Consider the following 67,643-nt stretch of genomic DNA (forward strand, 5'->3'; position numbering starts at 1 on the left):
GAAAAAGAAAACGACGAGCCCCTCTCGCTTTCAGTTTAGACCCTGTCCACCCAACTGCTTTCTTCGGAACTCGTTACATGAGAAGCCCCACAAAAGGCTTACTGGAAGTGACAGTTTTGGTCTTTGGTGCACCCACCTGTCATTTTTATATTCCCTATACAAACAACGTTACTGGTTCATCGGACAAGCTGGCGGGCTGGTCCATCCAAGCCGAGTCACGGCCTGCGCACGCGCTACACGTGCAATTACCCAATTCCAATTACCAAATGCGAAAAAATCATAACTCACTGAAAAAAGAAAGGAAAAAACGGAAGAAGAAACGTTGGACTCTTTCTCTCTCTGGTTCGGAAAAAGCTTCACAGAGAACAAAGCGAGGGTTTTGCGAAGGAGACTGAGCGAGAGACTGAGATATAGAGAGAGAGAGAGAGAGAGAAAGGGATAGAAGGCCTAGGAGCGAGAGAGAGAGTAAACGAAAGCCCAAAACATAAACACAGAAAAGAGAGAGATAGAGAGACTGGTGGAGCTTCTCAATTGGAACTGTGTCAAAGCTAGGGTTTTCGAATTCATTCATGAAGGTAAACTAGACGGCACGGACGATTTTAATTATTGCTTTTTTGCATTATAATTTCGTGTAATTAATTGGTTTCCATTTTGGTATTAGACGCAATTAAGCACATATCTCACGGCATTAATTTCATAATCCTGATTAGATTTTCCATTTCCTTATATTTCACACCACTTCTCACTCGACCAAACCGTGAAAGCCTGGAATGTCTTTCTCTTGCTTTTACTTCTCTACTTCGAATTCTAGGGTTTGGTATTTTCTGTACATGGTAATCGTAGCTAATTGCGTTGTTTGGTTTCGTTAACATACTTCTGACGAAATCAAAGGAACGACATATATAGCTGTTTTAGTCTAGAGCTCACTGTTTAATTCAGTGAGTTTTCTGTCGGTTATTCTTTTCCCTAATCACGTAATATACATTTTGTTTCTATTTGTGTTTTGAATTTATTGTCTCTTTGGTTGTTTCAGGATTAAATTACTATTTATTTGGCGATCCTGATCAGGAAGTTTCAGTCTGTACCAGGTATAGATTCTACTCGTTTTTTTTTTTGGAACTGAGAGTTTCAAATTTGATATATTGATTTTGTTCTCTGCATGGTCTGTGAGTGATAGGTTTTATCATGACAATGATTGATTGATTAATTATCAGCATATTTTTCACATGTGTTTATATTTTAAATTTGTTGGTAAATTTATGCTTTCAATACGACCATGCTTTTGTGGTATCTATTGAACAGCCATAGCTTGTATACAAAATTGTACTTTGAATATTTTTATGGAAGTAGTTAACTTTTTTATGATATCTGTGGATTAGCTGATTGTTATCCTAAGAACACTAGGTGTTGTACATGTGTGCATAGCCTATTGTGTGGTATTTCTGTCAGTCTTGCTTACCTATCGATGCAATTACAAATCACTTTTCTTAAAGTTATATATGTCGTTGTGCTAGGAATATCATTTATGTTGAACATTTGTACCGAGTACATTTGTACGTTTCATCCTCTTAAAAGAACTTCTCATTTATTAACACGTTATTCGGATGCATGTGCACTTGCGTGGACTGATGGTAGATATTTTATTTGATAAGAGGCGACAAAACATTTTCAATTTGGTCGTATGTGATATTAGAATATGTAATTTGTGATGGCTCGTAGCATGGATTTTATTAGTGTAGCTATGGGTTTTTTCTATACTTCATTTTTAATGAGTTGGATAATGAAAGAATATTTAAGGGTTTGTATATGCTGGAGAGTGAAAAAGTGAATCTTGTATCTGAATTTTGGTATATCCAAGTTCTACATGAGATAGAAATGTATCAGGCTGGAAATTCAATGTGGACACATTGGTCAAATAGTTGTACTGGATTTTAAGAGTATAATTCTTTGAGAGGAGAAATTGTTACTTTTTAAAACTGTGCAATCAGAAAAGTCCCAGCATCTACCACCTTCTTGTATAAAAAATGACTTGTCTTTTGTAGAATCATTATAAGTTGAAATATGCTTTGGTGCGAATCTTCCATCTGAATTTTGGTATAACCAGATTCAACACGAGATTTGTGAAATTGTGGGATAAAAAATGTCAAGAAACCCTTTTCTTTCTTTTCCTTTTCTTTTTCCATTTTTTTATATAGTTGTTATAGTCTTGTTATCCATGTCACATGCGTGCGTTGTAAATTTGTAATGGTGGCAGTGTAGCGGGTTTGAGCTTACTTAACTATAGTTCATTCACGTTTGATTACTTAATTGAAAAGGATACTTTAGTTTTGAATCATTGGAGTTCATAAAATTCTTGAATATTAAATGCAGTTAACTAATTGGATTTGTGGGGCATTCTGTCTTTCCAATTGAGAAAATTTAGATATTCAACTATTGTTATGTTATATTCTTTTTGAGCCTCATCTAGATGATATGTTCCCTCTTTTAAGTGGAAATTTTCACATAAGTTGACACAATGATTTTGTATCAGCTTATTTAAATGATAATTTGTTTTAGAGGAATGTAAGGGCAGTCGCTCTAGGTGACCGTGAATGAGCACTGACTGTTTACAAGTCTCCATGTGGCATGAGAAATCCAAGAAATTCAAAATGCACCAAATCTTTTTAATTTCCTGTTTTAAACTTCTGCAAAACCAAAGTATTAAATGTCTGTTTATCTCTGTCGTCTCTCTCTTCCCATTGCACATCATCTCCTTCCTTTTCTCTCTCTTCTCCTTTTCTCTCCCCAACATCATTCTTCTACGAATATTTTCAGAAATTAGAGAATTAAAACTAAAGCCAATATGAAATTTCATATTTACATAGTTACATACAGCAGAAATCGATTGGAAAACAAAACCTTGTTGCCCTTCAATTTTCAATGCCCATTTTTTAAATAATTAGCGATATTGAGTCGCACACCAGTGAGAAAAGCCCCAACTGAGAAAAAGCAGAAAAAACCTGATGGAAAACTAGGAACAAATTACAAAATTAACAAGAATGCCCAAAAAGCCCAAAAGAGTTTGCGATGGATTGGTGGAATGCTTTTATATGCTTAAGTAAAAACCAATACTAACTGTTTGAGTTCCATCTCTGATGGACAGAACCATCAAACAGAGAGAAGGGGAGTGGAGAGAGAAAGGGAAAGAAAAGATGTGCAGTGGGAAAAGAGAATGATATTTAATACTTTGGGTTCTGCAGAGGGTTAAAGAAGGAAACTAAAAGTATTAGTGCATCTTAAATTTTCTTGGATTTCTCAAGCCACGTGGAGGCTTGTTAACAGTGAGTGCTCATTAGCAGTCGCCTAGAGCGACTGCCCTTAGCATTCCTGTTTATTTTATACCTTTTGCACATTTACTCTTCCACCTCTCTATCAGGTAGTTTATTGCACTTATCAAATCTTGTATGGCTTGGGATGATTTATTGGTCACAACTTCTTAGACTTGCATAATTAGATGTAGATGAATATCCTTCAAATATTCTTGTTCTCTTCACTTAAGACAGATACAAGAATTATAGTTATGGTCTATTTACTTGTGAATAAGAAAAGAAATGGTTTGAATGACCTTAATAGTAACAAGAAACAACACAAGTACTTCCTACTAAACTACTTCTTTGAAATTATTTTAGCAGAATATTCTGTGAACAAGCTGGGTTCAGGAAACATAAAATTAATGTTTTCAGATTCTGTGTTCCAAGTCAGATAATAATAATGCTACTAATATTATTATTGAAAACTGCTGAGAGCAACATGTTTTTTCATTCTTACTGGAACAGGCCATTTCTCAGTGACTTCTTACTTATGTTTCTTGGTCAGTTACTGCATATTTACTCACTATTTGACATCCCTTTTGCAGTGCTATTTCAAATATATTATCCTGAAAGCCTGCTGCAGTTCTCAATGGAAATTAAAGCATTTTTGTTCTACATGGACTTCTTCGATTGTCAGCATGTTATGTAAACCACCATGACACTCGAAGATTTCTTTACCTTAACCGAGATGAAAGATGGGCTCACAGTCCCGTCTCGAGTTGAGGAGCTGGTCACTGTAATGCAGAGCGAGAAAGATTCTATTGTGAATAATGTTGGTGATGCTACCCGGCAATGGGCTGCTGTTGCAAGCACAATCGCTGCCACAGAGAATAAAGATTGTCTTGATCTTTTTATTCAACTAGATGGACTGTGGTTTGTTGATAGATGGCTAAAAGATGCCCAAAATTTAGGTAATGATACAAATGAGAGCTTTGTAGAAGAGTCAATAACCGCTCTGTTACGAGCACTTGAAAAGCTGCATATAGACAATAAGAGGTCAACATCTTCAGGGATCTGGAGTACTGTTAAGAGTCTTCTTGGCCACAAAAGCTTAAAGGTTCAAGATCGAGCAAGACTTTTGTTTGATAGCTGGAAGCAGGATGGTGATACAGCTCACCATGATGCTGAGAATGCTGGGGTTCTCTGTGATGATAGGAGTTGTAAGCTTGAGCGAGAAGATGCTAAGCTGTCTGCTTTAAGAATTACTACTCCAGAAGTTGGTGCTAACAGAGAAAATCACACATTGGGACTTGCCCAAGATGAAATGTTGCCATTAAGGACTTCAGATGGTGTTCAACCAGAAAGTGCTGATGATGTACAGATTCAAAGTTGTAACAAAGGGTCCCCAACCCACAAACTTTTAGACAATGCAGATCTTAAAGATAGATCTCCAGATCATTTAGACCCTATTCAAGAAAGTTCTATAAAAGATGAATCCTCTATATCATCTGGAGGAGGGACTGCTTCGTTTGGAATTTCTAGTTTTCCAGTTGCAAAGCTTAGCAATGTTGAAGAACATTCTGGCCTTCCAAATCAGGATCACAAAGTCAGCACTTCTCCAAAGAAGTTGGGTGTGACAGACACCTCTTCTGTGTCTGGTGTGTTGGAACCTGGGGCTGTTTCGTCAGGTGCTGATGCTGCACCTTCCCAGGTCTTTGTGACTGATTCTGCTCTAGAAAAAATTGCTACTGCCGATGAGGATGATTTCTGCCAAAAATTTACTCCTCTTGGTGGTGAAAGGACACCTGCATCTGATCCAAAGGGTGTGATAGATGATACAAGAGCTGTAAATAATTACAAAACTACAGTTCAAGATGGGGAATGTTGTTCGAACACTCTGGAGGACTCGTCTGGTAATGATAGTATGTCAGGAAAACTTGAAGATGTTGAGACTTCTTCCAGGATGGATGGTGTTGGAGCTATTGATGAGGATAAGGAGCATGCTAGCGATGACGGTGAGGAATTAACAATTTCTAATGAATTTCCTAAACCAGCAGTTGATGCCAAAAGTCCTGATACAATTGAAAAGAGAAGTTCCGATATTGAACTTGAGTATGGGATGGTTGATGCTCTAGAAGTTGCTCGACAGGTCGCCCAAGAAGTAGAAAGAGAAGTGGTGGATTACAGAGAACCATACTGCAGTTCATCTTCTGAGAAAATCTCAGAAGGTGGGCTCAGACAGGCTGGTAGCCCAGACTCTATAAATGGAGAACAGGACCTAACCACTGAGGTTTTGCCAAAGGAGGCGCCGACTGAACAAAGTCATTCTGCCGAGGCAAATCCTGAGAGGGAGGGCCACATAATTAATCCAGCAAATCTGGACACTTTATCAGAACATTCCATTCATGACATGGAGTACTCCCAGGTGACTGAAGCAGCTCAAGAACCAGAAGTTAACCCAGAAAAGGGCCTTTGTAGCTTTGATCTAAATCAAGAAGTATGCACTGACGAAATGGATCGCACAGTGAATCCTGTGTCTACGCCAATTCCAGTTGTTTCTGTTTCAAGACCACCAGCAGCTGCTGGTTTACCTGTAGCCCCTTTGCAGTTTGAGGGGGCTATTGGATGGAAAGGATCTGCTGCTACTAGTGCTTTTCGCCGAGCATCTCCTCGCAGATTTTCAGATGGTGACAAGAATCTTTCTACAGGGGCCACCAGTGATAGCTCAAAGCAGAGGCAGGATTTCCTTGATATTGATCTGAATGTGGCTGAGGGTGGAGATGATTTGGGGAAACTAATTCCAGCATCATCTGGCCTACCTTCTGGGGAATCTTCAGTGGAAGTGAGTCAAAATAGATCAGGGAGGCCCAATTTGGATTTAAACCGTAGTGATGATGATGGTGATGCTCTACCGTCGGATTTAAGGGTGGAAGGACAGTCCTTGTACAACCGACATGGCCGTCGCAGCCCATCTCCTGCCTCATCATCATCATCAATGCAACCTTTTATGAGGAATTTTGATTTGAATGATAGACCGTATCTTCATAATGATTCTATGGATCAAGGGCCTTGTAAATCTTTTCAAAATGCAAATGCATATGGAGGGCCTAACCCGGATGCTTCAGTTATTTCTATCATGGGCACCAGAGTGGAGATAAACAGAAAAGATGTTCCTCAAACTCTGTCCCTGGCAAATGGCAAGGCTATTGAGACTGCAGCAGATGCTAGTGTGGCCAGAACGGGAACTCTTTTGGATTTGAGCTCAACGGTTTCTTACACCAGCTCTCCTGTTTTTGGGTACAATGGTTTGGCAATGGGGCCTGCCTTGTCGTTCTCCTCAGCCATGTATGGACCTGGTGGCACAATCCCCTACATGGTTGATTCAAGAGGAGCTCCTGTTGTGCCTCAAATTATGGCCTCTCCATCGGCTGTTCCACCTCCGTTCTCCCAGTCCCCACCGTTCATGAATATGACTGGTGCACAGCCAGGTCTAAATGGTGCTGGCCCCTCGCGGCCCAGTTTTGATCTGAATTCAGGCTTCATGGTTGAGGGAGGCAATCGGGACTCGGGTCTGAGGCACCTTGTCATTCATGGTCAGGGCAGGCCTATAGAGGAGCATTTGAGGAACTCACAACCGCCTTCAGACATCAGCAACCACCGTGGTGGAAAAAGGAAGGAACCAGATGGCGGCTGGGAACCTTACCCGTTTAGCTACAGACATCAGCAACCACCATGGAGATAGAAGTTTTTAACTGCGTGCTGTCCTCTCTTTGGATCAGTTTCATAAATCCAACTAAGTAGATTGATACACGATCCAAAAGTGGGTGAGCTCATTTGCTTTAGTAGAACTGAATAAAGTTGGAGGGAATTATCGAGGTAACATGATTTATGCGATTAATTGCTGAAGGAAGAAATTAGGTTCTTGTTTTAATTTTGGGTTTTTTTCCCCTATTTTTTGTTTTTTTTGTTTTTATCTCTTTTCTGTGTTTCATAGAAGGCCATTGCAACATAGGAGACTTGGTACGTGTAGCTGTAATTTCTCTTCCATGTATATCACAGAAATTATAGGAACAATTGCTACATTATTTTAGTGGTGCGTATGTGGAAGGTCAGTGGGTTTACCTGAAAGAAACAAATAAAAAGGCCAAAACCCAAAAAATAGTACCAGCGACTTTCATTGATATGCCTTTTATTTTCCTGGCAACAAATATTATGAAAGTAGGTGTTAAAAAGGGCACCTGAGAATAAATCAGGCCTGATTGGGCCTTGTCAGTTGGTCCAAGCCCATGACGTGCCCGTATTTGGGGGTCGGCCTATTAATCTTCTTGATCTCCAGGTACAAGATTAATTTTTCTAACTAATGTTTAATTATTTATGAGCTGGTTGTATTATATTAGGATTTAGGTTAAGAGTGTTTAAACTAGGATATTGGGTTTCTTTAAACAAAAGAAAGTATAAGAAAAAATCAACAACAGTTGAAGGATTTTCTAAGTATAAATGTGGAAAAAAGAATTTTCATAAAAAAGTTAGGTGAAGAATAAAATATAAAATAATTGAGTTCAAATAAACTCTCTTAACAAAAATAAAAAATAAATAATCACTTAAATACAAAAATATAAAAAAATAGCTCGTATTATCCATAACAATAAAAATCAAGTATCCAAATAATGCTATGATGTTTGAGTTAGATGACATTTGATTGAACTGTAAAGTTCATGAGAGAATAGAAGGAAGCCCCAAATCCTTGATTTGGCCAGGAAACACATTGGTATTTTACAACTTAGATTAAGCTTTTCTTTTTCCAAAAGTTTGCAAGGCCATCGCCCCTCTTAGTCCCTTCTATGTTCCGCCGCTGTGTGGCTGTCAGTCCCTGGTACCGCTTGAAGAAACCAATCAACCCGTGCATGGCCACATGACATGAGAAATTTCAACTACCAGCTAGATGGAGCTATCTGCGCTTGTACCTAGAGAAAGAAATCAAAATAGAGAGAAGCTTTATCACAGAATTAAGATATACATTGAAGTGATGCAAGCAATAAAGAAGCAAACCTCAACAAAAGATTAGCACAATACATATGATAGCAGAGGTACCATTTGGTCTACCACTCTGATAGTTCCCTTCTTTTATGGAAAATACAAACTAACAGTTGAATTACATGTACAACTACAATTGTATATCATAAGCATTTCATCACAACCCATAAATGGCCGACTAAGGTTCATCTCAAATATACTAGCAGTATAGTTTGTTGCATAAAGGACCTTTATTCTTTCTTTTCAGTTCTCGAAACCTCTGCCTACAAGACTATAATGCCTACTGCTCGACCTTAAGACCAAACAAGACAGTAAACAAGACATTTATCACCAAATCATCTGCAAATGGCTTTCCAAGTGCAACGCAATTTAGCTACCATGAATAGAAATAAAGAAATAATGGTTATCCGAGAGGAAAGGATAGAGGAAAAAAGAAGTTAAGGGTTACCAGGAGACAGTTAACCTTATCCTAAAAACAAATTCTAGCTAGAAAGCTTATGGAAATATACCACAATCCTCGACAGAATGACAGCCAAAGGAAAGGGATCCTCTCAAACCCTCAGGTTTGAGGTCAGAAGTTAAAAGAAAATGGGTATTTACGAGGTACCTTACCACTGAAAGGTCTTTGATAAAACTAGTCTCCAAGTTAACTGCAAAATAACTTTGGAGTGACTTAACCAAAAATCTATTTCTCAAGGACCTCTTTTTTGCTGGGATGTGTATCCAAAATTTAATTTAATCTAAACCATAAGTTTTATATGTAGCACAAAGAATACTTCAGAAGACACAAACCAGAACCAAAAGGAGGACGTGAATCGCAAGCTAAGGTGCTTCATACCTTGACTTGCTCTTAAAAGAATTCTTGGACTTTTTCTTTCCTGATCCACCGCTTTGTCTGTTCTGCTTCTTTTGACTAATGTCACTCTGGAAAAGGTCCCGCATCTCATCTGTCCTTGATGGAGTTCTTTGGGGGGTACGATTAGATATCTTGCTAGCCTTCTTCACAATCTTGCCAGCATCTGTTGCCTTCTTTGCAGCCTTCGCAGCTTTTGCCCGTCTGTAACCCACATCAACAAGTGGCACTCCTGTCTTATCCTTATTTTTTCCACTACCCTGCAGTTCTTACATACTGATTACTGTCTGCTACTACACAATATATGATCATCAAAGTTCTTTTTTTTTAAGTTGGGCATTATAATTATATGAACACTTAAAGAAAGAAAGCAAACCAGATACACGGAGGTGCATCTTTGACCATCTGTGCATTATAAAAACTTAACAAGCACACCATGGAAGATCCCGTACAGGAGAAATTTGGAAAAGTATACAGAGGAAGTTGAATGTTATTAAGGAATAGAAGGCCTATATGTACATTGGATCATGCAACAGGAGAAATAAAAAACTGAATATTTTGGCAATTTTAACTAGCCAAAAGATCCCTCAACCAAAAAGCAAAGGTATTTGATGTCACTACAAACTACATCATGTGTGTGCGTGTGTGTGTGAGAGAAAGAGAGAGAGAGAAACATACTTCTAACTTTTCATCCTCTAACATTTCTCTAGCAGCTTCCAATTTTCGGCGCTTCTTGCGAGGCAAATTTTTCTGCTCCAGAGTAATCATGTTATATGCTTAACCCAAAAACTATCAATAAAAAATAGAAAATAAAATGTAAGATTTAGATGCAGGATTATACTCACCTCACGCTCCCGCTTCCTCTTTTCTTTCATTTTTAAGTCTTCGGCTTGTTGGGCACTGATTACCTCTTTTCCAGAATGCTTTCCTCTTTCAATGGATTCCTGTCAATGAAGAATTCTTATGTCATGCCTTACTTTGTTCAGTCCCCCATTTAAGAACAAATTTTGCAATAGAAAAGAAACATGCAATTTTAGAGAAAATTAAGACTAATTTGAAGATTTAAGATATCACTCAGCAGTGTTTCTTACTCCTATCAGCACAAAGAAAAAAAAATTACACATTGGAGAAGATTAGCGGATGCCATATCCACAGTTTATTCTTTATTGAAAAAGATAAAGAAAGTAAGATTATTCTCTTCAAACTAGAATTGAATGACCAGCTTTATTTATTTTTATTTTGCATTTAAAAGAGAAACAATAAAGTGAAGATAAACTCTGCAAAATTAAAGAGTAGGTATAAGGCAAGTTAAACTTCTTTCTATAAGCATACCAGATGGAAAAGAATCATTATACTGTGGACAATTTTAGCTGACCAACTTCTGTTATAAAAACAAATCACATCAATCAAGGCATTTCTAATGGTGTTTGCACAAGTGTTTTTCTTTTATCAAATTTTGTAGTCCGTTAAATAATCCATGCAAATCCCAGGTATCTATGTACCAAATCAACGACCTAAAATTTGTATTTGAACAAACAAATCATGTTGACATAAAACAAATATGTTGCAAAATTACCTTAGCTGCCTTCACTACCATCTTTTTCTCTTTTTCTGTCACAAACCATGTCCTCTTGGGACGTGAATAAATTTCATCTTTGTGTGCAATCATATTCTCTGCCTGTATTAAAGGCCACCAACATAAATCAGACTAATAATTATTAATAACATCAACTTTGCAAGGAATGTGTCGGAAATAAATTCAAAGTTCAAAATAAAAAATGGATAATGTAAATACTGCAGCCATCTGATTCGTAGATTGTGCTCTCAAAATGCCAACAATTAGGTATAGAGAAAAGAGTGCTGTTAATACCTTTGTTGCTTCCATTTCAGCTTTTCTTAGTGCTTGCTCTTCCCTGCATATATTCACAATCTTTAATAGTTTTATAAAAGGCAAGTAAATAAGTAAACCTTAGTGAACCAAAACACTAAAAACCTCTCTTCTTGAAGAATTGTGGCCACTTGATCTTCCATTTGCTCAATTATCTGAGACCACTTAGTAATTGATTGTTCTGCAACGATTCGACTCTTCAGCTTTGACCCAGCTCTTTTTGCCTATTAAATTGAATTCCCCCAAGCAAAAGGTAGGTTAATAACAATTTCATCAAAATCATCGACATCAATTTTCTACATGGAAAAATGAAGCCCAATTAAATACGAGAGCATATATGGTAGACCTCATGAACAATGAAGAGTAATAAGAAGAATTAGAATACTTGAGGATGAACCAAAAAGAAGAAACTGGCCCAAGAACACAATAAGGAAGAAGATGATACTCACAATGGCTTTTAAAAGAGATCGGTCATTATCAGTCACAAAAGTAACAGCATATCCTTCTCTGCCAGCTCTTGCTGTACGACCCACTCGATGAATATAGCTGCCCCAAGAAACAAACAAGTGGGGAGTCACAAGGATTCACCATAAATGCATAGACAATAAAATACATCATGCAAGCCAGCAGCAGTCTATGACTGAATGCCAATGGTAGGACTGATCAATGCATGAACATACTGTAACAATGAGAGATTCAGTGATTACCTTGTAAGATCACGTGGACATACATAGTTTATAACTGTTTGAACACCAATTATGTCAAGCCCCTACAGAAAATTAAAGATTTATTATTTGCTTAATGCAGCAAACTTTTTCTGTTTATACAAAGTAAAGATAAAGGGGTAGAAGAGACCACACAGTCCAACAACCTCACCTCTCACCCCATCCCCACCAAAAATAATAACAAACATATGAAGGATAATAAAAGAATGAAGAGAGGGGTGGTGGAGTATAATAATGGATTATCAAGGGCACCAGTTTCCTTGGAAATCCTGGCTGGAAATCCACATGAAGTTTGACCAAATTCAAGTGAAAGTCAACAATCATCACAGTGTAGTTCCCTATGTGCAACAGAGGCAATGTGATCAAATGTGTAGTTCCCTAAGTGAAACTCATGTGAAAGTCAACAATATTTTTTTAAATTTTCTTTTTATAATCAATCGAATTTGTAGTTCCCTATGTGTAACAGAGGCAATGTGATCTTGACCATTGGGTACTGGTTCAATGGCCAAAATCAGCCGAAGTCTAGGGGGAGCAACATTCTAATACAACGCCATGAGTCACTAAGATACTCACACACATCTGAAAGCACTAATGCATACGAAAAAAGAAAATAAGAATTATTTCTTACACGAGCAGCCACATCAGTTGCAATTAAATAATCAACTCCCTGCTTCCTGAAAAGTTCCAAAGCCTACACAAACAATTAAAAAGGTAGGATTTTCACAGATTAAAATAAATAAGGGAAATAAGCTCAATGAGCAAGGAAACATATATCCAACAGGTTTCAACATCATCTTGTATCATTATATATAGGAGAATACTTCACTAACTAATCATACAATGAATCCAGACAAACAAATTGTCCATCTAGGCACACAAGCTACTCACATCTAGGCGCTGGACTTGTGTAAGATTGCCATGAAGCTCAGCAGCTTTAAAGCCAGCTAATCCAAATAAAATCTTCAACCTATGCGCAGCGTTTTTTGTGCCACTGACAGTGAAAATAATATATGATTATACAGAACTAACAAAACATACCAGCGAAATCTAAGGAAGGGGGCCTAAAAACAATATTTATTTATGAAGACACTAACGGTTAAACCGAAACTACAAACCTGAATATGATCACTCTAGAAGTGAATGTCTTAGAACACATTGCAAGTAGAACTGCTTCCTGATTTACTTCACGCATTCGTCGTATCCTAACCACCCTACATGGCGGTCAAAATGACAACAGTCCACAGGTCATTATTCATAAACAAACATGTTTCAACATACACGTACCCGTGATTGAATTATAATTAATAATAAAACTCAATCAAATCAAAATGGAATAATGAGTATAAATGAATTACTCCTCAGTTAGTGTCGTTGGCCGTTTCGCAGATGGGTCAGCAGAGAGGCGTAGTGGTTTGGTAAGAGAAAGCTTGACAAGTTCATCAACTTCTTCAGTCATTGTAGCTGAAAATAGCATGGTTTGTCTCCTTTTGGGGCATAAACGAACCTGCATATAAACCATAAATGATTAGAAATTGTGTAATAATTCAAAAAATATATAAAAGTAAGACAGCATATTTCTGCCTTTCTGGAAATCAGCAATATCTCAATTGTTCTCATGCATGCACCAAAAGGAGCCAGGGCATACCAGCTCACGAATTTCAGCACTAAATCCAACCTCCAAAAGGCGATCTGCCTCATCAAGAATTAAAACAGCAAGATCTTCCAAATCCACAGACATAGAATTGCGTAAATGATCTATAATGCGTCCTGGAGTAGCCACAACGATATCTGGCTTTGTTCTCAAGCCTGCCGCTTGGTCCTGATAAAAAATGGCATCGCCTCAATATTGTTGATGAAAACAGATGAACAAAAAAGTAGACAAAACTTTTGACTGGAAAGAATTATGTAATGAGCCACATGACAGATGCATTGGATGTGGATACATAATTTTATGCACTTTCAGTTAATATGTTTCTTTTTTTCCTTCTGAGGTGTCACATGATTTTTACGTTTACTACTCATATTTGAGTACAGATATGTGACCTAATTGAGTTATGCAAGTTTTCCATTGTCTATCATAAATTAAGTAAATTCAGAACACATAAAATAAAAAAGTAGAAATGGTCCGAATACAACATAGATACAATCTACGAACACATAAAATTAGAATCTATCTGACAATAAAGCCATTTACAAATGAAAGTAAATCAAACCTTTGATGAAAGCCCTCCAACAACCAGGCAACATCTGATATCAGTAAATTGGGCAAGTTTCTCAATCATACTATGAACCCTGAAAAGCATGTTTAAAAGTCAGATCCAAAACCAACTAGGCAAGGCAAACAGGATAACAAAAATCTAAATGAAAACAATATGTTTTACAAAGGGAACTGTTGCTCAAAAAGCATGCAATCATGTTCAATCAACTGGTATTAGACGATGAAATAGACCATTAAAGCTAGAATTAGATTGACCATCATAGACTCGAGAATCTACCAATCTGTCAACCAATTCCATCCCTTTCATCTATCCTTCTTACAATGTCAATTATGAGAAAAGGTGGCACAACCGCACAACTGGCACTTTGAAAGTATGAGAGCACACAACACAACTCACAAGCATGTGATAATTTTCATTCTTTACTTCTGAAATCTTGGGAAAGTCATCACCAGTGTGAAACTTGAACACTAACGAATAAGCAGAACAATGGAATGAACTTATATAGAATATTCAGTAATTTCAAAGCACTAGCTAATTCGAAGGTGCACAAACAGTTCGATGTATAATATATCAAGTAGCATTTAAACAACACAACTGGGAATGAAAATAACACTTACTGAACTGCCAGTTCTCTGGCTGGGGTCAGAACAAGGACTCGTATAGCAGGCACCCGCTTTGGGCGAAACAACAGTCTCTCCAGAGTAGGTAGTGCAAAGGCAGCCGTCTGTGTAAAAACAACAACAACAACAAGCATTAACAAATTGACCCAAAATAGAAATATCAGTCATGTAGAGAACAAGTACAATTTTGATCCAACTACCACTGCGAAACAAACCCTAACCCCAGCTGTAAAGCTTACTTGGAACAAAAACACTTAACAAACTAATTTACCTTTCCGGAACCAGTAATGGCACTTGCACATATATCACGCGCGGTCAGGGCTAACGGTATGCACGCGGCCTACACAAAACCCTTTAAATTCAGTAAAACTGAAATGACATAAATGAAAGTAACAAGAAATGAATTTTAGTGGTACGGGATTCGAAACCTGAATTGGAGTGGGCTTGGAATAGCCCAATTTCTCGCAAGCGCGAAGCAGAGGGCGCGACAAATTCAGCTCCATGAACGAATTCGCATGAAACGACGTGCCGTCTGAAGGCGCGAAAAATGATTTCTTGTCAGCGGCATTGGTAGCATCATCGTCTTCGTCATCTTCTGGCTTGTAATTTTCCTAAATAACCAACAATTATTTAATTTAAGTGAATTAATTGAAAGAAATGCATCGAAGATGAATAGAGGTCAGTTAGTTACTTGTTTGTCGGATTCGGATCCGGAGCTAGAAGCGTCGTCGTCATTAGGGTCGGAGATTGGGACGGATCGCTGCTGCAGAGCTTTGGAAATCTTGAAATCGACGGAGGTGGTGCTTTGACGGGCATGTTCTTCAGCGACTGTTTCGGAGTAGGCAGCGAAGTCCCATGGGGATTGAGAATGGCGGGAACGAGAGATGTTCAGACCTTCTTCTGGTTCATCTTCTTCGTCTGGTTGTTGTTCTTCTACTTCGGCGTCGGAAAATTCTTCGTCGCTTGGGGGCTCAAATACGAAACTCGGAGCCATGGAAATATGGAATGGGGAGTAAGAGCGGGTCCGGGCTGAGTAGAGTTACAGGGTTTATAGATTTTGGGTGCGCTACGATAGGGTTTAAGAGAGGACCTGGATCCTCTACGAGACTATACCCAAATCACTGTACAAGGCTTTTAATCCTAGCTGTCTAAGAAAAACCAACGATCTACAATTCACCACATCATCTATACATATATATTTATTTTTTAACACCAAAATCATTATAAAAAAAAATATATTTCTAAACCCAAGACCCTATGTGTTTGATATCTTACATTCTTACTCAAAAATTTTCTTCTTGATTTTATAATAATTACTATAAATGAAAGAAACAATTTTCAACTAACTAATAATTTTAGCAGGGTTCTTCCCAATAACAAAACAAAAAAAAAACATGGGTTTAATTAAAATTTCAAAGATGTGCCATGATCTAATCCGTTAAGACGACTTGAGATACCTTAATGTACGATTTGAAATTATCTAAATAAATATTTGAGAATACATATAAGGTTTAAAATGTCTCCAGTTACAAAATAAAATTCTCAAGGTAAGTACACATTTTAGTCTGATAGATATCCAATTTCTTGACTTCTCTTAGTGTAGTTCATGAGTCTAATAAAATATGTTGTTGATCCAAATATATAACCCAGGAGAGGGGTTAGTGGTAATCTATGACCCAAAAGCTGTTGTGGATGACAATTCTCAATCACCTACAACAATTTTGGTGTTTGGTAAAAAAATTAAAAATTTGTTTTTCTTCACAATTCTCAATTCCCCACAACAAACATAGAAAGCAAATTTCTAAGTGCTTTTGAAAACTGTAGTGAATCACAGCATCAATGAATATTTTATTTTACCCATAATACCCTTATTGATTTCTATAATTTTTATTTGTTTATTTGAATTAAAAAAATGCCTATTGTTAGTTATATTTTATATTGTAATAATTAATTATGATATTTTATTTGTACGATTATAATATACCTAAAAAAATAATAGGCATACTTATTTAATAACGTCGTTCTTAAAAAAATTAATGCTAATAAAAATTTGAAGCCACAAATTTAAAAAACAAGTAAAAAAACATTTTATTTTTACCAAACAAATAAGTGAAAGACACTTTCAGTATCATGTCCATTTTAATAATTATACACAGTCACAACACTTTTACATTAACATTTATCAAACACTTTGATACTGTTTTTTGCACTCACAGCACTTTTGAAAACATAGTTTACCAAACACTCAATTGCTTTACTTTACAGCTGACTTTACTTGACAGCTGTTTTACTTCACAGCTGTTTTTCCTCACAGCAATACCAAACTAGCCCTAGTTGCCGATGGCTTCTCAAATAAAAATTGAGTTTAAATATTCAAAATAGTTTGTTTAAAAAAAGTGTAGCAATTTAATGAAATACAAGTAAAGAGCACTCTTCTTCCTAACTATGAGTAGATGACAAGCATAAACTATGGTTTAATAGCATATTTACTCTATCATTTACCTAGCGTTCTACATAACTCGAAACCATCAAATATGTCAATTCATCGTGACATTTATATAACAAGGCTATGGGCTTGACGAATTCGGTTAATGTGGAAGATGGTATAAACTTTTAGAGTGTTAAATGAGACAAAGTTATAATTTTATAGGGTAAATGAGATAAAGTGATACTTTTATCGAGATGCATTTTTTATCCAGAATGGTCTCCTCATTGCATAACCTGTTTTTAAATTTTAATTAAATTGTTTTACAAAAGTGAGAATCACGAATGCCATGCATCGGCATCTCCATTGGCAGAAAGAATCAAAGAAGAAGACTTTCGGTGCATATGTGGGCGGCTGCGCGGTGCGCCTCTGCTTTTGACTAGTTAGTTCAAATAAAATATAAGCAGAAACTTTTCTTGCTGCTTCCCAAGTGGACCATTTACCAAATCAATTTGACGCATTCAAATTTCCCAAGGAAATAGATGGGAGAACTTCCAGCTCACCACTGGCCCACTGTGACCTCTTTTTCCCCCTTTCATTTACATAGACCTAAATATAAGTTTAGCGATCTTTATTCAACTCATTATCAATAGGCACAAAATATAATATGTATTGATAATTTTGTAAAAGTACTGAACTGAAGTGAAAGCATCAATTATAAACACAGGTGTCTGATTTGTTTGAATATCACATAAAAAATACTGTGCAAGGATGAACCATTGTTGTAAATATTATCATCTTTCCAAAAATTAAGAAAATGAAACCAATGATCAGGCAGTTTATCCTTCTATCAATCATAGAGCAGAACATAAATCATATATTCCATAATGCGACTCATAAGGATCCTTGACAAACAAACAAACAAAAGAATTGCTAAGCACACCAATTAGCTGCTAACTGGTATAAATAATTTCTTAATTAACCATGCTAACTGCTATAAATAATTTCCTAATTAACCATGCTAACTGCTACAAATTCTAAGCGTGCATTTTAGCTAACTTTATGATTCAAAACAGGTCAATGGCAGCTCAAATTGGAAAATTCAACTCAAGTCACAGCCTCTATCACAAATTTATGTCAGTCTAGCTGCATTGCATCCACCCATTCTCAGATGAGAGAGCAATTATTGCAGCATCTTATTTCTTGACATTTTGGTTCAAAACAATCTGGACCACAATATTCAAACTCTAAAGATTGGCCAATTATTTTCAGCTTGTATGACATTACTCTTATGGTGTCTATGATTACCAAATGTACATGGAATAACAACCTAGAATAAAAAAAATTACTATAAAAAGTTTATACATATCAACTAAAGAGATAGAACTTTTACAATCCATGAATATGCAGCCCAGTATGCTTGAAAATGCACGGTAAAAGATGATGCCATTTGATTCTGAGCAGAAGTGTTGTAGAAGATTATTGTTATCACTCTATCACTCTATCACTCTAATTCAAATTTCGGAGAGAAGTGGGGACAACCCTTAACCACTATATCAGATAAAAGGAAATATGCAAAGGTAATTAACTGCATAGCAGAGAAAACATAATGACCAAAATCATAATAAAGCAGGTTATATTGATTGCTATTTTGGCAATTTACAAGTAATTCTTCAGGATCACACGGCAAACTTCTTTTACTTAACGATCTTCTCCTATGAGGGCTAAAGTATGACTTAACAGCCTTGCATCCATCCATAAAAAAAGGGTATCACTATCACACTTTTGGAAAGAGGGGTACAAGAAGCCACAAGAGACCAAACTCTCATGATTGGGTGAGACATATCAAACTAACGCACAATTTGCCTTTCAAATTCATTAGAATCATTACATCCATCACTCTAGAGCATACATGCACGTAGCAAACACCGAACATGCAAAGGTTACCATATGAAAGGGCATACAATGAACAAGGTCGATGGGCTAACAAGAAAGGGGATGCATCACCATAATTTGTATCTAACAATAAATCCACTGAATCATAGAAAGCACAATGGTTTAAGAAAATTACGGCATCTCTCCCCAACTAAATCATAGTTTCAAGTATCTCTGACTCAAAAAAAAAAAAAAAAAAAAAAAAAAAATTAACAAATGGATTTAAACAAGAGGATCTTTTGAATAGAGTAAGTCAGAACTGTAAATTTTCAAGTACAAAAGAAAGAGAAGCAAGTGTAGAATCTAGATAATATAAAACAACTATGGTGTTAATTATTAAAATAGACGAAGCAGTCACTTCCCTTCAACTGAGTCCATGTGTATTGTACCATATGATAAGAAAAAGGAAGTAAGCATGAGCATTGAGCAAACACTACCAGGAAATTTAGTTAAATTATTATTTACATTCATTTAGAAGAAAATGGAAAACATGAAAACAGATCTCAATTTCTTCTTCGAATAACTACTAACTACTAAACAAACAAAATCACGGTAAATAAATTACACATAAAAAAAAAAAAAAACGGAGGAATCGCATAGATTGTTATACCAAATCAATCGGAGGCCGAATTATCTCCAGCAGAACCCGAAGCACCGGCGAGACTGAGCGGTCCCTTCTTCCTCTCCTCTTCGTATTCTGGATCATCCGTGGGCAGCTCGAAGCGGCAAACCGGGCAAGAATTCCTAGAACTCAGCCAGGGGACAATGCAATCACCGTGGTAGCCATGGCCACACGGAAGCTTCTTCGACATTTCACCAACATTGACCATATCCTTGCATATAGCGCACACCAAGACCTCCTCCTCCGAAGCAATCTTGACTGACGGTAACTCCGATACGACCGTTTTGGACGCCGGTGGAGCCCCTCTCCTTCCACTGTTATCGCTCTCCGCCAAAGTCTGCAGCAAAGCCTCATAGCCAGCTGCATCCACGTAATCCTCCGGATTGCCGATATATCGGTCCGATTCGGGCACTTCAAGCCGGAATTCGATCGAGTTGTCCTCCAGTCCCATCAGGATCTCAGCCCAATCCAGAATCCGGTTCCTCCCGCTCCTCGCTCGGGTCGCAATGTCCCGGATGCGGAGTCGGAGCACATCGCGACGACGTCGTCGCATGTCTTCGTCATCTCTCTCTTGCTGATCTTCATGATTCTCTTCGTCCCCGTTCTCCGATCTAACTTCTTCTTCCTCTTCGGCTTCTTCGTTTTCTTCATCGCCTCCTTGGTTGTGAAACTCAACACTGTTCGCATCATCGTCGTCCTCATCGTTGTCCCAGCCATCGAGCTCAATCCTGAGAAAATCCTCCTCGGACGAAGGGTTTTGGGCCTGCGGTGGGGACGCGTCCTCGTCACGCGCCGCTTGGGCGATTAGCCGCAGCACCTGGAGGAACGGAGAGCCGAAAGTCGGGTCTTCAACCTGATCGGATGATCCGGAAGGAGGATCCGACTGTGGCAACGATACAGCTGCTATCGATTCGACGAAACCGTTCTTGCAGTCGTGACAGATGATGTCCGGGAGATTGGCGAGAGTTTCGACGGACACGCGCTTGTTGCAGTGGTAGCACCAGTACTGCAGCGTCTCGGGGTCCGAAACTGATCGTGTCGGCGCCTGAGATGGGACTTCAGCCATTGTGTTTCGGTTGTGGAATAGTCCGATACGGCCGAGACAGACCTGGTACGACAAACAAAAGATGAAGGAGCGGAGAAAGTGGGGGCTGGTGATTAGATTCTTGAGGACCTGTACGCCGAGAGTGTGAATTGTCTACGGAATGGCTTTGATGTTACTGGGAGGTTGTTTGCCTTTCCTTGTCAGCCGTTGGATGCAACATGAAATTTCGTTATGTGTATTTGAGAAAACAATCCACGGTTGATATGCATGGGCGTATAAAGTGCGTATAAAGTGGTTGGAAAATGCAATAAATAAAAGGGATTAATGTCATTTTGCTCCCCAGACTATTACACATGTATCAGTTTGCTCCCCAGACTTCTAATTTGGAAAATTAAGGAACCTGACTTTTTCAATTTTGCCAATTAAGGTTATTCCGTCAATTTATACATTTTTCATCTAAAATGTCGAGATGATCAAGCAAAATTTAGCAAGAAATAAAAGAGGAAAAATGATGCATGAGAAAAAAATGATAAGATCTAATTAGAAGGGACCATTTTGCCCTCAAAGATTTGGATAAAAAATGTGTAAATTGACAAAAGAACCTCAATTGGCAAAATTGAAAAAGTCAGAGTCCTTAATTTTCCAAATTAAAAGTCTGGGGAGCAAACTGATACAAGTGTAATAGTCGGGGGAGCAAAATGGTATTAATCCCTAAATAAAATAAAGAGTTAAGCTTACCGGGGAAAAAAGAAAATAAAATATGAGTATTCACTCCTAAGTTTTTTTTTAAGGCCCAAACTAGAAAATGGGCTGTTAAAACGGTCCAGGTGCTACAAACTATGTTAGGCCAGCCCACTTTTAAGTGGCATGACGTGGATTTTAAGATAGGTTACATAGCGAAAAATTTAATTAATTATAAATAAACAATCTTAAAATAAAGTAAGATGAATGCCTTGATTAAACTATTAGTGTAGAGGAAATAGGTTTCTCTCTCTCTTAGTGTATTTGCACTATAAAACCCTAATACGTGCTTTTTTTAAGTACACAATTAATGGGTACGCTTATTATTTATAGGCCGAGAGAGGACCATTTTTCTAATATAACCCTAATTACTTTTACCACCCATCACAGTCAAGTTAAGGACACTACTTCTCTTATTTGACCAATAGGATTCCCCAAATAAATTTTTTCCTCCCCTCGTTTCTATCCCTTTGATTAGTTGTTTCAAATGTAGGACGTCTGAGCTTTATTCATCCCTTGTTTGTTGCCAGTTTGAACAAATGGAGTTTTTTATTTGGTAAATGAGCAACAAATGGAGGTTGGTTTGCAGTTCTGCACGTGTGCACACTGCACAGTTAATTAAACAAAAGTATAGTGCCAATATTTATTTATACACAAATATAATCACATTGTCTTCATTATTTGTATTTACAATCAAATTCCTCCATGTCCAAAAAGCAAACCCTCAATCTATGTATACATGCCTTCATAGGTAAACACTAAACTAAGTATCAAGCCCTGCGCTACCAACGAGTCAACAGAAAGAGATATTTTACAGTCTTACAACGTTTTGATTTGTTTTTTAAATGCCCTGAGTTTCTTTACTAATTTACGAGGAGGAGCCATGGCTAAGTTGTTGTGGGAGCCTGAACCGGACCTGAGAAGCGGAAGACTGGACGGGCACGCCATGCCAGCATATACCACCCTTGCAAATCTCGTGAACATGAACGGGATGATCGTTGCGCGAAACTGCATACGTGGCTTTACGGGAGACGTCCCACGTCAGAGTCCCAATCAGGATAAGGCAGACCACGACGGTCGACACGATTAACACAAAGCCACCACTGAAGCTCCGCCCCAACACCACCAGCCCATACGCCTTGATCCCCACGATGACTGCCACGTAGATCGTCGTCAAGTTCGCAACCACTGCGTCAGAAACCGCCATGAGAATTCAGACGCTAGCTACCTAGCTTAGCTTAATTAGCTCTCTTTGACTCTTTGACCCTTAGCTTTGACAAGTGCTCTGGCTCTACCTTTGGGTTGGCGGCTATTTAAAAGAAATTGAAGGGGTCCACTTATAATTGAATTAAGCAAAGGTTGCTTCTACGGACCGCAAATCTGGACTCTGGAGGGTTTGGAATTTGGGAATTTGGAACTTGGATGGAAGGGGTTTAAGTGCATATGCGTCTTCTTCGGAAAGCTTAATTGGGGTTTAAATTATGAAACTGAAAGGCATCGAAACGGGACCGTTTCGATATCTCTAGAGTGAGTAGAGTCTGATCTGCTGTCATATTGGCATCTCCATGTGAGCTTATCTTCGTTTTTGGGCGTTTCTCGGAAGAGAAAGTGGAAGGTATCCATTTGTTGTTGTCGTACACTCGCCGATTTTTTAATCCAACCATATAACGCGTCGTGTCCAAATACTCAAATAGTTTTTTTGTTTTCATTTTTTATTTTTTATTTTTTATGTTGGACAATACGACGACGTCATTGGTTGCAAATTTGCAATACGTGCTTCTTGTTTGTTCATTTGTTCTCTTGATTTTCCAAGAAACATTGACATCGCCCTACCTGATCTGATCATGAACGTAGTGACATTACGAGCCACGTATAAACCCGACCTTACATGTCTTGGTTTGGTGGTGTGTCACGTTCCAAAAGTTGAGAATTAAGTTACAACCAAATTTCCTAATTTTCTTCTCTATGATATGTGCTCACGAACAATTTTATCAAAACATACGGTTGCTAATGCTCATGTTGTTTTTGATTGGACAGTAGCCACCTTGCTGTTGCTTAAAGTTTTTTGTCCGCATTTTTAATGATGAAGTTGGATTAACGGTGATTAGTGTGATGGGGAAACCAATCCAACCTTATTGCCCCTTCTTTAATCATATACAAAATGTTTAGCATCGTAATTGGCCTATCATATAAAAATAAAAACTGGTTAACGTTTACTGGGAAAGAAAAGGAATTGCAATAGCTAAATATAGTAAAAAATTAAGAAAATACTGTGTTTCAATTTCTTTCTCTAGTACGTAAATTATAAAGTTTAAAGTATGGTTGATCATGCACACTTTTTTATATTCATGAATCATAATCAGATACAACGAATTCAAACTTCAAGTTGATTGAAACTGTATCATTCTCGAAAGGCATAAAAGGCAGCCAAGATTTGATATCCAAATGAGGCTTGATGGTTCAAAGTATTTCATCTCCGTCGGATCTCAATTTCATAATTTGACCAAGTTCATGGGAATGCGCAGTTCCAGTGGTACTAATCTAAATTTGATATTCATGAACTATATGTATAGATATGGGTAATATTCTGGTACTTTAGTGTTAAATAATCACTAGACTCTAAAACTTTAAATTATCGAAAAATAAACTAACAAATTATATCAAGTTTATACTCATTTATAAGTGATCGGCATTTGTAATTTTCTCATCATAATTTTCATGTAGGCCTGATCATATAAAAGTAAAATATACATAATTTTCTCATCACAGCATACATATATATAAGTCTCATCCTATAAAAGTAGAAGTCAAGTACATACTAAATAAAATATACCAACTTAATTTACTCTTTTTAATAAGACATATTGAAAAAGATATACCAACTTATATACTTAAAATTAAATGAAATGCTTTTTAAGGGTCAAACCTTGGTTCATTAAGCGTTGATTTCACTAGCAGTCCAAATTTGACATTTGAAAACATCATAAAATCATTGAGGAGAAAAGATTACATAACTCATAAATACACAAATGTAATCGTCTGAACCTCTTCATTAAGCGCCAAGCCCTTAGCGGCAATTTTAGAGTGTTTGGTGATACATTTTTACTTCTTCCACAAATACTGATTTGACGGCTTTGTATTAGCTTTTAACTCTGAAACGACTTGGGATGTTTTAAAAAACGACTTGAGAAAATCTAGGGTATGACTTTAGAAGTGTCAAAACATGACTTGAGATGTCACTAAATACAATTTGAAATGCATCAATGGTATAAACATTTAAAATGTCTCGAGCTACAAACTAAAATTCTCAAAGAACAACTTGAGATGTTATAACGAACGACTTGAGAAACTATAGGGTATGACTTTAGAAGTGTCAAAACATAACTTGAGATGTCACTAAGTACAATTTGAAATGCATCAAAGTAGAAGTCAAGTACATATTAAATAAAATATACCAACTTAATTTACTTTTTTTAATAAGACATATTGAAAAAGATATACCAACTTATATACTTAAAATTAAATGAAATGCTTTTTAAGGGTCAAACCTTGGTTCATTAAGCGTTGATTTCACTAGCTGTCCAAATTTGACACTTGAAAACATCATAAAATCATTGAGGAGAAAAGATTACATAACTCATAAATACACAAATGTAATCGTCTGAACCTCTTCATTAAGCGCCGAGCCCTTAGCGGTAATTTTAGAGTGTTTGGTGATATATTTTTACTTCTTCCTCAAATACTAGTTTGATGGTTTTATATTAGCTTTTAACTCTGAAACGACTTGGGATGCTTTAAAAAACGACTTAAGATGCCCTAAAAAATGACTTAAGAAAATCTTGGGTATGACTTTAGAAGTGTCAAAACATGACTTGGGATATCACTAAATACAATTTGAAATGCATCAATAATATAAACATTTAAAATGTCTCGAGCTACGAACTAAAATTCTCAAACAACGACTTGAGATGCCATAACGAACAACTTGAGATGTCATAACGAACGACTTGAGACACTCTAGGGTATGACTTTAGAAGTGTCAAAACATAACTTGAGATGTCACTAAGTACAATTTGAAATGCATCAAAGGTATAAAACATTTAAAATGCCTAGAGCTACAAACTAAAATTCTCAAAAAACGACTTGGAATGCCTTAAGGAACGACTTGAGAAACTCTAAAGGTATGACTTTAGAAGTGTCAAAACATGACTTGCGATGTCATTATGTACAATTTGAAATGTATCAAGGTTATAAACATTTAAAATGCCTCGAGTTACGAACGGTTATTCTTAAGGAACGACTTGGGATGCCCTAAGGAACGACTTGAGAATCCCTAAGGAACGACTTGAGAAACTCTAGGATATGACTTTAGAAGTCTCAAAACATGAATTGAGATGTCACTAGAAATAGTCTGAAAAGTATCAAAGGTATAAATATTTAAAACTCTCAAGGAATGACTTAAGATGTTTTAAGGAACGACTTAAAATGCCTTAAGAAATGACTTGAGAAACTCTAGGTTATGACTTCAAAAGTGTCAAACCAAGACTTAGGACGTCATTAAGTATAATTTAAAATGCATCAAAGGTATAAACATTTAAAATGCCTCAAGTTACGAACTGAAATTCTCAAGGAACGACTTAAGATGTCCTAAGGAACGACTCGAGAAACTCTATAGTATGACATTAGAAGTGTCAAAACATGACTTGAGATGTCACTAAGTACAATTTAAAATGCATAAAGGGTATAAACATTTAAAATTCCTCAAGTTACGAACTGAAATTCTCAAGGAACGACTTGGGATGCGCAAAAGAACGACTTGAGATGCCCTAAGAAACGACTTGAGACATTTTAAGGTATGACTTTAGAAGTGTAAAAACATGACTTGAGATGTCATTAGATACAATTTAAAATGCATCAAGGGTATAAATATTTAAAATATCTCGAGCTACGAACTAAAATTCTCAAGGAACGACTTGGGATGCCCAAAGGAACGTCTTGGCATGCTCTTAGGAACGACTTGAGATGCCTAAAGGAACAACTTGAGAAACTCTAATGTATGATTTTAAAATTGTTAAAACATGACTTCAGATGTCATTAAATACAATTTGAAATACATCAAGGGTATAAACATTTAAAATTTCCAAGAAACGATTTGGGATGCTTTAAGGAACGATTTGAGATGCCTAAAGAACGACTTGAGATGCCTAAAGAACGACTTTAGATGCCCTAATGAACGACTTGAGAAACTCTAATGTATGACTTTAAAAGTGTTAAAACATAACTTATGATGTCATTAGGTACAATTTGAAATACATCAAGGGTATAAAAATTAAAAATTCTCAAGGAACGACTTGGGATGCTCTAAGGAACGACTTGAGATACCCTAAGGAACGACTTCAGAAACTCTAGGGTATGACTTTAGAAGTGTCAAAACATGACTTGAGATGTCACTAGGTACAATTTGAAATTCATCAAGGGTATAAACATTTAAAATTCCTCAAGCTACGAACTAAAATTCTCAATGAACGACTTAAGATGCGCTCATGAACGACTTGAGCTGACCTAAGAAACGACTTGAGAAATTTTAGGGTAAGACTTTAGAAGTGTTAAAACTTGACTTGAGATGTCACTAGGTACAATTTGAAATGCATCAAAAGTATAAACATTTAAAATGTCTCGAGTTACTAACTGAAATTCAGAAGGAACGACCTGGGATGCCCTAAGGAACGACCTGGGATGCCCTAAGGAACGACTTGAGATGCCCTAAGGAACGACTTGAGATACCCTAAGGAAAGACTTGAGAAACTTTAATGTATAACTTTAGAATTGTTAAAACATGATTTGAGATGTCATTAGGTACAATTTCAAATACATCAAGAGTATAAACATTTAAAATTTTCAAGGAACAACTTTAGATGCTTTAAGTAACGAATTGAGATGCCCTAAAGAACGACTTGAGAAACTCTAGGGTATGACTTTAGAAATGTCAAAAAATGACTTGAGATGTCATTAGGTACAATTTGAAATGCATCAAGGGTAAAAACATTTAAAATGCCTCGAGCTACGAACTAAAATTCTCAAGGAACGACTTAAGATATCCTAAGGAACGACTTGAGAAACTCTAATGTATAACCTTAGAAGTGTTAAAACATAACTTCAGATGTCATTAGGTACAATTTGAAATACATCAATGATATAAACATTTAAAATTCTAAAGGAACGACTTAAGATACTTTAAGGAACGACTTGAGATCCCAAAGGAACGACTTGAGATTTCCTAATGAACGACTTGAGATTTCCTAATTTCCTAATGAACGACTTGAGATTTCCTAATGAACGACTTGAGAAACTCTAATGTATGACTTTAAAAGTGTTAAAACATGACTTGTGATGTCATTAGGTATAATTTTAAATACATCAAGGGTATAAATATTTAAAATTCTCAAGGAACGACATGAGATACTTTAAGGAACGACTTGAGTTGCTCTAAGGAACGACTTAAGAAACTCTAGGGTATGACTTTAGAAGTGTCAAAACATGACTTGAGATGTCACTAAGTACAATTTGAAACGCATCAAGAGTACAAACATATAAAATGCCTCGAGCTACGAACTGAAATTCACAATGAACGACTTGGGATGCTCTAAGGAACGATTTGGGATGCCCTAAGGAACGACTTGGGATGCCCTAAGGAACGATTTGAGAAACTCTAATGTATGACTTTAGAATTGTTAAAACATGACTTCAGATGTCATTAAATACAATTTAAAATAGATCAAGGGTATAAACATTTAAAATTTCCAAGGAACGATTTGAGATGCTTGAAGGAACGACTTGAGATGCCTAAAGAACGACTTTAGATGCCCTAATGAACGACTTGAGAAACTCTAATGTATGACTTTAAAAGTGTTAAAACATGACTTGTGATGTCATTAGGTACAATTTGAAATACATCAAGGGTATAAAAATTAAAAAATTTTAAGGAACGACTTGAGATGCTCTAAGGAACGACTTGAGATACCCTAAGGAACGACTTAAGAAACTCTAGGGTATGACTTTAGAAGTGTCAAAACATGACTTGAGATGTTACTAGATACAATTTGAAATTCATCAAGGGTATAAACATTTAAAATTCCTCAAGCTACGAACTAAAATTCTCAATGAACGACTTAAGATGCGCTCATGAACGACTTGAGATGACCTAAGAAACGACTTGAGAAATTTTAGGGTAAGACTTTAGAAGTGTTAAAACTTGACTTGAGATGTCACTAGGTACAATTTGAAATGCATCAAAAGTATAAACATTTAAAATGTCTCGAGTTACTAACTGAAATTCAGAAGGAACGACCTGGGATGCCCTAAGGAACGACTTGAGATGCCCTAAGGAACGACTTGAGATACCCTAAGGAAAGACTTGAGAAACTTTAATGTATAACTTTAGAATTGTTAAAACATGATTTGAGATGTCATTAGGTACAATTTCAAATACATCAAGGGTATAAACATTTAAAATTTTCAAGGAACAACTTTAGATGCTTTAAGTAACGAATTGAGATGCCCTAAAGAACGACTTGAGAAACTCTAGGGTATGACTTTAGAATTGTCAAAAAATGACTTGAGATGTCATTAGGTACAGTTTGAAATGCATCAAGGGTAAAAACATTTAAAATGCCTCGAGCTACGAACTAAAATTTTCAATGAACGACTTAAGATACCCTAAGGAACGACTTGAGAAACTCTAATGTATAACCTTAGAAGTGTTAAAACATAACTTCAGATGTCATTAGGTACAATTTGAAATACATCAATGATATAAACATTTAAAATTCTAAAGGAACGACTTGAGATACTTTAAGGAACGACTTGAGATACTTTAAGGAACGACTTGAGATCCCAAAGGAACGACTTGAGATTTCCTAATGAACGACTTGAGATTTCCTAATGAACGACTTGAGAAACTCTAATGTATGACTTTAAAAGTGTTAAAACATGACTTGTGATGTCATTAGGTATAATTTTAAATACATCAAGGGTATAAATATTTAAAATTCTCAAGGAACGACATGAGATACTTTAAGGAACGACTTGAGTTGCTCTAAGGAACGACTTGAGTTGCTCTAAGGAACGACTTAAGAAACTCTAGGGTATGACTTTAGAAGTGTCAAAACATGACTTGAGATGTCACTAAGTACAATTTGAAACGCATCAAGAGTATAAACATATAAAATGCCTCGAGCTACGAACTGAAATTCACAATGAACGACTTGGGATGCCCTAAGGAACGACTTGAGAAACTCTAATGTATGACTTTAGAATTGTTAAAACATGACTTCAGATGTCATTAAATACAATTTAAAATAGATCAAGGGTATAAACATTTAAAATTTCCAAGGAACGATTTGAGATGCTTTCAAGAACGACTTGATATGCTTTAAAAAACGACTTGAGATGCCCTAAGGAACGACTTGAGATTCCCTAATGAACGACTTGAGAAACTCTAATGTATGACTTTAAAAGTGTTAAAACATGACTTGTGATGTCATTACTCATTAGGTACAATTTTAAATACATCAAGGGTATAAACATTTAAAATTCTCAAGGAACGACATGAGATGCTTTAAGGAACGACTTGAGATGTTCTAGGGAACGACTTGAGAAACTCTAGGGTATGATTTTAGAAGTGTCAAAACATGACTTGAGATGTCACTAGGTACAATTTGAAATGCATCAAGGGTATAAACATTTAAAATTCTTCAAGCTACAAAGTAAAATTCTCAATAAACGACTTAGGATGTGGTAAGGAACGACTTGAGATGCGCTAAGGAACGACTTGAGATGCCCTAAGAAACGACTTGAGAAATTTTAGGATATGACTTTAGAAGTGTCAAAACATGACTTGAGATGTCACTAGGTACAATTTGAAATGCATCAAGGGTATAAACATATAAAATACCTCGAGCTACGAATTGAAATTCACAAGGAATGACCTAGGATGCCCTAAGGAACGACTTGAGAAACTCTAATGTATGACTTTAGAATTGTTAAAACATGACTTCAGATGTCATTAAATACAATTTGAAATACATCAAGGGTATAAACATTTAAAATTTCTATGGAACGATTTGGGATGCTTTAAGGAACGAATTGAGATGCCTAAAGAACGACTTTAGATGCCCTAATGAACGACTAGTGATGTCATTAGGTACAATTTGAAATACATCAAGGGTATAAAAATTTAAAATTCTCAAGGAACGACTTGGGATGCTCTAAGGAACGACTTTAGATGCCCTAAAGAACGACTTTAGATGCCCTAAGGAACGACTTAAGAAACTCTAGGGTATGACTTTAGAAGTGTCAAAACATGACTTGAGATGTCACTAGATACAATTTGAAATGTATCAAGGGTATAAAAATTTAAAATTCCTCAAGCTACGAACTAAAATTCTCAATGAATGACTTAAGATGCGCTAAGGAACGACTTGAGACGTCTTAAGAAACGACTTGAGAAATTTTAGGGTATGACTTTAGAAGTGTCAAAACCTGACTTGAGATGTCACTAGGTACAATTTGAAGTGCATCAAGGGTATAAACATTTAAAATGTCTCGAGCTACGAACTGAAATTCAGAAGGAACGACTTGGGATGCCCTAAGGAACGACTTGAGATGCCCTAAGAAACGACTTGAGATACCCTAAAGAACGACTTGTGAAACTTTAATCTATGACTTTAGAATTGTTAAAACATGATTTGAGATGTCAGTAGGTACAATTTGCAATACATTAAAAGTATAAACATTTAAAATTTTCATGGATAGACTTGAGATGCTTTAAGGAACAAACTGAGATGCCCTAAAGAAACACTTGAGAAACTCTAGGGTATGACTTTAGAAGTATCAAAACATGACTTGAGATGTCACTAGGTACAATTTGAAATGCATCAAGGGTAAAAACATTTAAAATGCCTCGAGATAAGAATTAAAATTCTCAAGGAATGACTTGAGATGCCCTAAGGAACGACTTGAGAAACTCTAATGTATAACCTTAGAAGTGTTAAAACATGACTTGAGATGTCATTAAGTATAATTTGAAATTCATCAAGGGTATAAACATTTAAAATTCTCAAGGAATGACTTGAGATGCTTTAAGAAACGAGTTAAGATGCCTTAAGGAACGACTTGAGATTCCCTAATAAACGACTTGAGAAACTCTAATGTATGTCTTTAAAAGTTTTAAAACATGACTTGTGTTGTCATTAGGTACAATTTTAAATACTTCAAGGGTATAAACATTTAAAATTCTCAAGGAACGACTTGAGATGTTTTAAAGAACGACTTAAGATGCTCTAAGGAACGACTTGAGAAACTCTAGGGTATGACTTTAGAAGTGTCAAAACATGACTTGAGATGTCACTAGGTACAATTTGAATTGCATCATTGGTATAAACATTTAAAATTCCTCAAGCTACGAAGTAAAATTCTCAATGTACGACTTAGGATGCGCTAAGGAACGATTTGAGATGCCCTAAGAAACGATTTGAGAAATTTGTTGGTATGACTTTAGAAGTGTCAAAACATGACCTGAGATGTCACTAGGTACAATTTGAAATGCATCAATGGTATAAACATATAAAATGTCTCGACCTACGAACTGAAATTCAGAAGGAATGACTTGGAATGCCCTAAGGAACGACTTGAGAAAATCTAATGTATGACTTTAGAATTGTTAAAACATGACTTGAGAATTGTTAAAACATGACTTGAGATGTCATTAGGTATAATTTGAAATATATCAAGGGTATAAACATTTCAAATTTTCAAGGAACGACTTGGAATTTTTTAAGGAACGACTTGAGATGTCCTAAAGAACGACTTGAGATGTCCTAAAGAACGACTTGAGAAACTCTAGGGTATGACTTTAGAAGTGTCAAAGTATGACTTGAGATGTCACTAGGTACAATTTGAAATGCATCAGTGGTATAAACATATAAAATGTCTTGAGCTACGAACTGAAATTCTTAAGGAATGACTTGGAATGCCCTAAGGAACGACTTGAGATGCCCTAAGGAACGACTTTAGACACTTTAGGGTATGACTGTAGAAGTGTCAAAACATGACTTGAGATGTCACTAGGTACAATTTGAAATGCATAAAAGGTATAAACATTTAAAATGCCTCGAGTTATGAATTGAAATTCTTATGGAACGACTTGGGATGCCCTAAGAAACGATTTAAGATACCCTATGGAACGACTTGAGAAACTCTAGGGTATGACTTTTGAAGTGTCAGAACATGACTTGAGATGTTACTAGATACAATTTGAAATTCAATAAGGGTACAAACATTTAAAATACCTCGAGGTACGAACTGAAATTTTTTGCGGAACGACTTGAGATGCCCTAAGGAACAACTTGAGACATTCTACGGTATGACTTTAGAAGTGTCAAAAATGACTTAGGATGTCACTAGGTACAATTTGAAATGCATAAATGGTATACATATTTAAAATGTCTCGAGCTACGAACTGAAATTCTTAAGGAACGACTTAAGATGCTCTAAAGAACGACTTGAGATGTCTTAATGAACGACTTAAGAAACTCTAGGATATGATTTTATAAGTGTCAAAAAATGACTTGAGATGTCACTATATAGAATTTGAAATGCATAGTTAATTTGATTATCTTGTGCTTAATTTAGTGAATTTCTATTTGATTGTGTATGTTTAAGTATGAGTACATGATTGGTAGGATCAATTGAGTTTATGTCTTAAATAGGGTACTTTTGGAGAAGTTAATCTGCATATGTGTCTAGTTAGGGACTTATGTTAGGGAACCACTAACAACGACTGAAAATTAACATATTGGAAATTTAAAACTAAAGTTTCTCAAGTCGTTTCTTTGGACATCTCAAGTTGTTACTTAGGGCATCCCAAGTCGCTTCTTGAGAATTTCAGTTCGTAACTTGAAGTATATTAATTGTTTATACTCTTGACGCATTTCATATTGTACAAGTCATATCTTGATGTTTCCAAAGTCATACCCTAAGTCTTAGTTGCATTGCAGTGCTAATAAGACTGTAGAGATATGATATATTTGGTAAAGAAAAAATCGTCAATCAACACTTCCTAATCAACGATTGTGGGCCGTGACTAGCAAATCTCTTTTTAAAGTTCTAATCTTCAATAATATTTTTCTAAATTCCATTAATCTGTTTTTCTTGAAAACAATCTACTTTCTTTTTCTTCTTTTTTTTTTTTTTTTTTTATAAGAGAAATAAGAAATAACTTACTTCTCCTACTCTTTCCTTCTCAACTTAACTGGTCCAATATGTTTGCCATTTCTGCAAACTTTTTATAAATGGAACTATTAATGGTAAATAGAAAATCATCACTCATCAAGCAATGGCTATAATTGAGACTAAACAAACCATGCTTTTCATTTTCAAGTGCACCATATATATCCATAGAAAGATATATATATATATATATATAGTAAGTTCGAGAGTAGAACTAAAAGCATCAGACAAGTGCTAGAAAAACAGAAACAAACAGTTTTACAAATGAGAGAAACACAACTTATTAAGGAGATGGAGGCCAACCATACCCTCATGCATCCTCATTCACTGTTTCTAGGTCGGTTTGAGATCCAAAGTTTTTTTAAAAAGTGCTTTTCACTCTATAAAAGCAACCCCAACCCTAAGGGGATGGAGGCCAACCATACCCTCATGCATTCTCATTCACTCCTTCATTGATCCTCAGCTCAAGCTCCTCCGGTATTCCCTCTTCTTCATCCCACGTCTCATCATAACTCGCATCATGCATTTGGAAGGCCCAATCTTACTCATTTGGGCTTGTATAAATTCAGCCCAAGGAGAGAAATCACTTGGGCTTGTACAAATTCAGCCCAAAGAGAGAAATCCAGTAACAAGCTAGAGCGTTTGATTTCTCCACGTCTATGGAAGAAACAAAATCCAATAAGAAGCTGCCACGTACAATGAGCAGACGGTAGCCGTTGGATCATCCATGCTGGCAACACCAAAACTCATCACATCGGTCAAGCGGATTGGAGATCTCAAGTCGTCGGTGGGGCCGGCCACACTGCTTTGTGTTTCCACGTCAAGCGAACAGACGAGGCCCAATAAATTCTCGCCACGTATCAAGAAGCAAATCAGGAAGCGTCTGCTCGTCCACGCTGGCAAAACCAGGTCAATCAAACGTGAAAGTCCCGTTTAAAATGACGCCCTCCTCCGTCTGAAGTGCAGAGCTATATATAAAATCATAAGCCAGGAGAGGTTGATTAAATCCATAAGCAATTGAAGCAGATTATCTGAGTGACAGAAGCTACTAGAAGTCTTGTAGTGTAGGACTGTAAGATGAGGAAGTGGACGATCCCTTCCGTTTTGCTTCTATTGTGTCTTCTCTCTCTTCTCCCGGATCAAGGTACGTTCTGTGGTTTACAATTTCTTCGTCGTTTCTGTGAATTTCTTTAGATCTTGAACAGTGAATGCTGTGAATGATGCACTGCGCTAAGTAACTGTTTCTAAGTTGATATTTGATTAGAGTTTTGGGGATCTATGGTGGTTGTTCAGGTCGGAAATTACAGGCCAATGCAGAGGGTTCTGAGGAGGTTGTAGATCCACCAAAGGTTGAGGACAAGCTCGGAGCCGTTCCAAATGGGCTATCTACCGACTCTGACGTCGCCAAGAGGTAAGAGGTTTATCAATATTTGATTTCAAAAGTATTTAGAAACTTAATTTATAGTAATTTCTGACCATGGTTGTTTACTTACTACTCTGAATTCAGGGAGGCGGAGTCAATCTCAAAGAGACGCAGCAACGCTGAGCATTTTGAGTTCCAGGCGGAGGTGTCTCGGCTCATGGACATTATCATCCACTCCCTTTATAGTAACAAAGACATTTTCCTCAGGGAGTTGATCTCCAATGCTTCTGATGTAAGCCTAAATTATCAGACAATGTTTTGTCTTTTCAGAGACCTCACACCGATTCGATACGGATTGAAAACTTACTTTTGTCTATTTCAGGCGCTTGACAAGATTAGATTCCTTGCCCTCACAGACAAGGAGGTTTTGGGTGAAGGTGATAACACTAAGCTCGAGATTCAGGTTAGTAAATGAAGAAGAAATGTTCTTTGCTTTGCTTTAACCGTGTTAAAGTGTACTAATATAAGTTGCACGTTGATGTTGAAAAATGCAGATTAAATTAGACAAAGAGAAGAGAATCCTCTCCATACGTGACAGAGGTATAGGTATGACAAAGGAGGACTTAATCAAGAACTTGGGAACCATAGCAAAATCTGGAACTTCAGGTAACTTTTACTTTTATTGCGATTCTCCTTGTCCAGCTGCATTAACTGTTTGTTTTTACTGATTGAAATTATTATGTTCTATGCAGCGTTTGTGGAGAAGATGCAGACAAGTGGTGATCTCAATCTCATTGGGCAATTTGGTGTTGGGTTCTACTCTGTGTACCTCGTTGCTGACAATGTCGAAGTCATTAGCAAACACAATGATGACAAACAGTAAGCGTTTTAAAATAGAGATTGGTTCTTTTATTGAATTTGTTCTGGTAACTGTTATGCTTGGGATGCTGAACTGTTTAATGATGATCGTAGGTATGTTTGGGAGTCAAAGGCTGATGGGTCATTTGTAGTTTCCGAGGATACATATAACGAACCACTTGGACGTGGGACTGAAATTAGATTGCACCTCAGAGAAGAAGCAGGAGAGTATTTGGAAGAGAGCAAACTAAAAGTGAGTGTACTTGAAATATTTAACCACTATTATTTAGTTTCATTCAATTGTTACTCATGTTGGTTTCCCTGCTTTTCTCTTTACTATTACGAACAATTTACTCCTGTCTTTTTTATGCCTATCATAACCAGTAACGTTCTCGTCAGTTACTTGGATGTGTTGCTCTTGTTTTTGTTTCTAGGCCCAACATTCACCCCATAAAGAATCTAATGATAGTTCCATACATAATTTGTTGTATTGAGAGGTTAAATTGATGTGCGATGATAATTTGATGATTTTCTTTTCTTCTTGCAGGAGTTGGTGAAGAAATATTCTGAATTCATCAACTTTCCCATATATATCTGGGCAACCAAAGAGGTTGATGTGGAGGTTCCTGCCGATGAAGATGAAGAAGAATCATGTATGGAAGCATTATTCAAATGCCGTTTTCAAATATTATTGTAAAAGCTTAGTGCAGATAAGCATAAATTAATTGAATTGTTATGTTTTGAAGTTTCATCTGTTTCGGTACATATTCTTACATATTCTTGCCTTATTCAACCATTGTGAACAGCTGAAAGCAGCTCCACCGAGGAAGAAACTGAAGACGATACCGAGAAAAGTGAAGATGAAGATGCAGAGAAAAAGCCAAAGACAAAGACAGTAAAGGAAACAACATCTGAGTGGGAGCTCCTAAATGATGTTAAAGCTATATGGTTGCGCAATCCAAAGGAGGTGACTGATGAAGAGTACACCAAATTCTATCACTCTCTTGCCAAGGTAACTTTCTTGTATGATGGTTGCCGAACCTTATAGAATGTTTTGGGGAAACTAAATAACCTTTCATATTCTCTTTGTCTTCATTAATTGTATATGTTATGTTTTTCAACAGGATTTCAGTGATGAGAAGCCTTTATCATGGAGCCACTTTACTGCTGAAGGTGACGTAGAATTCAAGGCTGTCCTGTTTGTGCCTCCTAAGGCTCCTCATGATTTATATGAAAGCTATTATAATGCCAACAAATCCAACTTGAAGTTGTATGTTAGAAGGGTTTTCATATCAGATGAATTTGATGAGCTTTTGCCCAAGTATCTAAACTTTTTGCAGGTAATGCAGGATAGGTTAAGTTCTTGTAATTAGGTTTGTGGGATTGGTTTTTACATGCTTACCAGAAATTGGCTTTTATACTTATAATCTTACGATCAGGGTCTTGTGGATTCTGACACCTTGCCACTCAACGTATCACGAGAAATGCTTCAACAACACAGCAGTCTGAAGACAATCAAGAAGAAACTTATCCGGAAAGCCCTTGATATGATCCGTAAACTTGCTGAAGAAGATCCTGATGAGTCCAATGACAAGGACAAGGAAGGTATGGGGCAATTATTATTGCTTCTTCTTAATATTTGCAAGCAGTTTTCTTTTACTATTATGGAATTATTCAATCACCTTGAAAACAGAAAACTCGAACTTCATTGAAGATGTTATCTGGGATAGATACTAACTTTGCATTAATTGTTCACTTTTGGTGTGTTGACATTTGAAACAGAGGTTGAAAAATCCAGTGATGATGAGAAGAGAGGCCAATATACAAAATTCTGGAATGAATTTGGCAAGTCGATTAAACTTGGTATCATTGAAGATGCAGCCAACAGAAATCGTTTGGCAAAACTTCTAAGATTTGAGAGGTATTTTTTATGTTTACTTCTATATTTAGTTTTATTGGCTACCTTGTACATTCTTATATAGTCTTCATGGGGTTGAACGACTACTTTTAACTCTCTGACAGCACCAAGTCAGATGGAAAGTTGACTTCACTAGATCAGTACATTTCAAGGATGAAATCTGGGCAAAAGGACATATTTTACATTACAGGAACCAGCAAGGAACAATTGGAAAGGTCTCCATTCCTTGAGCGGCTTAAGAAGAAAAATTTTGAGGTACATATGAAAAAAAAATCTCCAATCCGTTGTCCTCTTATAAATAGAGATGTTGCTTTTGTTCCCCCTTTTTTTTTGGATCATGAGGAGGCTTTTTGTCTCTCTATTTACCTTTTTATATGTATTGTTGCAGGTTATTTTCTTCACAGATCCAGTTGATGAATATCTGATGCAATACTTGATGGACTATGAAGACACGAAATTCCAGAATGTGTCCAAGGAGGGTTTGAAACTTGGTAAAGACTCAAAAGACAAGGAACTCAAGGAATCATACAAGGAGCTCACTAAATGGTGGAAGAGTGCTCTTGCCAGTGACAATGTGGATGATGTGAAGCTGTCCAACCGTTTGGATGACACCCCTTGTGTGGTTGTGACATCAAAGTTTGGATGGAGTGCAAATATGGAGAGGATCATGCAGTCTCAGACTTTATCAGACGCTAGCAAGCAAGCATACATGCGTGGCAAGAGGGTACTTGAGATTAACCCAAGGCACCCAATCATCAAGGAGCTCCGGGAGAGAGTAGTAAAGAACCCTGAGGTATGTTCTAGACTTGTTACCCTTCACTTAATATTCAGAAATGTGAATGAAGGTTCGCAGAATGAAGATATAGCTGCATGTATAATTTTGCATTCATGACCTTATTCACTTTTAAATGGTCTCCAACATTTAGATTCGAATGTTTTAAGAAATCTTAAAACCTGGCTTGCAGAATATTTTAAGATATCTTTTATAACCTGGTTTCTCAGTCATTGCTCAATGGTTAGACTTTAAAGTTTGTCAATTTATGATTGTTTCATTTGGGGTATCTGATCTCATGCCTAGATATGAAATCAAAATGGTTCTGCATTTAGGTGGCTTAGATGAATAATTAGGCCAGCACATTGCTATTACTATGCCTATGCTTATTACTATGCCTATGCTTACGGTTGGGTTTAAAGAATGTCCTACCAAAAAAAAATTTGTTTCTCGTTAAAAAAACAAGAATGTCTTTGAAAAAATGATATGTTGAGCTGTGTCAAATCTGGTTGATCTTATCCAATGTTGGCTTGCTCTGCAGGATGAGAGTGTAAAGCAGACAGCGCAGCTTATTTACCAGACTGCACTCATGGAGAGTGGCTTCGTACTTCAAGACCCCAAGGATTTTGCCACCCGCATCTACAGTTCAGTGAAGTCTAGCCTAAACATCAACCCTGACGCTGCAGTTGATGAGGAAGATGATGCTGAAGATGCTGAGGCAGAAAGTTCTGCAAACGAAGCTGCAGCTACCCCTGAGGCTGAAGCTGATGCAGATAATCTGAAGGACGAGTTGTAGGTTGGCTATAAAGTGGGTGATATTCTTATGTCCAATGGGCTTTTTAACCTTTCACGGTTCAGTCTCTTGAGAAACAGAAACTCACTGCTTTGCACGTTTTGATTCCGTTAGATGAAGTTAAAAGACGTTAGATAATAGAGTTACTGTAATCATATAAGCAGAATTTTGTCTCCAGCATCTAGTTAATGAGTTTCAGAGACATGTATTTTCTTTGCAAATACAATGCACCATCTTCTGTTTCTGTTTCAAGTTGGAAATCTTCCATTCCTCCCCCTTTCATCGTGTTGGTTTTGGAATAGCTTTGCACTAGCAGGCACGCTTGTTTTCGGTCATCACCAATCCCCCTCCAATGAGATCTTGGTTTAGGGAGAGGGGATTGGGCAGCCAGGACCTTTAGGCCCTTCTTGTATACCATTCTCTCTGCAAATTGGTAGTAAGATGGACACAGGATTTGATCTAACATGTCTACAGGCCAACAACGCGAGTCTACCCAATACACAGGAAATCGGCGAGGCCATCTTGTGGCTCAGAAACACTTGTTTCGATCTAAGATTCAGCTAGCCGCTAAGTTTGAGTCTGTAAGGAACTAGTCAGAGGAACCTGAGTATAACCTTGACCCTCTGCCACTCTGGGCTCCTCACCCTACATAAGTTTCCATTTCAAAGTTTCAAATATAATTTTTGGAGTGCTGATTATGATTAACACTAATAGGGATTATAAGCAAAATATAGTTGCAATTCCCGCGTGCACGGGCTCAGTAGTTAGTCTTAGGAGGGTGTATTCAATTAGGATTTTAAATGACTTTGGTGGAATTAAAAAGTCTGGTGATATTCAATCAAAACTTTTAAAGAGTTTATAAAAGTCTGGTGGTATTCAATCAAGACTTTTAAAAAGTCTATGGTATTCAATTAAGACTTTTAAAGAGTCTATAAAAGTGACATGGTATTCAAAAAGTTATTGACTTTATTAAATGATAGACTTTAAAAGACTTTCATGGACTTTGTAGTGTAAATTATGTTATATCAAAGTCAATAATTCTCCAGGGTTCCTCCTGCAGATTTCAAAGGATTTCAAATATTAAAAAGCTATTAAAAAAGTTGTATTTATTTATTTTTTAAAGAGTGATGCTAAACCCCCTAATCTTATTTTTTCACCCACCTCTTAATTTATTTTTTTCTAATTACTATATCCTCTTATATTTAATTGACTCCTCATCTTGGGTTGGAACCAACAGCGTTGCCACAATACAATGTAACAGCAAGATATTCAAACCAACCACTTCATAGTCTTTAAGTTCTCAACAAAATCACAAGATTATAAATTCTGAGAAATAATGTTACCACCACATCATATAATGTTTTTAACATGTCAATTCAATTAGACAAATTCTAACAACTCGTTAAAACACAATATTTGACAGTCTAACAACATAAAAACATAAAATTCAGAACACTTATAATAAATTATGGAACAAAATAATTTTGGTCCCTACAATTTTAGTCCCAACTTTTTATATTATTTACAATATTAGGACAATTTATAACACATGAATCTCGGTCTTGAAGCTCATCCCCATTTCATTCACTCACGGAGGACAAAAAAATAAAAAACATATTGGAGAAATCTTAAAATAAATAATAAAAAATTATATCAAAGTTATTAGAAGTCTATAAAAATCCTTCAAAATCTATGAGAAAAGTCAGGGAAACTCTAAATAGAATTCTGTCAAAGTCCATGTGGAGTTTATGAAAGTCATTAAAAATCCATCAACTCTACCAAAGTCAATGACTTTTAAAAACTCTACAAAAGTCCATTAAAATCTTAATTGAATACCCCCCTCTTAGGCTCTTAGCACTACATATTATGATGATTCTTAAGAAAAAGAAATGAGTACACTGTGGGACAGAAACAGGGGACGAAATTAATAATGAGAAATAAGGGTGGTAATGTGGTATGTCCTTGGCAATCGCATATAATTACATCTCATAGACACTAGACACCATATAATTAAATCTCATTGCTTGCGGGAAAAAGTGTCCAGATCAACTACCATGCTTGCAGTTGCAGCAAAGTTTGTTTCTTTAGCAGGTGCTCACCAACCAAATCAAATTACCAAGATTCTAAGTTAAGCAAACACTTCTTTTCTCTGATGCAATTCTAAGTTGAATCAATTACAAGAATAATGACATTAATTAATGTCTCCGAACTCAAAAAGCTCTTTCATTCATTCGTACACCAGCTTCGCTTACAATGGCTCGATCAAAAACTAAAGGGAAAACGTGCTTAAGCAAAAAGTATATGTTAAGTATCTATACACGTGGCGCCTGGAATAGTGGAATGTACGTACGAAACTACTTGATGAGCTAGGCTGCATGTGCTTACTGCTTTGGGAGGGACAAACACGGAGCCTATGATTTAAGCAAAGAGAGAAAAAGACACAAAGTGGCAGAAGCAATCAATCTAATGACCCGAGAAGAAGAAAGAGTTTTGGACGAGTCTCCGGTGAAAAAGTTTGGTAACCATGGACTGTTTCCCGCCACTGGGAGCTCCCCTGACCCATTATTTGTTGTGCTTGTTGTACCCCCAGACCCATTACTTGTTGTGCTTGTTGTACCCCCAGACCCATTATTTGTTGTGCTTGTTGGTGGAGATGTATCTCTTGCAGCTTTTTGACTGTACACCATAAAAATTAAGAAGAAAATTAATTAAGGAATTTCGATCTTTAACATGCATGCCACTATGCCAGTGCCACAATAGGAAACAAACAACTGTGGTAAATGAAACCAAAATTACTATAAAAAAAACTGTTCCTTGGCATGGAAAAAAATAAAATCAATAATAATGTTGCTGCTGAATAGTCAGCAATGAGTCGCTCGCTTGCGGGCTTGCGGCTAACAAAAGATTAATAGTACCAAGAAAAGTAGCCGGAAAGCAAAAGGGAATATTGGTAATTAAACAAGATACCACTAAACAATACTAAAAACAAAAATAAGAATATCACTAGATATTTAAAATTTATATATCAGTTTTAAATCACAAATAATAATCAGAGTGTACTTTTAAATTCAGTAAAATCCTAACACTTGCACAATGCAATTATTTGTAATCCAAATATAATACACAAACTTAAAATCTCTATTATTATATTCATAGATTAAAGCGGTAAGGAAAAAAGGAAAAAAAATTAAAAATTAAGTGGAATTAATTAATGTGGATACTAAATATGGATCCTTACCTTGTGGTGGAAGGGCAGAAAGTGATGGTGTAATCAGCTCCGGAACAAGTAAAAGTACTGGTGGCATCATCGTAAGCGTAGCTATACGATCTCGGACACGCCGCTTTGAACATCTCCGAATAAACCGACGGCTTACACGTGGACGGCGTAGCATAAGCCCCATTGCAGCAGTACTCCGGAGTCCCAAATGCCTCACACGCACTCTTGCAGGCCGCCCCGTCCCCGACCCGTAACTCACTCGGGCATTGCCGATTCAAGTCGGTCGCGCACCCGGTTGACAAACATGTGCCCGACCCGCCACTGGGTTCTACCATCATGGGTAAGTTGTAACCGTCCACCAGGCTGACGTCGTAGAAATCCTGGGTACCTGACCCGATTGTGAACTCGGCGAGAGTGGCGGGTGGGTTTGCTCCGGCCCCATTGCACTCGACCTGGTTGGAGCCACAGTCTGCGGTGGTGCAGCTGCCCTGACCGGTGTTGGGGTCGAAATTGCAACCGGTTCGAGCCCAGAATCTTCCGGACCAGTTTGGTGGGGATTGGAAGGAACGAGACCCGCCCGGTTGGAGTTCGAGCCCGGTGCTATCCAACCGGGTACTGCCCGCATTGGAAAGAATTCCGGGCCATACAGTGTAGTCACACTTGTTTATGATTGTGAATGTAGCTCCAGATATGCCTGCATATATATAATTAACATATAGAAAAAAGAAATTAATAACGTTATATAAAATGGGATTATATATCAATACAGATTTTGGAAAATTAATGTTACGTACCTTTGTAGATTATAAACAAAATGAGAGTGATGATGTGCAGAGGACAATGAAAGATGGTGAGATCCATTTAGAAGACTTGATTAATTTGTTTGATAAAAGAATGCTTGCACCGGCTAGCTATTAATTAAAACGAACAACAATGGAAATGATGAAGGCAAAGAGAGAGTGAGATATTCCACTACTATTTGGAAATTGCAGGAGATCGAGAATTGGATGGGAGTGGAAATATTAAAGAAATTTGAGTAGGATGCATGTCACTATTTATAGAAGGTGGGAGTTGTATAATGACAAAACCCGGTCTCTAGCTTTTTCACTATTTAGCTAGCTAGCCAAGTAAGATATGTGCCAATAGGTCAAACACTCAATCCGTAGTTTCATATTTTTGTACTTAATTATAACGTGGCGGCTACTTAGGGAGACCCCAGCAGGGCTAATTAAGTTAAGTTGATCCACCAAATTACATGGTTGATGTAATGATGTATGTGCCAAGATCAGTTGTGGTTTACATGGTTCATGGGCATTTTCGGTGCCCAAAATATATAATTAGACCTCCCTTTATTTTTTAGAGTAAGGAAACGGGTACATCATGCTAATCAAAGTTACAATAATTAATAATCAAGTTATACAAACAGTGTGGTTAGCAAAAACAAAGATTACCAAATCTTTAAAACCTCTTTAATTATCACTAAATTTGACACCACTTTTTATGATCTAAAACACCACTTTGGAGACGAGCTAAAAGTTCAGTGGATTTACAATATATATGATATATCAATATTTCCTTCTCTTGGTAATTAACTAATCGTCACTGCAGATTGTTACATATCTAGCTAGTCTTACGAGAAACATTGAATCCGTATGCAAATCAAGCTGTTGCACATATATATTTGACCGACAAAATATCTTTATTTTTCTCCTTCTTAAACCATAAAAAAAAAAAAACAAAATTCATCAGGTTGATTGTGTCTTCCAAATTGCCATTTGATGTAGTGCCTAAAAAGCTTTAAGATTCAGTGCCATGTATATATGAGTTTGAAATAGACAAAACAATCTTGCCATATTACAATTAAATTTCTCCTTTATTCGAGAATCGTTTTGATTTGGTATGTATCAAGTATCAACAAACTCCACCTAACAAACGTGTTCTGACCATTAATTATGTTTAAGAATCTTTCTTTTCAGTTCTTGTATGTATTCAATGATTCACTGTAAGCATCCTCAAATTTCTATGGGATTGACAACTTTTCTAAATGGAATTAGATTCTCATAATCTCATATATCTAACATTGTCTTTTAATAATTAATTTTGATGCAATTAGATGAAATATATGGTGATCCAAGTCACGTACATAAAAAAATGAAAATTTTCTTAGAAGCTTATAATACCGGCCCTACATTCATTGCTAGCCAGTACCCACTTCATTTCTAGTGTGGCACGTGGCATTCACAAGAATTAGTTTCATAACTCTTTTACCAAAGAATTAATATCATTATTGAAGGAAAATTCAACTGTTAATTATGTTACAATTTGGGTAGTCTATCAGTCTTTGTACTATACAGTCTATACTACTATCCAAAGAATAAAAAAAAGTGTTTCTTTTTAATAAAATTTTGATTACTAAAAAGAAAAGGTGTTAAAATTGTGAATGGCATTGACTTGATGCTTAATCGTGATTGGATTTCTTTTACTCCACAGAGAGTGATACCTCATTGGAAAGGGAACTCTTTGCACAAGAATGAGGAAACTTAGCACGTGGGACGGTGGCAGCATCGCTGTTGTGTATGCAGCTCGCCACGTGTAGTGCTTGTAGGTCTTGTTTTTAAATATACTCCAACCGCCCATAAAAACCCACTTAACTAACTCCGTCATTAAACAAATGAAAGTATGTCCGTGTGTTTGTAAATGAAAATATATATGTTTGGTCAGCTTAAAACAACAAAAGGAAAAAAAAAAACAAGAAAAAAGAAAAAAGAAGAATCATAACAATCGTTGATTTAAGCATGCTTCCAATATTGTTTTTCTATTATACAGAAGAAAAAAAACACACATTGGAAACGGAAAGAAAAAGGAAAAAAATATTAGACTGTCCGAAATGAATTGTTAAGAAAAAGAAAATGTTGCTTGTAATTTATACCAAACTTATCATCGCGGTTGAACACAATCGATGATGAAGATGAACATAATGTGGAGTGGAACCTAGTAGTGCAAAAGCTTGAAGGAACCGACAATGCCTAATTACCAAAAGACCATGATGATACAGGTCCAAGTCACAGAATACATGGTGGCGTGGAATGCACTTGGTTGTGGGACCTTCCTCGTCACTCTGTTTTTAACACTTTCTCTTAGTACTATTCGTTATTTGGACTTGGAGCTTAGTCTTTGCTAAGGATTTTCTAATACCATTAATTATGTTTTCTGTTATAAAAGAAATAAAGTCATTAAAATATTGTACCAAGCATTAGTCAGGATGGCCGAGTGGTCTAAGGCGCCAGACTCAAGTTCTGGTCCTCTAACGAGGGCGTGGGTTCAAATCCCACTTCTGACAATTATTTTGATAATTAATCTTTTTCTTGGAAAATTTGTTCACTTCATTAGTTCCTCTGATATTTGGTGACCTGGCAGTCATCAAATATATTATTTTTTAATTTTTGAGAGGGAATGCTGAATTGCTGATGCAGATGATTGTCCATAGTGTCAAATCATGAGGGGGTGCTTTCGGCTGTAGTTGGTCACAAACTCACAAGCTACAATGTTAAATGGAGTACCCAAATATAAGTTATATCTATATATCCATCAATGACAAAAAAGCTTTGTTAATTAAATTGGGTATCCATAAATCATAATATTAACAAAGCAGATGCTGTGGTGGCAAAGTGCAATGCCTAGGTTGCGTACATGTGGATCGAAAAGTTTTCCGCTAGCTTTTTGATGCCATGACTGTATGGTTCAAAAGTTTGTACATAGTTGTTTGGCCATGCATGGACCGATGCTAGCTAGCTGACTGTGATTTGTAGAATATCTGTAGTATCCACCTCAAAAGAGAATAACTTGAAAACACAACTACAAACGTACCCAAATTATTGATCATGAATTATCGATCGCATTCTTTTGTTGATCTATATATATTTATTAATACCTTTTTGTTTCTTTTATTAATTAAACCTCTCTCTCTTGCTGCATGTTACATGCATGTAGCTAGCAGCTTATATGTCGATAACGTACTGCAGATGTTATATATGGTGATCGATGATATATTGATATTAGAGTGCGCCTATATCGATTCATTAGAACAACATTCAGACATAAAGTTTAAGTTGATTGATTATTAAATTATAAAGTACGTACGTTGCCTAGCTAGCAAAGGATAAGACTTAAGAGTTAAGATCAGTACTGACAGAGAAGATTGTGTTGTTAATTTGTGGCCGATATTGATCATATATAGTTGAAATTGTAGCTAGCCAGCAGACCAAAAATAGTGGTTTAATTTTGACCGTGCAAAATTAAAGTGAAAATGTAGGTAGATAGGTTATCAAGTTGTTGGAGGAAGCTAGTCTACATATACGATGACATTCAAAGTGGAATGCCTACGCTGCATGTCCAAAAGGTGATTCTGCTAGCTACTGAACATATATAGTGACCATATCCACGCATGTATATTTGCTGCGCGCATGTGCCAAAACTCCACAAAGCTAGTACTTTCTTAATTATCTGACTGCTCCTCTCTCTCTCTCTCTCTCTCTCTCTCTCTCTCTCACCAATTAAATAAACACCTAGCTTTATTATGAAGACAATGATGACGAACATGTTTCTACCTTTAAACTGCACAATTACCTGAACCCAAGAGATGATGATCGATCAAGTTCCTCCTATATATGTAATGATCGAATTTGAATATATATAATTCATGTAATTAATTATAAGCAGAGATTCATTGACTAATTAATGTATAGTTGAACGGAATATATTGGAATGTGCCATAGATCGATCTGCAGGATGGCACACATATATATAACAGAAATGGCTATACGTACAGATTTCCCCCCTTTTTCACTGTCTTTCTATCCATGTGGACCATATCCATTTCAGTAGGCCAAAATAAGAAAAAACTAGCTATCCATATCCCTTGAGTAGATGAATTCGATCTTTAACAAAGGTACGTGTCAATTTTTTCAGTCCAAGTTGGGGCCAACATTTGCAAAAAATAAGTGTTAAAGTAAATATATATCCAAGCTAAATACCCCTTTCTCTAGAGACTAATGTTTCAACATCTGAGGATGTCCGTTGGCATGTTATCTGTCGTGTAAAGGACCATTCAGATTAAGTTGTTTCTTATTTGCTATTACTTTTCCTTTCTATCTCTTTCTTCATGGATCGAACATTAATTTGCGTCACACTTTGGCACCAACAAATTAATTGACAATACCTACATGTGCATCCTTTTAATTACAGAACCACGAAAAGACATGCTTTTTCTCCGCTGTTAATTAATTCTCAACTTGCATCAGCATATATGGTTGGTTAATTAGGGTTAGGGGTTATCTTTCTTGACTTTTGGATCGCTGAAAAGTCATGCATTGGAGAGAATATATATATATATATATATAGTCCTAAACTCCTAATTAATCAACTAGGCTCCTAGCAAGTAGCAATTAAACCCAAGTAGATAGGGTGGTGGCTGCTTAATTTGGTGAAATATATATATACTTTTTCTCATGAGATGATCAACTTTATAATTAATTTTGGTGCTGCACGTGGATTTTGCAAATGCCACAAATGACTGATGACTATGAGTGATGTGGCACCCTTACAAAATGCACGACTTTATTAATGTAGATAAAGTAAATGTACATTGAAGAAGAAAGGGTCATAAAGGACATTGAATAATGGATATGGTTGGCCATGCCATCTAACCTCTATACCTCCCTCAATTCACAAAATATATAGTAGAAAGAACCTTCTATATATCTTCTCACCTGAGCTTTAGCCATCATGTTTTTTTTAACATATTATATTGAGATAATAATCAATAGAGACCATGCATCTGATAAATTTTTGGAAAAGCTACATAAAATTTGGAATCGTCGGCTGACCTCTGTAAACTCTGTTTCTAATTTTTGGGTCAACCGAATGATTCATTGAAGAAGGCCCAATGCCAAAAAGGACAAGGCAGAAGGAAGCCCAAATTAGAGGGGACCCACAACAGGGAAAAAGAAAGACAGAGACCAGACGACTAAATCTTGTATGGGGCATGCCTCAGTGTGGCAGCTCTCACATGAGGTGGGATCCACATGATTGTGGATCCCACCTCATGTGAGAGCTGCCGCACTGGGGCACGCCCCACCGAAGACTCTCTCAGACCAGACACTAGGAACTACAGAGGCAATCAATTATTAGAGAAAACTCTGTAAACTTGTTTAGAAAGCTCAAGCTCATTTGGAAGGAATTATTGGTTTACCAAAAAAGACAGGGAAAAAGAATGAATCATTTGAAGGAAATAATAATTTTGTTGGTTGGAAAGTCTATACCTTATCCAAATACACTTTGGAGTTTGGTATCTGCAATTAGCATTGTTTCTCATGATCAAAATAGCACATATTGATTTATATATATTATTAGCATACTTCACATGGCCGCCAACTTAAATTCTCTTAGTCATAATTGTAAGTCATTAAGTTTGACAAATTTTTGTTTGAAAAACTTATGATAGGGGAGATTCACTGATTCGATCAGGTATATAGGATTAAAACACAAAAGTCTTTCCTCTCTAACAAGTTACAACTTGGTGAGGACTGAGGAGTGGGTCAATATTGGACGCTGATTTCACATTCAGATCATCATCTGGTTTGGCCAATATAAAGTGAAAAAGTTTTGAGATTGACGCTCAACTATCACCTATTGACACTCAGTTCAATAATTCTGGTGGGTATATCTGTTTTCAAATTAGTGATATTGATGCTGGAACAGAAACCCATTATCAAATATTTTTTTCCAAAACTGTCGAGTCACTTACATAACAATAATAATAGTCATAATGAGATGAAAAATCTTGCAGCAGCTAGCTAATTAAATTATGCTTAAGTAGAAGCCTAGTAATTGTATGAGTCACACTGGGTCCAGTTCATTGACAAGCTGATCCCCAAAGTGTGGTGCATTAACACTTTGGTCGAACATCTCATTCATAATGACTAGGAATTCAATAATGGTCTTCCCTTTATTAATGAATTTGATCAAACAAGAAAAGAACAGAATACATAACGATCAAATTTGGCAAGCAACTGAGCAGCCAACTTGAAACACAAGCTTCAGCTGGCATACGTAGTAGTCTAGTAGAGTTTATTTGGATATAAATACCTTATATAATAATTCATAAATATGTAGAAGCCATTTTGAGCACATCCCTAAGGCAAAGGCTAAGGACCCTAAACCAGAAAAGTTAGAAAACAAGTAAAGGAAATGTGAAATGGAAAATGCGGCGCTGCCTCATAATAAAATGAAAATCAGTAGATAACGATTAAAGAAAGATAAAGCGTGAAGGGGGTATGTGCACATTCTTCTGGTCATCGTGCATATGACGAAAGCTGCCATGCGCGACCAAACAATTATATGAATTGCTTACACCTTCACCAAGTGAGTGTCAAATTGTCAATTCAGCCACATTGAACCATCTGGGCCGATAGCATATGTATAAAAACAAAAAGATAGTGTTCGTTTTCCACACTACAATGAATCTGAACTATTTAATTAAGTTGATTTTTTTATGGAATGAGTGATTCACATTTAACTATTGGCAACATAACAACAAAAGAGAAGCTATATTGCAATTAGGTGAGTAAATTGGACACCACAATGGTTTGCCTAAAAGGGTTATCCTCATTTTAATAGATTGAAAAGTGGTGACTAATCTCTAGTTTAAAGTTGTTCCTTCCTCGTGTAACCCATTTCCATATTCAAGTGAATGAAGAAAAGTATAGACACTTGTTAGAATTTAATCCACTAAAAACTCATATGTGCATCAAATAAGAAAGTTACCGAGGCATGGGTTTGTGACAGAAAAGGACCAATTCTACCACATCGAACCTTTGCTTCTAATAAGGAACATGAGCAAGAGAGAAACACTGTGTGACGCATATTTGTTGTGGTTATGTCGTTGGACCATCCATGTCAATCTGGATCTCATAAACAAGAAATTATTTCCTGGTTGCGTTTATTACCAAAGGTAAGTATGATGTCACTTCAACAAGAAATTACATGCACCACTAAACTTTACCATCTCTCATTATGGCCTTCACGTATCCTAATGGTCCCAATGATAAAATAAATTGAAGATGCATATGCTTGCTTGCTACCATCTCTCATTTGTCACCTTAATGAGTTCTTAATTAATTGTTCATTTGTTGGGAAATTAAAGTCATCACTCATCATCCACGTCGCGAACATTGGAAGCTTTATTTACATTATCTGGTCCATTATAGTATAAATATTTATCAATTATTCTTTCATTGTTAGCTGTTTGTTTCATATAATGCGAGATTCTATACTAATATAAGAATACAATATGGGCAGTGACAATAATACAATATCAAATGGAAAAAAGAAGTTTATCAAAAGAAAAGTTTCACTTTATTTCTTCCATATTCGGTAGTTACATTCTCTAAACTCCAAACAAACAAATGAATCCCATCCCCTCAATATATATAAAGAATTGGATGATAAAAAAATAAGTAATAAAAATTCCCCGATATTCAACCTAAGAGCTCTACTTCATCTTCATGCGTTCGTTTTCTATTTCCTCCACCACACATATCTTTCATATTTAATGCCCGTACAATTTGTCAATTGGCGTTTTAGAGGTAAACAAGAATGCAGTAACCAGTAGCTGAAGGGTCGGTGGGCTTTTCCCATCATGACTCAAATCCTCGTCACACGGCCTACCACGTAGGCCCCCTACCCTATATCACATGGCCCATACCAGGTACTAAAAAGTTGTAGGGTCCACATTCCGCAATTGGGCCCAAGTTGTTCGAGTTAAGTGATCGAACAAGTTAGAAGAGGTGTTGCCACAACCGCCAAATACCCACCGTGACGCTGACCGCACCCGCAAATGCATGCGATGCGAACACGTGGGTGTTACACGTGGACGACGATGCTTGAGCTTCATCGTAGGCACCTTGGTACACCATTGTGCTGTTGATCTCCGGTGAGCTTGAGGACTGTGTAGGCGTGTTCTGCCCCTGCGACGCTTTCTGGCTGTTACAAAATTAACCCCAATACTCACATTCAGTAAATGTAACCAAAGTTACCGTTAAAAAAACCATGAAAAAGAAAATTAGGACTTGGATATTTGTTATTGAAAATGAACGTTATTGGGTGACTCTTTAACTCTGGAAAATGACCGTTGCATAAAGGGAATCGAAGAGTATAGGGATCTGTGTTTTAGTGAAGGAATTGCATTTTTGTTTGAGAGAGGGATGCATATGGGAAATGGCCCCCTGCATTGGAGACCGCATATTAAATTTTTAATGGACCAGCCTGAATCTGGGAACAGGGGGCAGCTCACTGCATTTTATTTTTTAATAAATGTCATGAAAAAGACTGTTTTGACCTTCTGTTATAGACAAAATAAGAGATTAATGCGTGTTATGACCATAATTTGGTGTATGATTGTATGCCGTAAATCGTATGTCGGCGGAGAGCCGTGGAGCGACGGTAGAGGTTCCAGCGAGCAGTTCCCGAAATTACTAAAACGCCCACCATAAATGCCCGTCACTGACCAATATGCCCTCCCGGACTATGCAGGCCGTAACGGACAAAAGTACAAGTAAAACTGACAAAAATTCACCCGCTACCCCCAACGTTTCTATTGACAGGCTTTAACGTTAAAGTGAAGTGAGAGGGAGATTTGTGTAAATTTACCTGGTGTTTGGCGAGGAACAGAAGGTGATGGTGTAATCCGCATCAGCACATGTGAAGGTGCTGGTCTTATCGTCGTATGCGTAACTGTAAGCCTGTGGGCACGCACTCTTGAATATCTGGGAATACGAAGAGGGCTTGCAAGTGTCGGGTGTAGCGTACGCGCCGCTGCAACAGTACTGCGGCTGGCGAAACGCCTCACACGCGCTCTTGCAAGCGACGCCTTGGGTCCCATCCACGCTGGTGACCTTGAGCTCGGAAGGGCACAAGCCGTTGAGGTCGACCACGCAGCCCGTGTTTGTACAATTGGTACCGGAGCCACCCTGGGGGACGACCAGCATCGGGAGGTTGTACCCGTCGACGAGGCTGACGTCGAAGAAATCGAGGCCGTTGGCGCCGTCTAAGGTGAACTCAGCAAGCGTGGCGGGTGGGGTGGCGCCGTTGCCGGAGCATTCTAGCTTGCCGGAGCCGCAATCGCCTGTGACGCAGGAGAACTTTCCGGTGGAGTCGTGGGAGCAGAGGGTTCGGGCCCAGAAACGGCCTCCCCAGGAGGCTGGGGCGGTGAAGGACTTGGTCTGGCCTTTTTCGAGAGCGAAGCCGGTGGTGGGAAGTGGCGGTACACCAGCGTTTGTGAGAATGCCTGGCCACACTGTGTACTCGCACTTGTTTAACATTGTGAAAGTGGTTGATACTGCTCCTGTACGTGTTAAATCTACATTAATTGCCAAACTATATATAATACAACAGATCTATATACAAATATAGATATCATGGTTCTTGTTAATTACCTGATGTTAATAGCGCAAGTGTTAATAGGGATACCAGCAATGGTGTAGATTGAGCCATTAATTAAGAGCTGAAAATGGTAGGAGTAGCTCTGCAGCTGGTGGACTTTGGAGTCAGGAGGAGGAGGAGGAGTTGTATGTTGTTGTTGTGCCTCCTGAGACCTGAGTCCTGTTTTTATGTGCAGAGAGAATGAGAGGCTGAAGAAGTGTACAAACAAGTGTATTTATAGAGAGTCATGTGCTCTATTTAGTATCCACTCACGCCTTGGATGCTACCGGGGGTCCATTAAAAATGAATGCCACATTCACTACAGACTCATCCTCGAAGCTTATTCGCAATTTGGTTTCCCTTCATCACTAATATTGTAACGGTTGGGATGTGGAAAATGTTGAAAATGTTAAAAGTGATGAGAAATTGCACCAAAATTTTTATTTTCTATTAAGAATTGTCGTCTATGATATCATTCGACATGGTGAGAACCGAAAACTATCTATTAGCCTAAATGGTGATTGACATTTGATAATATTACACCAAAATTTCATGATAAGAAAAAGTACTATGACCCTTCAAATTAAGCCGGCCATAAAATTTAGAGGCATTTTACAAATATTGATGACTGATATTACAAACATTTTTTTTTTAAATTAAATTTAAAGCTTTTCAAGTTTCAATATATAGTTATGCATTTGTCTTATGAGGTCCACTGATTTGTAAAAATGGACTAGATAGTTATAGCATCACATAATTTTCAAACCTTATCAATTTAATTTGTTTTATTAGGAAAATCGGTAATTTATTATATTAATTATATCATTTTATATGGCATAATAATATGGATTTATGAAGAGGATTGTAGGTGATACGCGCGCAAGGGTCAAATTTATTGATATGTGAATTGAACCATCATGCCAAACATTTTTAACCCATTAATATTCAGATCGATATATGCATCCATTTTGTGATGCATGAAAACAAAAAGTTCTCAACAATATAATGTGTCTTGGAAATAATTAACAAGTAGGGCAAATATATACTAGTAAAATATGAACATGCAAGAATACATGCACAATTGCACACTTAATATTTTGTATATATTTTTGGTAAACAACTTTTAAGAATATATCTGTACAATAATATTTGTAATTTCTAGAACTACATTAAAGAAATAAGATAGAAAAAAAAATATTAAATTGTTTTGCAGCACACCACACCCAAAATGATCAGTTCCACTTACTTTGACGGCAGGATGGGCGCGGGAGTTCATATTGGATTCTTTGAAATTAACACATTTCCCATATTTTTTTGGTCAGCATTTCCAATATTTTAAAAAAGCCTATATAGGCTATATATATGTATATTATATTTGGGCCAATAAATAAAAGGTCATTAGGGCAATGCTTAGATCCACCGCATGAAAAATTATTGAGTGTATCCGATATACGTTACGTGTAACCAATGATAATCTCACACCTGTCTTTTTATAAAATAACAAAGAAATTAACCATATTAACAAAAGAAAAATTGAGGATCTCTACATCTTCCTCACCCTTCCCTCCCTATTCTCTCTTATCTCTGCACCACCGTTTTTCCTCTCCCACACCGGCCATGGCTTAGCTTTCTAACCCATCTAGCTACAAAACCCATTAAGACAAACAATCTTAGATCCCCAAATCTGATGATAACCCAACAATCCATCTTTGGGTTCATCGCTGAACAACTCCAATGGACTCTTAAGAAATCTACGGGTATGTGCTGTGGGTTTGATTTCTCAAACAACTTAGCCAAGCTATTTTAGACAATGTATGCATTGGATTGGATTGAGAGCTTGTTGGGTCTTGAGCAATTCGACATCTACTGGCATCATCTACTTTGATTTTTACTTTAATAATCCAAATTTGTTCACTCGCCTAATCTGCAAATGGTTCAATGGCATTCCTTCTCTTGCATTTAAAAGACTAAAAGCATGAAATTGTAAATTTGCCCATGGAGCATCTATTCCAATTCAAGCTTTACCGATCTGGAAAACAAAGAAAAACAAACACAAGGCTTGGAGCTTTATGATTGGTTATTTTGTTATTTTAAAAAAGACAGGTGTGAGGTTATGATTGGTTTATATCATTGGGTGAACATGGTGGTTCACCCCAGGGGTGGACCTAAGCATTGCCCTAAATATTATATGAACAAAGTGGAGAGACGGGAATTGAAGTTTGTCAAGAGCGGCTGGCAGTAACAGTATTAGAACTAGTGTTAGCAGCCACACGCAGTTAATTGGCGGCAGTAGACAAGTCGCAGATTCACCGCAGCAGTGAAGAGTCCGTTTTGGCTAGCTCTTTCTTTCTCACACGTTTCTTATGCTATCTACCTCGATCGACTGTTTAGGGTCAACATTTCTTCTGCACAGTTGACCAAAATCCACGAATTGCAAGAAAGATGGTTAAAGTTAGCTACAACTTCTCAGACTGCCTGAAAAACCCACGTATATAAATAAATATGTGTGGTTGATGGAACTGTATTGAATTAATAGAGCATGCAGTAGCTTTCGATCATAATTTTCAAAGAATTAGGTCATGTTCCCCGGAAATTAGTCTTACCACAAATCAACTACAACTACAATTACTCAGCCATTCTAAATGGCCATCTGATGAAGAAGATTCTGCCCTTCGAAAATATCTAAAGTCAGATTTATTCAATTAAAAAATATCCATAATCTGATCAACAGATAAAATGACCACTTGTGTCCTAAAGACTACAGTAGTACTGCGACGTGCTGCTCTGGATTAATTCGTTGTGTGTCAACTTTGAATGCATACAACATGCATGCATTTAGATATAGCTAGCCACCGCCTAAGACTGGACAAGTTGTATGTATTTAGTATTTGTAAGTTAGCTATTATAGTACGGCATGCAATTCAATGATTGAAGAGAATCATATTCATACGCAGTGAGCAGTTGTAGCTAGGAGGCTACTGGGTTTTAAAATCTGCTCGTTTTCAACTACTGTCTATTGGTCATGGCAACATGACATGGTGTCAACTTCACTAGCTTGTAGTATTAATTATAACATACATGCTGGAGACTGCGAAACACTTCAATTGATTAGGTCAAATAAGGTTGCCCCAACATGCTCATTGTTGGCCAATCAAATAAAACTCCAGGCGTGTGAAAATGTGGAGTGTTGTCTCACATTGGAAAAATATAACATTGCCTAGTAGCTTATAATATATAAGAGTTTGAACTACTCCTCCTATTGCCAATTAATTTTGAGATAGATGCCTAAATTTCTTCATGCAACAGGAAGAAGCTTATTTATGACTGAAGAGTCCATCATAGTCTCCCATATATATATATATATTATTTCATTTTATTTGTTCATTCTCTTCTTTGATATTAGGTATTATTAAGTTATGGTATATTAATGGTACGTGCATTGGGTGTATTGCAGGTCTTTAAAGAAATTTACTTTTGTCAACACTCATTATATACATGTTCTGATGCTTGAATTTTTATTTTATAGTTTTTTTTAATGTCTATTTACTAACTACAAACCAATTTTGCACGAGGCTACAATTTTAGCTTATTCAATTTTCGTCATATTTGTCACAAGTGATATTAGTATTAAGTTTTAAAATTTTAATAACAAATAATGCGATAGTAATTTTTGTATTCATAGCCATCTACTTATTTATATAAATCTTATTTTTAACAATTAAAATAATATCCAGATTGAAAAAAGAAAAACTAAATTAATATCATATCATATATGACATCACACATCATTTGATATATAAAATTTGTTATTTATTTTAGTGCTAGTAAAAGTATTAATCTTCTCGTCGTATTGTGACAAAGGTATAAACTATCTTATCCCATTGTCCCCCACATATTCTCTCGTCTCATCATCTCATATGGGGTCAGGTCAACAATCAACATGTTTTGGAGTTACGTTAGTGCAAAATCATGATTCACAGCAGCCTCAATTCAAATGAGAAACATATACAAACACAGACAAATACATACTTAGACATACAAATAGATCTAGCTAAAAACAAACAAAAAAAGGAGAAATTATACTCTAATAAAAAAAAAAGTGAACTTCAAATTGTAAGAGTTAAACACGTGTTTGGATGCTATACGGTATACTGGACTCTATAATCATATGGAAGAAATAATTCTAACTGTTTGACATCCTCTAAAGTCTGAAGTGGAACGGAGCTCAATCACTGGACCATATGCCAAGTGCATAAGTGCCAAATCCATGGACTATGATAAGAAATTTCCCAAATCCGAGAGTCTCAAGCTTGAAGCTTAACTCCTCCTCCATCAAATATCTCTAAGTCCACGTTGGTTTTTAACAAATATCTCCATGTCCAATTGTCCATAGTTGGGACTTGGGACCACCACATCCACATGATATTAAATTGAGTTTCGTCATAAAACACTCCTTCTTTATCATATCATTGATTATAGACAGCTGACAGCTGGTTTCCCAATACACAGGAAATTTCCTGACTAGATATATAATATCTTTCTTACCAATTCGCATATGATGATAAGAACAGGTTATGTTATGTATGACATAAATGCATATGCCTGTCAACGTAGTGTACTGCAATTTTTCTTTGCATTTGCAAGTTCAGTTCTGGTAAATCCCACTCGACATGCCATTAACATTCAACTGAAATTTACTTTCAAATATTTGATCAAGGAAATGGTCTCTCTCTTGGTCATTGGAAAATATACACAACTTTTCAGGGAACCTGGGATGAATAAACAGGAAACTATACTGAAATCAAATATACAGATTCGCCCAACATGTGCAAACTGTGAGGCGAAAATTCAAGGAAGAATTTAGTGGAAGAATACATGGAACAAAAAGATTCAAGTCCTAGTTGGATTTTGAGCGTGACAATTGCATTTAGAATATAAAAGCCCACTTAACCACAAAAATTAAAGATAGCTGCTGAAAGAGCCTTACAACAAAAATGATCTTCTGCCCTTCTTAGGGATCCAATTCACATGATTCAACCAATATTTATAAAAAATACCTAAAAGCCTGCTAGAATTTTAAAATCATATTCCATTCCATCAGCTGATTAAACCTACTTTAAAGCAATGGCATCATTCCCTTTGGAAGCTTTTTATTAAGTGAATACCATAACAACTTGTAAGCAAGCTTTGATGTGAATGCCCCAAGTAATAAACCAAATCAGCTGATGCAAATTACAAAAAGCAAGCGAACTTGGTTACACAAAACACCATTATTGTGATGCAGGATTTGCTTATCCACACACCCAACCTTGTTCTTGTCTATCATGACCAATCCATTACTGTCTCATTAGCATCCATTGGACATTAGCTTACAAATTCTAGTATCCCCGTCACCCCATGGCCGACTACGTGTTGTCCTTTTTTTTCTCTCTTCCCCTTTGTCATCAACTACTTAATGACCAAAATAGGTCTGCCTGTCCAAGGAATAACTAATTAAGAAAATGCCCTGAGACAAAAACTAAAAGTCTACCCATTACCCTCTTCACGAGCTTCAACACCATATGACCCAATGACAACAACTTGAAAGGAAGGAAGAACAAAAAGGGAATCATCCTAGCGATCAGATTGCCCAACTTACAATTCTGGGCTTCCTTTTGTGGGCATCCTCCTCGCGTGGGTTGGTGTTGATACATCAAAAGGAAGCCCAAAGTCACAAGTTAGCCAGGACCTACACCATGCTGAGAAAACATAAGGGAAAAGGGCCGACTTTTAGATTGATCATGAACTTTAATCCATCCAGCCTTCCCTACATTAAGAGCATGCTACTCTATTCAATTTTCATACTATATATATATATATATATATTTTTTTTTTTTTGGGTTGATTAACAGAGTACGAAATGGGGGAGGGCTCAATAATGGAACTATGATTTCCTTCTTCTTCTTTTGGAATCCCCAGCTTTGCTATGATTTAATCCACAGTTTAAAAGTTAAACAAAACTCCCTCAACTTTTGCTTTTATTTTTGTTGCAACAATTCAATCCTAAAATTCAACTACAAAGTAGGACCTAAAAGTTCATCGTTCATCCAATTATTTATACCGAACAATGAGAACAAGTAACAACATGCAGTAATAGGACACACCACACAGTACGGAGAGATTAGACAATAGAACAATATTCATGCCAGTGGGCTTAGCACCCAGAATATATTCATTCCAATTTTGAGTCTGCTGCCACTATATTCTAAGTCAACTGCCAGCAAACAGGGAAATGATTTTGTACGACTTAATGAAAGGCAATGGACAACACCATCTCCATCAGCGCATAAACCTATTAACTTCAACTCCCATGGTGACTAACTACTAGCTAGATTTACTTGCTGTAAAATAATTTATGAACCAACTTGCAGTACTTATAATACGTTATTATTCAGACTAGACAGTATGAATCTATAAAGAACAAATGCATGCTTCAACTAAGAAAATAAACAAATGCATTCTTCAACAAATATAATGTAATGACAAAAATAATGATAATCGTTAAAACATCACATATTAATCATTAGGCTACTTTTAGCAAGAGCACGGAGGAACCTGGTGAGTGACTTTTCGGCACCCACTATCGCTGCATCTATCTCTCCCTTATTTTCCTGCAAATTGGCCTTCTGTTCCAAACTTGAATGCACTCTCCGAACAAGTTTTCGCAATTCCTGTTAAGTGAGGCAAACATTAACAATACCCGAGACAAACATAATTCAATGCTCCATTAGAACACTGGGAACAAGTTGTATGAGAATTAATCCTTTGAATCAAGTTAATTTGAATTGGCTGGACTTCAAACAACACAAGCTGGTAGTTCAAGTGCATACTAGTGGCCCTCATGCAGGACTTCTTATGGGGAAATCAACACTGTTTTGTTTTACCTTCCCAGCCTATTAGGGATTGGGTGAAAAACGAAAAAGAAAGTGATCTAAACAGCAAATGGAACTGCAAACCCTTTTCATTTAGTATTGTTATGGCTGTTTGAAATGTTGTAACATGACTTCGCGTAATTACCACCACCTCCTATTCAACCCAAATCCCAACATAAACACAGATGCTATCAGCTTTTCACCTGAGAGTTTTCATGTATAAAACACATTTATGTGAAATTGAAAACTGAAGAGATAGCATCCAATTCAACTCACCTGACGGTCAAACTCGACATTCGGAATTGAATAAACTTCATTGGTGATTTCAATGTCCTTATTGATCAGCCCATGAACCCATCTAGTTGCTACAGCAATGTGAGAACCCTGCAATCATTGGTCAAGTAATAAGATGAAATATGTCAAGCTTTATCACACAGTTTCAAACATAATAGTTTTAGCATACCTCTTCTTCCTCCTCTTCTTCAGCTTCTTCATCAGCTTCTTCTTCTTCATAATCTCCAATATTCAATGTCTCTGAACCAAAATTAGCTTCCAGCTCTTTCAGCTTATTCTCATCACTGTCTTTCGTAGCCCGAATTAAATTATCCATCAAGTCAGGATCCACATCACGTAGCAGTTTTCCTTTAACACAAATTGAATGCAGTTTTAGAAATGGAATCAAATACATATACATGTAAGAAATGATTCCAATCCTAACTAACTTAATTTCTAGACACGGGATAAAGTTGTTGCATACCAATATAATTGTACTGCCTCCGCTTTCCTTCTCGCACATCAGGCCCAAGTCTCTGCGTCAATAATACAAACACTTTGGCTTCAACAATAAAGTATCCAACTATAATACTTGTTTCCAAAGTAAAGAACAAACTAACTACAAAGGTCAATTATAATGGCACCTTCACTAGCTTAACGGCATCCAAAACGTCTTGGTCCAGAGAAGCCACTCTATCAACCCCAAAAACGTTATACGTCAGACACTAAAATCTACTCCAAAATTACAAAATTTCAAGGCATATTTTTCATTTTCAATTTTGAAATAAATACATACTGTCTTGGATACCTGAGAATGCGTTTGATTAGAGGGGTAGAGAAGGAGGCGAGGTCCATAGCCCAACGGACGGCGCGCCGAGCGTCGCGCTTCAACTGGTTGCGGCTCTTATATGTAACTGAATCCGAGTCCGAGTCCGAACCCGAACCCGAACTGCTGCGGTTACCATCTATTTGGTCGGCCGGTCTGAGTCCGCGTGATAGTTTCTGGACGCCACGAGTAGCCGACTGGACCGTGGTCGATGAGAGACGATACGAATTTGATTTGGTTGTTACTGGAAGTAAGGGTGAGTAGAGAAAATGATGGAGTGTAGCGCAAGAGCAGCAATGGTGCTGCAACGTCAGGCATTGCCTCAGAAGCCGTCCCACTTGAGCCATCCACTCTCTCCTCTATTTCCTCCTGCTGTACCAAGTTTGGAACCAAACCACTAACCGCACTGTATTTTGTTCTTTTTTTCTTTTTTCTTTTAATGAGATAAGGCCAGGCCCATTGTTTAGAACTTCATACGGCCCATAGTTGAGTTGGGCTATCTTTAGGAACATGTGGAATTTCCTAATATGGACTGAAAATGTGGAATCATTGTGGGATTTCAGTGAGCTTTGGAACACGCTTAATCCAATGTCGGACAAGAAATGTGAAAGGCTGGAGCTGAGAAGAGTACGATGAGACGACTACTTTGGGTCCCCAAATGTCTAAGACCTTTTAATTACATGCCTTTTAAATATTGTGTTAGGTGCATTTAATTAAAACAATAGAGATTCAATCTATAAAGTAAATTAACGTAATTCAAAAATACTCATTTAATTAGGGTTGAGAATAGGTTGGTTTTTACCCAAAAACCGACCCAATACCAACCTCTTTTTTGGGCCGATATACAACCGACAACCGAAGTTCCAACCCAACTCGGTATAGTCGGTTCAGTTTATGAAAATGGTTAAAGTCAATTACCCGACAAATGACCCAATAACCGAATTTAGGAAACTTGGGCATGTAGCTCTTGGTAGAATATATGTAGCTCTTGGTAGAATATATATGACAAAATTATAATATATACAACAAAGCCAAACATACCCACAAGCAAAAATCAAAATGTCATTAATGATCAACTGATCAATAAAGAGCAGAGAAGTCAACACAGGGAACATGTCTTTAGGCAAGGACGAACAATGAACAAAATTTTTACATTGTGTTGAGAGATTGGCAACAAAAGATGGAAGTTGTGGCAAAGAAACAAAGGTTTGATACTCTGATCAAACAGTACTAGCAAATCTGGACTGAGGTATTTAAGCTCTTGAAGAGGCTATATGACAGAAGGTCCGCCGCGGTTTACTGGCCTTGAAATAACTTCCATGGTGGTCGATTGAATGATCGAAGGGCACCACCATGTTCACTGGAATGAGGAGAAGAATATCCAACTGGTCTAGCTTCCCAACTTCGCCGAAAACGGCGAATTGTCTGTGAGAAAGTCCGATTGGTTTGGGCTAGGTTATGGGATATGGGTTTTCTGTTGGGTTTATGGGTGATCGAAGGTTGGGGAAGGAAGATGATAGAGAGCGTAAGAGACCGGTAATGGCCTCGTAGCCGTTGGCCGCCAAACGGCTAAGAAATCACCGGAGTTGGTGATTGGTGAGAGAAAAAAGGAGAGAGAAGAGAGAGAGACATGGGCGCGCAAGTGAGGAGAACGAAAACTTCTAACTTTTGGGTGTTTAAAACCCTTGGGTGAGTTTTTGGAATGTATTCAACCAACCGACCCGACTCAACCGACTATGTCAGTTACGCAAACATCAACTAATCCACAATAATTGGGTTGGTTGTCGATTGGATAATCGGTCGATTATCTAGCCGATATACAACTTGACCCATTCACATCCTTACATTTAATTGTTAAACTCATAACGGAACGAATTGAATAACTAATTATCTTATATTAAAAACAATAAAATGTATGTTGAGCATCAAAAGCCTCCTTTTATAGTTCGCTTCGGTTTCACAAAATCTCAAAATACAGGACAAACAACCTGCTTACAGCTTACGTTCACTCACATCCCTCAATAATCCCACATTTTATTTTCCATCAGAGAAGACCTAATAACATGTCGTGTTCGTTTAACTCTAACTGTTATTCGGTGGAGATAATGGTGGGGCCCTGTGGCTACCTTCGTCAATCATTTCAACTTTTATAATCTAAATTAGTAAACTTTAGAGAAACTTTGGGACCTATATATATTAAATTTATCCAAAAAAATAAGAGTATATATTTAGAAAAGAAAATATCTCATTCATCAGAAAAAAGTAGATCTTACAAATAAGCTGACAAGAAAATAGGTGAAATGCAATTTCCCATAATTTCAGGCTGTAAAAATGGCGCCTCAGCTTAATTACATTAAAGATCCGTAGTCAAGACATTGACTATACACACAAAACCCACATGATGCTCATGTGACGGTCAGGCGCCATGCAAGGCATTTCTAATTAAGGAACGCCCCGTAATGATTAAGTTATAATTAATTAATTAACACTAATGTGAATGAATGGTAGGTTTTGTAATATTGGCTACCAGCACTGATCGGTTTCCCATCTCCGACCGGTCGCCGACATTGTGAAAGAATAACTGGTCGGCCGTGGCCGCCTGAACAGCACACGGTCGTAATCGGCGCGTTTTTGGGCATCGGAGAGAGTGGCGTAAGCTTCGTGGACCTTCATGAACTCGTCGGCCGCTGAAGTTTGACCACCCGGTTGACCGTTGGCTGCGACGTCGGGGTGTACGACTCTCGCTAGTCTACGGTAAGCAGACTTGATCTCCTGACACGTGGCGCCGGTGTGGATGCCGAGTACGTCGTAGAGTGATGAGTTTGGTTGAATGCGGGAGCGCGGCCTGTCGACCGTTGATGTGCAGGAGGCTGAGATTCTGATTGGACGGTATTTGATGCAGGAAGGATTGGAATGCGAACGCGGAGTGTCAATGACGAGTCCTGGGCCAGAGAAAATCGTAGAGGATGAGGATGATATGGAAATCATTGTTTGTTTGTTGGCTTTGATTGGTGCGTTGTTGGTTTTGTGTTGCGTTGAAAAGATGGGTATGGTTTGTGTTGGGAGCTTGTGATTTATAGAGAATGGGACTATGGGACCAATGTGAGTTAAGTGTTAACTATGGTTCAGTTGTGAGTGGGTTAACGAAATATAGGCTTATCCATTCCAATTGTATGATTTGTATCCGTGTAAATGCTGACGCGGCCAGAAGTTGGTGTCCAATAATATTCTGACACAGCACATGGTCTGGTCACTGGTGCGACAGTTTTTAAGTTTGTTTTGTTTTGTTTCTTCACTAGATATTTGACAAGATTTTGGATGCATGATTTGGCAACACGTACACCGAGCCCATAGATAAGTTCCGCAAATAGAATCCGAGTAAACTATGGCTATGGATGGTTTTGCATCTTTTTATTTTATTTTATTGTTAATTAAATTTGAGCAAATTACAATTTAGTACCTCAATTTTACATGTTGTTTCAACTTAGTATCTTAATTTTGAAAACTTATAAAAAAGTATCTCAACTTTCATTTTGTGTCAAAATAGTACTTCCATTAGTTTTTCTGTCAAATAAATTGTTATTTGCTGACATGATAGGGGTATTTTCATTTTTTTTCTCACATTTAAAAAATAATAATATTTTTAAATGCTTTTGAATAAAAAAAATTAAAACTTTTAAAAATTTTAAAAAAAATTGAGGGTGGAGATGGGTAGGGAAGGTCGGGTAAAGGGGGTGGGTTGGGGGTTGGGGGTTGGGTAAAGGGGTGGGTTCGGGGAGGGGGAGGGGCTGTATAAGGGGGGTGGGTTGGGGGGAAAGAGGCAGTGAGTGGTTCTGGGTGGGGAAGTAGAAAGAGGGCGGGGGGCTGTGCTGGGTGGGGGGTGCGAGAGGGTGGAGCTCGTGGCTGGAGATGGGGGGGAGGGAGGGAGGGAGGGAGGGAGGTAGGTGGGTTGGGTGGTCGACACAAGGGAGGCGGAGGGAGGAGGGCTCGGGGCTGGGGTTGGGCTAGGATTTTGGGGAGAGAGAGAGAGTGTGTGAGTTAGAGAGAGAGGGGTGGATGGGTCGGTGGCAGCCTGGCAGGGTGGGTGGCTAGGGGTGGGGGTGGGGTGCGACGAGACTGGGGTGGGGGGGAGAGGGAGAGGGGGAGGATGGGTGGGGGGTGCGACGGGATTGGGGGGGAGAGGGTGGGTCGGTCAGTGAGATTGGGGGGGCGGGGCGGGGAGGGGATGGGGTTGGGGCTACGTGGGGAAGGCTAGGGAAGGGGGAGGGGGAAAAGTTTTAATATTTATTTTAATGTTTTTTAATATAATTTTTAAAAATTTTATTTTAAGATTTATTTAAAAATTTGTAAGAAATTGTTTTATTCAAAAGTTTTTAAAAATATTGTTTTTTAAAAAATATGGAGAAAATGACGAAAATATCTCCGTCACATCAGCAAATAACGGTTTATATGACAGAAAAATAAACGGAGATACTATTTTAACACAAAATGAAAATTAAGGTACTTTTTTATAAATTTTCAAAATTGAGATACTAAGTTGAAATAACATATAAAATTGAGGTACTAAATTGTAATTTGCTCATTAAATTTTTATCTTTTTCTTTTTACAAGATCCTAAATTTGGGATCCAAGTAACATTGCATATATTAATATATACTTAGATGAATAGTGCTATACCGTATAGATGAATGAGATATGAATAGTATTAGACTATTAGTATGAGGTTTATTTTCAAATACGAGGTCATATGTTCACGTATGATGATATAATAAGTCATAGACAGTCATGATCCAAAATTGTTTAACAAAATGAAGTACACATAGAGGAGTAAACAGAATAGTTTTACGTACGCGCTTTGTATGAGTAATTGAGTATGTATGGCCCAGCCTAATTAGCTAGCGCAAACGAAGATTGGGTGAGCGAACACGTAAACGATGAAGAGGGCATGTGGGATTGATTACCGACGTGCGCCGGAATGGCCAGCAGTGCCATGGAAATTGGAATCAAGCAGGTTTTGATTCCATTGGGCGTGTGGGGTCCACCTTTACCAGCACAGCGAACCCAGGGGCTAGAACTAGAAGGGAAGGGAAGGGAAGGGAAGGGAAGGGACCCATGTTGTTTGAATTTAGGCTCAAACAGTCATACCACATTGGAATTGGGATAAGATCCAGCTTTGGTCCACAAGTACTGAATGTGACATGCATGCTGGACCCTCGTTAGCTCCACCTGGCTCTTTGGATAGACTTAAACCTTCAACTCCTCAAGCCTTCAATGATGCACTTGCTGCAATTAGCCAATTAGCTAGGCTTAGGTGATCCTATATGTACAAACACAAACAAATTGCAACAGTTAGTGGACGAATAGTGTAATTAAGCTAAATAAATAAATAGCTTACACATTCATTAGTATGTGCAATGAATAGTCAAACTAGCCAAATTTATTTGAATTAATGTTGAGAGTAGCGTAATTTAAATAAATAAATATATGCATGCACGTGGGATATGATGTTATGTGTGGAGTGAGCATGGGGGGACAGGTGTTGAGTTCTCGTAGAATGGGCGGTGGAGTAGTAGTGACTAACGATCAAGTGAAGCTGGCAAGTAACGTTAGAATTATTTGATGGGACACATTCGACGGTGTGTTTGCATCTGTGACTCTGTGTCTGCATGTATTTCGAAAATTGAACACCACTTCCCCAGACTTACTTTCCCCCACGTGAGGAAACCCGACATTTATCTTGATTAACACGAACAATGTTAAATTTTATTGTGTGACTAGTTATATAATGTTTAATTTGTGATGAGTCTCTGATCGTTTCGTTACTCGATCTGTTTGTTTTCCTTTGAGTTTGTGCCTTGTGCTTGTGCATCTAAATGTTCTGTTCTGGGATCACAGTTTGTTTATTATGTTTTGGTGCATAGATATATGCAGTGGCAGTCTAGCAGAGAGCCAGAGAGCCAGAGATCGAGCGCTGCATGCGCGCGGACGCTGCAGTGCCCAAATTCATTGTTCTATACTTCTATGCTACAAAGTATAAAATTTGGGCGGTGTCATATTATCATATATATATATATATATGCAGATCAGACTGGTTGAGTAGTACGTGAGTGGATACAACTGAAACTAGAAGTAGTGCATGTACTCAAGTGAAGCACGTACGTACTTGACTGTTTACTGTTGAGTGGTTGACTGTTGGGAAACAAAGTAATATGCTTGCTTCTTTTAATTACCAATTTATTATCATCACTTGAATTCATCACCCATTCACGTACCCCAATAATATTTTGCAAATATAAATCATATCCTTTCATTTCATTCGTTTGCTACCATCCTTCCAACTCCCCATGTATGCCTAACAATTAAACAGGTACGTGTGTCAATATAAGGAGGAGCTACGTCTATTAGGAAGGAAGAGTTTCACTCCTCATCAAGGAGCCAAACATTATACATTATATAGATTGATATATTACATGTAATCAATTTACATATCCCTGACTTGATTTTTGAATCCAAATTCAAGTACTACTGCAAAGAAGGCTGAGAGTGTC

At 37.1% G+C, this 67,643-nt stretch overlaps 8 protein-coding genes, 1 non-coding gene and 1 pseudogene across 12 annotated transcripts; 3 read left to right on the plus strand and 7 right to left on the minus strand.

Annotated features, from left to right (window-relative positions):
* The first annotated feature begins 301 nt into the window (after nt 1-301).
* On the plus strand, nt 302-7,375 carry LOC147278069 (Transcription elongation factor (TFIIS) family protein). Its single transcript, XM_086252381.1, has 3 exons — nt 302-575; nt 1,034-1,088; nt 3,896-7,375. Exon 3 carries the CDS (start codon nt 4,006-4,008, stop codon nt 7,030-7,032), a length of 3,027 nt encoding a protein of 1,008 aa, XP_086108507.1. The 5' UTR covers nt 302-575; nt 1,034-1,088; nt 3,896-4,005; the 3' UTR covers nt 7,033-7,375.
* Nucleotides 7,376-7,833: 458 nt separating this feature from the next.
* On the minus strand, nt 7,834-15,710 carry LOC147278070 (DEA(D/H)-box RNA helicase family protein). The gene is made up of 19 exons (XM_086250637.1): nt 15,321-15,710; nt 15,058-15,240; nt 14,901-14,969; nt 14,627-14,733; nt 14,004-14,082; nt 13,436-13,609; nt 13,146-13,294; nt 12,906-13,001; nt 12,679-12,781; nt 12,419-12,481; nt 11,773-11,834; nt 11,515-11,611; nt 11,171-11,289; nt 11,048-11,090; nt 10,754-10,855; nt 10,023-10,121; nt 9,856-9,927; nt 9,163-9,437; nt 7,834-8,254 (listed from the first exon to the last, which is right to left on the minus strand). The coding sequence occupies exons 1-19, from the start codon at nt 15,621-15,623 to the stop codon at nt 8,239-8,241; spliced, it is 2,211 nt and encodes a 736-aa protein (XP_086106763.1). The 5' UTR covers nt 15,624-15,710; the 3' UTR covers nt 7,834-8,238.
* Nucleotides 15,711-17,383: 1,673 nt separating this feature from the next.
* On the minus strand, nt 17,384-20,801 carry CIP8 (COP1-interacting protein 8). Its single transcript, XM_086251527.1, has 2 exons — nt 19,600-20,801; nt 17,384-17,663 (listed from the first exon to the last, which is right to left on the minus strand). The coding sequence occupies exon 1, from the start codon at nt 20,675-20,677 to the stop codon at nt 19,604-19,606; it is 1,074 nt and encodes a 357-aa protein (XP_086107653.1). The 5' UTR covers nt 20,678-20,801; the 3' UTR covers nt 17,384-17,663; nt 19,600-19,603.
* A 1,214-nt stretch (nt 20,802-22,015) lies between these two features.
* On the minus strand, nt 22,016-23,048 carry LOC147278072 (uncharacterized). Its single transcript, XM_086251890.1, has one exon. The coding sequence runs from the start codon at nt 22,602-22,604 to the stop codon at nt 22,266-22,268; it is 339 nt and encodes a 112-aa protein (XP_086108016.1). The 5' UTR covers nt 22,605-23,048; the 3' UTR covers nt 22,016-22,265.
* An 11,638-nt stretch (nt 23,049-34,686) lies between these two features.
* SHD (Chaperone protein htpG family protein) lies at nt 34,687-39,641 on the plus strand. Its single transcript, XM_086251937.1, has 15 exons — nt 34,687-34,829; nt 34,979-35,096; nt 35,193-35,340; nt 35,431-35,511; nt 35,603-35,714; nt 35,801-35,927; nt 36,021-36,159; nt 36,454-36,559; nt 36,713-36,918; nt 37,031-37,246; nt 37,346-37,511; nt 37,689-37,827; nt 37,929-38,079; nt 38,213-38,617; nt 39,138-39,641. Exons 1-15 carry the CDS (start codon nt 34,763-34,765, stop codon nt 39,390-39,392), a joined length of 2,436 nt encoding a protein of 811 aa, XP_086108063.1. The 5' UTR covers nt 34,687-34,762; the 3' UTR covers nt 39,393-39,641.
* A 1,687-nt stretch (nt 39,642-41,328) lies between these two features.
* Nucleotides 41,329-43,529, minus strand: TLP1 (THAUMATIN-LIKE PROTEIN 1). Its single transcript, XM_086251939.1, has 3 exons — nt 43,401-43,529; nt 42,628-43,300; nt 41,329-42,065 (listed from the first exon to the last, which is right to left on the minus strand). The coding sequence occupies exons 1-3, from the start codon at nt 43,465-43,467 to the stop codon at nt 41,801-41,803; spliced, it is 1,005 nt and encodes a 334-aa protein (XP_086108065.1). The 5' UTR covers nt 43,468-43,529; the 3' UTR covers nt 41,329-41,800.
* A 2,333-nt stretch (nt 43,530-45,862) lies between these two features.
* Nucleotides 45,863-45,946, plus strand: TRNAL-CAA (transfer RNA leucine (anticodon CAA)). Its single transcript has one exon. It is a non-coding gene; the product is annotated as a tRNA-Leu (tRNA).
* A 5,052-nt stretch (nt 45,947-50,998) lies between these two features.
* On the minus strand, nt 50,999-53,616 carry LOC147278076 (thaumatin-like protein 1). The gene is made up of 3 exons (XM_086249816.1): nt 53,100-53,616; nt 52,315-53,008; nt 50,999-51,648 (listed from the first exon to the last, which is right to left on the minus strand). The coding sequence occupies exons 1-3, from the start codon at nt 53,155-53,157 to the stop codon at nt 51,444-51,446; spliced, it is 957 nt and encodes a 318-aa protein (XP_086105942.1). The 5' UTR covers nt 53,158-53,616; the 3' UTR covers nt 50,999-51,443.
* A 5,182-nt stretch (nt 53,617-58,798) lies between these two features.
* On the minus strand, nt 58,799-61,483 carry LOC147278077 (kinesin-like protein). 4 transcript variants are annotated; one of them, XM_086251422.1, is made up of 7 exons: nt 61,078-61,483; nt 60,914-60,962; nt 60,754-60,805; nt 60,460-60,638; nt 60,273-60,380; nt 59,680-59,795; nt 58,799-58,823 (listed from the first exon to the last, which is right to left on the minus strand). In XM_086251422.1, exons 1-7 carry the CDS (start codon nt 61,440-61,442, stop codon nt 58,814-58,816), a joined length of 879 nt encoding a protein of 292 aa, XP_086107548.1. In that variant the 5' UTR covers nt 61,443-61,483; the 3' UTR covers nt 58,799-58,813. The 4 variants fall into 4 exon arrangements, with proteins under 4 accessions (XP_086107548.1, XP_086107547.1, XP_086107544.1 ...); XM_086251421.1 differs by lacking the exon at nt 58,799-58,823 and adding an exon at nt 58,858-58,891; XM_086251418.1 differs by lacking the exon at nt 58,799-58,823 and having other exon boundaries at nt 59,563-59,795.
* Nucleotides 61,484-63,324: 1,841 nt separating this feature from the next.
* Nucleotides 63,325-64,142, minus strand: LOC147278078 (chaperone protein dnaJ 11, chloroplastic pseudogene; annotated as a pseudogene).
* Nucleotides 64,143-67,643: the final 3,501 nt, after the last annotated feature.

The sequence above is a fragment of the Dryas octopetala genome, chromosome 7 (genome assembly GCF_963921425.1).
Source record: "Dryas octopetala chromosome 7, drDryOcto1.1, whole genome shotgun sequence".
NCBI classification, from domain to species: domain Eukaryota; kingdom Viridiplantae; phylum Streptophyta; class Magnoliopsida; order Rosales; family Rosaceae; genus Dryas; species Dryas octopetala.

Excerpts from the sequence above, each read along its gene's own strand:
- LOC147278069 (XM_086252381.1), top strand. The coding sequence starts at position 4,006 with ATGACACTCGAAGATTTCTTTACCTTAACCGAGATGAAAGATGGGCTC.
- LOC147278070 (XM_086250637.1), bottom strand. The coding sequence starts at position 15,623 with ATGGCTCCGAGTTTCGTATTTGAGCCCCCAAGCGACGAAGAATTTTCC. Across the intron at positions 14,083-14,626 it reads GCCAGAGAACTGGCAGTTCA|GGTTCATAGTATGATTGAGA; the intron begins GTAAGTGTTATT and ends CATGCTTTTCAG. Across the intron at positions 9,928-10,022 it reads AGAGGAAGCGGGAGCGTGAG|AAAAATTTGCCTCGCAAGAA; the intron begins GTGAGTATAATC and ends ACTCTGGAGCAG.
- CIP8 (XM_086251527.1), bottom strand. The coding sequence starts at position 20,677 with ATGGCTGAAGTCCCATCTCAGGCGCCGACACGATCAGTTTCGGACCCC.
- LOC147278072 (XM_086251890.1), bottom strand. The coding sequence starts at position 22,604 with ATGGCGGTTTCTGACGCAGTGGTTGCGAACTTGACGACGATCTACGTG.
- SHD (XM_086251937.1), top strand. The coding sequence starts at position 34,763 with ATGAGGAAGTGGACGATCCCTTCCGTTTTGCTTCTATTGTGTCTTCTC. Across the intron at positions 35,097-35,192 it reads GACTCTGACGTCGCCAAGAG|GGAGGCGGAGTCAATCTCAA; the intron begins GTAAGAGGTTTA and ends CTCTGAATTCAG. Across the intron at positions 35,512-35,602 it reads ACACTAAGCTCGAGATTCAG|ATTAAATTAGACAAAGAGAA; the intron begins GTTAGTAAATGA and ends TGAAAAATGCAG.
- TLP1 (XM_086251939.1), bottom strand. The coding sequence starts at position 43,467 with ATGGATCTCACCATCTTTCATTGTCCTCTGCACATCATCACTCTCATT. Across the intron at positions 43,301-43,400 it reads TTTGTTTATAATCTACAAAG|GCATATCTGGAGCTACATTC; the intron begins GTACGTAACATT and ends ATATATATGCAG. Across the intron at positions 42,066-42,627 it reads TTCTGCCCTTCCACCACAAG|TCAAAAAGCTGCAAGAGATA; the intron begins GTAAGGATCCAT and ends TATGGTGTACAG.
- LOC147278076 (XM_086249816.1), bottom strand. The coding sequence starts at position 53,157 with ATGGCTCAATCTACACCATTGCTGGTATCCCTATTAACACTTGCGCTA. Across the intron at positions 53,009-53,099 it reads ACTTGCGCTATTAACATCAG|GAGCAGTATCAACCACTTTC; the intron begins GTAATTAACAAG and ends TAACACGTACAG. Across the intron at positions 51,649-52,314 it reads TGTTCCTCGCCAAACACCAG|CCAGAAAGCGTCGCAGGGGC; the intron begins GTAAATTTACAC and ends ATTTTGTAACAG.
- LOC147278077 (XM_086251418.1), bottom strand. The coding sequence starts at position 61,442 with ATGGCTCAAGTGGGACGGCTTCTGAGGCAATGCCTGACGTTGCAGCAC. Across the intron at positions 60,963-61,077 it reads CTAATCAAACGCATTCTCAG|AGTGGCTTCTCTGGACCAAG; the intron begins GTATCCAAGACA and ends TGGGGTTGATAG. Across the intron at positions 60,381-60,459 it reads AAGAAGAGGAGGAAGAAGAG|GGTTCTCACATTGCTGTAGC; the intron begins GTATGCTAAAAC and ends CAATGATTGCAG.